Source organism: Adiantum capillus-veneris, chromosome 23 (assembly GCF_014529385.1).
Source record: "Adiantum capillus-veneris isolate H3 chromosome 23, ASM1452938v2, whole genome shotgun sequence".
Taxonomy (NCBI): Eukaryota; Viridiplantae; Streptophyta; class Polypodiopsida; order Polypodiales; family Pteridaceae; genus Adiantum; species Adiantum capillus-veneris.
In genome coordinates, this window is record NC_140953.1 from 135,211,567 (window position 1) to 135,283,375 (window position 71,809).

A 71,809-nucleotide genomic window follows, 5' to 3' on the forward strand; every position below is an offset into this window, starting at 1 on the left:
GACTTAGGTCACCATCACCACCAACCAAAGCCAAGCCGATAGATTGTACTATATCAGGCTATCAGGGTGAGCCAATCACCCACACTCTGCAACGTAAAAGGGCCAAAGGATGCCATCGGAAGAGCGAGTGTTGTCACCACCAAACTGTTCCCCCTTCGAACCATTTCCCCAATTTGCACAAGAGACGCAAAGCTTCACATCCTCCATGCCCTATGCAAGGCCTCGCATACATCATATCATCACGGTCATGATGGCGAGAGCTATCCTATTCCACTCATCTACATTCTTGCTTTTTCCAATCACAACAATAGTTTCCCTACTTTCTTGGATAATCTCTGAGAAGTTGGCTACAGAGAGATCCTTGTCGAACACTTGATAGTTCCTCACCTTCCAAATATGGTGGAAGAAGAAGAATCTAAAAACTTGAGTACATATAAGTAGTGTTTGGATTTTCATCTCTTGGGGGGGATAATTCTTTTTTTTGCCATAAGGATGGTAAATTTGGGAGTAACAACAAGATGCACCACATGTTATCTATCTAAAGCCAGTCTTGTGTATTTTATAGGTGGCCATTGGACATGGCAAAGGGAGACTTGTGTCACATGTATATGTGATAAGTGTTTCACAATCATTTTTTGCATAAGACTTACATCAAAAATACATTCTAGGAAGTCTTATCACATGTATATGTGGTAAGTGTTTCACAATCATTTTTTGTATGACTTACATAAAAAATACATTCTAGGAAGTCTTTCCCTTGTAGTCTTTATAAGGCCATATTTCCATAAAATGTTTGCAGATAAATACAAGGTTATTTTGGGGCTTATCTAGGGAATTAATGGAATTATCTTTTTTAAGGTCTTTAGACATGCCATTGTGCTTTGTGAAATTGTCATGGCCATCCTTAAGGGGCAGAAACAAGGCGCAATACTTCCCAAAAAGGGTATGTATGACAATATGGTTTAGCCCATTGGGTATTATAATCAGCCCCATATCAATGGTATCCTTCAATACCCTTGTAAGTTCATATGTTGCATGACTTGAATTCAAGGGAAGAGATGGAGTATGGTTCACTCCATAATCAAGGATATTTTGCAAGTATTTAGGTGTCTAAGTGTAACTGCATGGCCAAACTTATGATCAAATCCTTCTTGAAGCTGGTAGAAATTGCATTCCCATTTATTATGTGATGTAAATACATCCTTTGGATTACATATGAGAGATTTAAGGGATGGATCATGTGAACATACATTGATCCCAGACATTTGAACATTTGATATTAAGTGCAAAACAGAATAGACCAAAAAATCCTTACGAGTTTTGATTTCTAGGCAAGGGTTGACACACTGAATATAGATAAAGGGGGAGTCATGTTTCTTACATCTTGGGAGAAAAAACTTTTGACCAGTGAGGTTTGTATAAACATGCATTGTTTGTCAAGGAGAGATGTAGCAGTGGGGATGCATGCTAAAGTAAAGGCTTGTTTGGACCTATGGGTTGATTGGTCAAAGGATTGAGTGAGGGGTGATAGGTGTAGGATATAGGGTATGCCAGCATCCTATAGAGTCTACAAGGGATGAGGTTTTCTAGTGTGAGAGGCATGTGGAGATACAAAGATAGAGTGCCTTCCTGGGTTCTTCCTTCCATTCTCCCTCTATTTGGCTCCTTATTTCAAAACTTTGCTCTTTTGCATAGGCAATGGTTTGTTTGATGAAGACATCCACATTAGAGAGGCTCCCCTCATCTAGCTCATTTGGGATGAAAGCACTAGATAAAGTAGTTGGAGGGGAGAGAGATAGAGAACGTGCACCTTGAAGCATTGGATTTTTTATTTAGCTTATAAGAAGTTCATTCCATAGATTTTTACCATGGGCCTCCATGAAGCAGCACATGAGGTGGGGGGAGTTCTCAAGCCATTCCTTTTGTTTCCTGGCATCACCTTCAAGAATTGTCTCCAACAACTAGGTGGCAGTTTTTATTAGCATATCGATAGCAGGCATGGTATTCTCTATAGCTAGAGATTAGATTTTGAACTATGCAGATACATCAAGCAAAGTGAGCAGGAGTAACTCCGACCATCCATCTTCTTGTAAAGCCATAGTGTCTAGTTCAATCAATGTAGCATGAAAAGCCTTATCCTTTAGACATAGGAGTAAGCCTTGGCCTATTGAAGGAGGTGGGGGTAGCCTCCCATAGTATCCAAGTTGGACAAGGGCATTAGATCCCATCCATCAATTCGTGTCAAATCAATAAAAAGAGTATCAAATTTGTGTCATTGTATCCCAGTTGGACAAGGGCATTAGATCCCATCCTTCAATTTGTGTCAAATCAATAAAAAGAGTAAGTGTCAAAGGTTAAAGATGTAAGTTTTACAAAAAAAAACTTACATCAAGAGTACCTCACACATATTGACAATACTCTCTCTCTCTCTCTCTCTCTCTCTCTCTCTCTCTCTCTCTCTCTCTCTCTCTCTCTCTCTCTCTCTCTCTCTCTCTCTCTCTCGTCAAGCATGTTGTGTGTGCGTGTGTAGCCAATTGAGCATGCCATATTTATAATCTCATGTGCACATGGTATAGTTTAGTTTGTGCTTTTCTTATTTTGATCCTCTTGTAAGCTATGTGCATGCCTTTTTTACAAAATATTTTGTGGTTGTCTATGTGCAACTTCAATGTGGAAGAAGATGCATCTTGGAAGTGCATTAGAATATTCTAGAGCAAACAACAACAAACAATTGTGTTATGAGGATCATGCCACTAGATTTTGGTTAAAGAAACTTTGGTGTAGATCAATGGCCATCACCAAAGTAGAGCAAGTTGCTCTATTCTAGGTTTTGATGGGGTTATCAAGGAGGTTGGTACTAGGCAATCGTGATTTTGGGGGAAGGCACTAAGATTCTCCATGAAGATGGACAAGGGGCATGGCATGTGACATGAATATCATGAATCATTCTAGTACAAGCTCTCATGACTTAATTGGGTCCCCCATTTAGTTGTGTGGGTAAAGAGTACACACACACACACACACACACACACACACACACACACACACACACACACACACACACACACACACACAAAAAGCCGGGGGGGGGGGGGGGGGGGGGGGGGGGGGACTCTAATATGGCAATTAAGAAGAACCTATATATGTTTCTCTCTCGTATACCATGTTTAGATATAACTTTTGTAATGTGTCTGTGTATAGGCAGTAAGAAATATGCTAGCACATTAAAGTTTATCTCAATGCTAGCACATCGAGATAAACTTTAATGAAACCTAAGAATTCAAGGCATTTAAGAAATACAAGTTTATTCACCATTCCAATTCTACAAATGGTAATAGAAGCGTAGATGGTACATGTATGTAAAGAAAGTGCCAGCATTGTTACCCTCCACTGTCACAAAACATATGATTAGTCCTATAACTGGAAAGCAAGTGTCATGATATAAGAATAATTGTTATCCATGTCGACCTTACAACCTTGTACTAAGAAGGCACCTATTACCCCTCGTAGATTGGTTGTGCCAAGTGTGGTATATGTCGATGAGCAACTTAGATAAGGTATCCACATTCATAATCTTTCACATAATTTTGTTGTAACTGAATAAATTCCATGTAGGTTATTTTTGTATTTCATTTTTTAAAATATTAAAGGCTACCTATAAAAACCTTGTAGCATAAATGAAAACACTTTGGGTGTAAGGTATATAGAGCATACAAGCAACATTGAGGGTGCATGCAAGGAAGAAGGCAATGTTAAACCCAGATGGTGTGGTATAAGGACAACCTTTTCTATTGAGCATTGATAGAGAAAGCAACAACAATCTTGAGAGCACAAGCTCTTACTATAGAGAAGGGATTGTTTGAATGTGCTCGAGTGGAGTTGTTTTTGAGACAACTTGACTTGAGTTAGATATGCTAGTTATTGCCTTGCTAAAGTACAATTTAGCTCAATTGATGATGTTTATGCTCATTTAAGCTTTTTTGCATGCATGAGTGTTGTTGTCGCTCTCTTGCCGCTTATGTGTCCCATGATGCTAGCTTGTTGATGATGTATAAACTAATGCACATGGATTTGTGTATGAATTTTGTTTATTTTGTGCGGTGGTAGTTTCCCTTGGTTTATGAGCTTTTGATAGTTTATGTAGTGATCTTGCAGATAGGAATGTCATACTATTTGCTTGTTTGATTATGGTGCTTATTTGTACATATTGACTACTACTAGCAGTTAGTATCTTCCATCATGTGTACGATCATTGTAGAAACTTCCATTTGTATAATATGTGGTATCTTCTTATGGCGGTTTCTTTGGCACATGTATGATCTTCTTTTGGCAGTTTCTTTGGCTCATTTGAAACCTTTATGATGGTCATGGTGAGATTTTTCGCAGCCAAATGTAGGGAGCATTGGGACTCACACAAGGTGGATTGGGTACTACTCAACCACCCTTGTGTGACCTAGCCATATGACATGTACATATGGGTATATGCGTTATGCCACATATGACATTGTTGTTTATCCTTAATGGCTTGTTAACCTTGCATTTAGAGCCTATGAAAACATGGCCAAACCTTTGCTGAATTGTGCTTTAACTCTTGTTTCTTATTGAGTGTCGGTTATGGATTCTCCGAATGAAAATACATTGTTTAATGTGGAAAAGTAAGATGGTAAGAATTTTTTAGATTGGAAAAATCGATTTTTGGATATTCTAATGCGAAATAAGGCAAGTTAAGAAAATAAGAACAGTAATTATAAGACACGGTTGCTTGACCAATCACCCAATTTAGAAGAAGTGCAATGATTACCTTAATATTGCTCTCAATAAGAGTGATAATAAAAAGAGAGGGTTAAATGACCAAGGATTCTACTCAGACTTCGTGCAAATCTTGTTGGTTTTAAACAAGTGATTGCTATTTAGCACTTGTTTGATGCGGTTCGCACTCTACTTGGTGGCTACCTTCTCTCTCTAGCTTCCCTCCTAATGATTGACCAAGCAACATGACCATGCAACTAGTCCCTTTATTGTCACCATGACACCATGATATTAACGCTTGTTAATGTCCCTCTTTCTCTCTCAACACAACATGTGATAGGGAAAGAATGATCTAAATTGTGAGAAGTGGGTTGCGAGTTTACCACACAATCTCTATGTGTCTGTGTGCATAAAGGTGTCAAAGCTGCTTGCAAGCCTAGTATCCAGAACCTTGGATTTTTAGTGGGGGGGTGGGGTTTGGGTTACAAAGGTATCGATTGTCCACTTTCCATGAGCCCTTACTAAAGATTGATGTTAATACAAAGTGTGGATTGCCATGCCAAGATTCAATCTTGGGACCCATATCTTTTATTTTTTTAATAGATAGAGTAGAACTTGAAATTACAACTCACACACCTGACTCCGTGAGGTGGAGCATCTCAGCCGGATAAGGTTGGCCAACCCATCATATGGACCAGGGGGGAACAACCCCTAAGGACTTCATGTCACACGAGCTGTCAAGGAGGTTTGAACCCAAGACCTTAGACGAGTGCTAGCTTAGTTGATAGAGCAAGGGACCCATATCTTTCCACTCATATACTCTCTTCTTCACTCTGACAGACTTTTATGGTAGCTCAAAGCAATCAAACCCATTGTTTATGTTTAATTTTCAATCTGGTCGAGCCTGCCCTTGCCCACACATCAAAACGGTCCCCATTTTCACTGGGTCACCCTCACCCCATGAAAATGGTCCCAAAGTTGGACTTTCATTGGTCGCCTTCCCCACATCCCCACATTTTCATGAAGTGCGGAATCTTTCATCAGTCCACATCGGCAAGCATGAGCTACTAGATTTTTTACGCTAGTGATTCGGTTTGCGCGCAGGCACACACAAATTATTCTGTAATCAGAAATCTACCGCCGGCAATCGCGTTCCTGCTAGAAAGCTTTCAATCTGTTGCTCAGTTGGGCTTCCAGCAGCCGTAGCGGCCTCTTTGCAAGCAGAAAAACAGAGCTCTGATTTAAATTTCGTTGAACTATTCCTTGCGTACGCTCCTAGAGCCGCCCTTTGCAATCACTCGTGAGCTCTTGCAATGCGATCTATTGTTAAACGTTCTGTCGGGAAGATTTTCTTTGCTCCCTTCCTTCACCTGGCTCAGAAGAAGGGTTTCATGCTACATCTCTTGCATTTTCTGTTGATGGTGGCTCTTAGCTTTGGCGATGTTGGAGGCGACTTCAGTGGATGCGGTTAAGTTTAGAGGCTTTTTCAAATCTGGTGGCACGACTGGTGGTTGGCTTGGCCCATAAGTAACTTCAAAAGAAAAGGCGCTCTCTTTCATTAGCCGACAAAATTGTACTTTGTTTGTTGAGTTGAGTGCTTCGACTGCAAGTAGCTTCTGTCTGCAGACAAAAGAAAGGAGAGGGAAGGAAAATCAGCTGCAGCCGGACAGCGCATTGGAGTTTTCTGCGCAAGCATCATCTTCGTGATTCCCTGCAGATCTAAGGTTGGTCTTTCATCATCTGGCATGCATGAGATCAGTCAATGGTGTTATGAATCAACAATCTCTTGCCATTCTTTGGATCGCAGCATTGACACCTTCAAGTGGCAAAAGGTTGGATGCAGCCAATCTGGACTCCTTAATGGTTGCAAGGTTAGGAGGAAAATGAATGTGAGGGTTATTAAAGAAACAAAGATATTAAGCAAGCTGTATATTATCAGGGATGCAAAGTATACAAGGCTCAGGTGTTGTGCTAAAAAAAATACAGCCATTTTCTTGGCTGTACGGATGTAGCAGCTTTTTTTCCTCTTGTAATCTTTTGTTGTTTTTTAAACTTCCGATGGGGTTGGCCATGAGCATGAATTTGTTTTGAATTTCCCTTGCGGTCTTCTGAAGCGCCATTTATTATTGCTCACGAAGAGTGTTTGAAGCCTCACTGGGTTTGAGTTAGATTGGCTATGTAAAGCTTGATTGGAGGGCTACAGTGAAGTTGAGAACTAGTTCTTCACCAACCTAGGTTGAGTATTATTCAAGCTAGGCTTCCACTCAGTATGACAAACACATAGGCCACATTCTCATACACGTTAATATCTACTTTCCTTTTGAAAGCTCCTTTTGAGCTTCCAAAGGAGGGGACTGAGAAAGCCTTTCCAATGGCCTTTGGTCTAGCAATGAGTTCAAGAGTTAATTAGGGGTGTCTTCTTAGCTGTTGTGTTTTTGAATCATGTATTTTTGCCAAACTTCTGTTTTCTTACTCGTTGTAAACGTGGACCAATTGTGTGGAAGCCTTTCTTTATCACCAGCATCATTGTAGACAAATCAATATGTGGGTTTACACTTGGAACACTTGTAATTCCATTATTATCAGAGGCTGTTTCAATTTTCAGCAGTATTAACTTGTACGGATGATCTTGTTATAGTTTGTAACGTGCATGGAGTTGGGTCTTGTGATCAGCTCTTTTATAGATGAGCCATTGATTCCATTTTACATTGCAAGTTTAGCTCTCAGGTGTTAGTGCATAGCCATGTAGATTTTTTTTCTGAGACTTTGAAAACGAGAATTCTTGTTTTACCAAGAACTTTTGTTTACTTATGCAGATCTAAACATGGGAGATGCTTCATTAGAGGCACCTGCTTTTCAGTTGCTTCAAGCTAAGCAAGCAGCGGATGCATCTGTTGGAGATTGTACGAAGGGCAATTTAGAAGAAGATTGTGTTTCAAGTGTCGAGAAGGAAGATCCATCGGAGGTGCTGAGCTTCAAGCATGCAGCAGATACACCTGTTGGAGATGTTACGAAGAGCAATTCAGAAGAGGACTATGCTTCAAGTGTCAAAAAGGAAGGTCCATCAGAGGTTCTGAGCAGTGCGATCAATTTTCAACGTATGCATGCTCAATGTCTTTTGCAGTTTCGACTATTTTCTTTAAGTTGTTGCAAATTAAGTGAAGCATTTAGATGCAAATACATCCCTGTGGGTATCTGTCTTTTGTAGCGCAACGTGTCTCGTAGGAGATTGTTCTTTGTAGAATTCTGCGGTAATTTTGGATTGTGATGGTATCGTTTTTCCACGTGTATGTGTACCTACAAATCAAAGTTTCACAATTCTTTTCAATGGTCTGCGAATAATCTGCTGATTTCTGCCCAAAGACATCGTAGAGTGATGATGTGGCAGCCGCAACGGCTGGCCAGACGATGACTTGACTGCCCCGGTACACTTGGACAGGCTGTACGCGCACAACGTCATGTAGCGGACTGCGTTGGCAACCATTCTATGCAGATGCTTTTTGGGTGTCTTCCTACATGGGATGAAGTCAACCAGTTGCTCTTATTGACAGAGTTGTTTTTAGCATTGACAGAGTTGTTTTTAGCAGTTGCTTCGTGCTTGCTCTTAGCAGTCCAGAGCTAAATTAACAAGGCCAGCGCGCCTACTGTATTCACATTTTTGAGTGGCTTCATGAGTCACAGAGCAGTTGTACTCTTTTGCTCTTTATTGCTACAGTAAAGAAAAACCGCCAGGGACCTGTTGTCAAGACTTCTCAGAGGGGGAATATGCCTCTTGTGCTTGTGCAGGTGTTGTCGTTTTGACTTCCGATTTTATGGGATAGACATCTGACTCACCTCCCAGCCATAGACACGAATTGGCACAGTGACACCACGTTGGCCCCTAAGGTTGGCGCCCCTTTCGGTATTCCTTTATTCAATTAGCTTTGGAGAAAAATCTGTAATACCCTACTTGCTGTCCCACTTTTATTGGGCTGAAAATGGCCTATTCTAGCCCAATTTCGGTAGCATAACTGCTGTAGGAGGCTTCACAAACAAAATCCCCATGACATAGGTGACTTTCCAGGTGCATTAGAGCACTTTTCTAAACTTAGCGAGAAATTACAGCAAGCTGAATTCTCTGTTTTCGGCCTCTAAAATGCATCAAAACACCTGCACATCAATTCCCTAGCTTCCTCAAAGCTCCTAATACTATTAGGGATCAAAAAGGGTCAAAACCCTACTTGCAAAAATACACAGCAGGCTGTAATTCCTTGTTTTGGCCTCCGTTTTGCGTGCCGGTCGAATCCGTAGCAAGCCTTCGAGCTCCCGCACTTGTAGGGCTAGTTGCCCTTTGAGTTGGACGAGATTTCTCTCGAGAAATCTCTCTGAATCAACCTGTACCTGCGGGGGATTATCAATTAGCTAACCCGGCACCTGTGCAAGAGGCTCTTGCCTTGGCAATCATGCATAAACCCACACTACTGTACATACAAATGAGTAGCCCTTGAGCTGTGCATCACGTATCTGTATTCAAAAGGGGAGAGGGTGCACGAGAGTGGAATCATCGTGCTACATAGAACAAGGGAGAAGGCAAGCTTTGATCACCTGCACCCACACCCACTACTCACACACACAGTAGTTCACAATGAAGAAGCAGCAGCCCAAAATCAGCCTCCTCTCAAAATTGGGCACCCCAAGTTGATGTGGCTTGTAGATTGGCTCACAGTCCGCCGCACGTGTCCAATTTGCCCCTTTTGAGTTGATTTCCTAGTATCCACCAACTTATAGAGTGTCGCACGGGGCCTAAATGACTCTGAACTGAGCCTAGCCACCCTTTTACCACTTGGATTTCAGTGCCGATTGGCGACCTGCCCTTCACTGTTGCAGGTGAAATTCTCGGCCATCGGTCGTTTCACATTGGCCATACAGTGTCCGGCTATTTGTGACTTCAAAAAGAGGGTCCCAAAAATCAAATAAAAATCAGGGGAAAGAAACCAATAACTAAGGTTAATGGTTGTCACAGCCTTGTGACACAATCCTTGGCAAGATTGTCACAAAGGGATGACATGGCATTACCACCTGGACAATCTGGGAGATAAAAAATGAATTTGTAAGTTACAACCCAACTTATGGTACCCCGTCCGAAGGGGCCACAAGGACAAAAGGATTGCGCAGAAATTATGCTGAGGTGTACGGACGACCCTCTGTAGAAATGCTTCCTCTTAGAATAAAACATCGGTTCATCGGAGTTCGAACTCTTAGAAGAGGATGAAGTCTCCTCCGAGCTATTAAATATTTCCGAGATTTTCAGTGGGATCTACTTTTCTTGGCCTTCTTCTTGTTCTTTCCGTGTCTTTGGATCTTTCGTCGTTTCTTGTCCTCATTGGAATCAGAAGAGGAAGAGCTGTTGGAACTATCAGAAGAGGATGAGGACGAACTGGACACACCTGCAAAGCGTACATGCTTCTTTGTTTTTCGTGTGTTTGCAAAAGTAGACTTATGACCCAAATAGCCCAGATAGTCTGTTGATTGGCTGTGCTCGTTTGATTGCTTCTTGGTCTTCAAGAGTCGGTTGACTCGTCTGTCGACTACGTCGTCAAGGTCATCTTCAGTGTACATCCGCGAAACGGGAGCTTTCTTCAAAGCTGACTTCAAAGCTGAATTGATGGCCGCCATCGAGAATGCATCTCATCAATCGGGTGCCGGGTCAAAAATGTCGCGTATTGGGGATCTTTAGAATAATAGAGCATTTGTGGAGCGCAGGCATCAACCTGCTGTTGATTTGTTCATAATCTGTGGGTCGGGGTGGCCCGTACTCTTCTTCTGAATCTCTTGAAGGTGGCTGACATACGTTTGAATCTTCCGTGCTTTCTCCCAACCCGAAGTTGTCAGGTGGGTTGTTCTGATCCTTGCGGGATTCGTCGACTGAATCCTTGTATGTCGCGATAGAATGGATCGGATTCTCTTGGTGTAAGGTGCAGCGGAATGAATGTTTGAACTTTGCTCAAGATGAGTGCTCCGAATTGTGCTCAAGGTTCCTTTAGGTCTCATGGAAGGGAGAGCCTTCCGTTCTTAATGAGAGAGTGCAACGATCACAAACAAAGTGAATGGACACTGTGCGTGAAAGTGCATGAGACTGAGAGATAGAGAGAGAAGAGAATACGACACCAGAGACGTCGTAAAACCCTCCTCCGAAGGCCCCACTCTTGTTGGCGAGAGTGGTCTACTATTGATTGCACAATCTCTACAATGCTTTGGACTTGCCGACGATGTCGACGACAATGAGGACGACGACGAGACGGGCTGAAATATGGAAACTCGAAGGGCTGAAATCTGCAAATCTTCTATCTGCTGAATTGTGACTCTATGTCGGTGACGATGTCGATGGCGACAATGCAACGACGACGCGCTGAAAACGCAGATGCTGAAATCTGCATTTTTTGGGCTGAAACTGTAAACCTTGCAGAAACTGACCGTGCGGCGAGGAACTGTTGCGGGAAGGTGGGATCTGTGAGGTTCGGGACTCGATCTGCGGTGTCTAAGGGCTGAAAACTGAAAACGCTGATGCTACTGTGGATTCCATCGCGAAGATCTGCAAAAACGCTGGCTTATCAGGCAGATCCAAAAACGCTAGGGCTGATTTTTGTGTTGATGCAAAAACGCTGGGGTTCTGCGGTGGGAAACTGCTAACTCTAGGGCTGATTTGTTCCTTGCTGTCACCGGGTTGATGCAGATGCAAAAACGCTGGCTGATCCTTGTTCTTGTCCAAAAAACGCTAGCTTGCTGCAGTGATGCAAAAACGCTAGGCCTCTTGGGTTCTGCTGAGAAGTTGCCTGTTGAGCTTGTGCTCCTGCTGCCTCTTCTGCCAATTAGTGCTAGCCTAGGTTTGCTTATATACAAACTTACTCAATTTGCCCTACCTACTTTCCAACAAAAGTCACTTAAAAATAAAAAGTGAAAAATGTCAAAAATAGGGAAGATAGGCCTATGGACTGTAAAAATGCTATTGATGGGATCTGACTGGAATCTGATGGTCATGCTGTGTGCAACTAGAACTCTAAGTGCCTGGGCATGCGCGGTCTGCGAACAGACTCACAAAAGTGCCAGAACACTTCTTAAGCTAGATTGACTGGACTGACTGAACCCTTGTCATGGTGTAGCTTGTCCACGGACACAGGGTTGGATGTGTCACGTGACATCCCCTCCTTTTCAAAGTGAGGTACTGGTACCGAACTGTATGGCGTCGAGGGAGATCACCAATAGCATTCAGAATCCTGGAAGGGACTCTTCGTTGGTCCACTCTGATGTGTGGGTCGTGCGGTACTTGAACTTCATAAAGGTCTGCAACGCTTGCTTCTCTGTGCCGCGCCGAAAGCGACACAAAGTCTTCTGTGGCTCCTTCAATGCTTCAACTTCATCGAGAGTCATGCTTCTTTCTTCTTCAAGAATCTCCATGGCTGAAAATTCCTGAAACCATTTCCAACACAAAACCATGAACATACCTATTCCATGTAAAGTGAGTGGAAAAAATCTTGTCGTCCTAATAGACTGTGCATGCAATGTAGATGAACAAAGAGACGGAGTGCCAAACCGTTCACCACACACACGCAAACAATGAGATCGAATCTTTCTCTTATGATCTAGAGCAATCAACTGTGGCAATTCACAACGGAAATGCCCATGCTTGGTGCTCATACTTTCATGTGCTCTTTTTACAAATGTGCCATGCCAAGGAAGAGACATGGAATGTGACTTCCTTACATACATACTTTTCATGAACAATCCACATACATTCGTGTTCATTCATGAGTGAAACGTGCTCAATGTACAATATGTCATGCTTAGGAAAAGGGATCACATAAAGACGCTGACTAAAATACAGGAAACGATCACAAATAAAACACTCGAACAATGCGTGCGTATGAATCATGCGAACACATAATACTTCCTGTGAGGGTTATTTGGACCTAGGCTCGAGAGCCAAGATCGATCCTTCGTGATTGATCGAATCTGCAACGAGGTTAGCTTCGCTAGGAAAAGCATCAACTAACTCATCATCCTTGTGAACAATCACGTCATCTTCATGCAACTCATCATGCTTGTGAGAAATCACATCTTGATCATGCAAATCATCATGCTTATCATTATTATTCAAATCATCATGCTTATCATTGTCATTCAAATCATCATCATGCAAATCATGTGTGTCATGCTTTGGAGAAGAAGAGACTGAGAGAGTCTCCTTTTCCCGAATCTCTTGCATCTGTGCCTGAACTTGAGAAAAGAGTCGCAAGAATTCTTTCATGTGTTGATCGCTCTTCTCTTATTGTGCTTTGGTCTCGCGGTCATATTCTGCTTGTCTTGCTTTGTTCTTGCGACGTATGGCTGCCACTCTTTCTGTGTATCGACGCTCTATGGCTGCCATCTTTTCTTCGTGTTCACGCTCTATTTTTGCTTTTCGGTCTAACTTCTTGTCCATAAACAATTGCGGTAACTCCTTCATGGGAGTTAGTGCAATCCTTGACGTAGATGGGGAAGGGGGAGGGTAGGAAAAACCGGAGGGTCGGAAAAACCTCCTGGTGGGGAAAATTCTTCTTCGCCTCCCTCATGCTCATCACCTCTAAGCGAAGTATCCATTCCGCTTCGAGTGATGACCATCCACTGAAGTCGAGGGTTCTTGTGGTCTTGGGTTCTTAAGTTCACGAGGAACTTGGGTTCTTGGGGGTCTTGGTTTCTTAAGTTCACGAGGAACTTGGGTTCTTGAGGGTTTTCTTTCCCTTGCAATCTGTGTTTGAGAAGGATCTTCTCTTCACCCGAGTTCTGCTCTTTTCCGCGGGCGCACCCCTTGGCGGCCTTGCGCTCACACCAAGGTTGCTTTCTCCCACCGCACGTCGATTGGCCGGCCGCTAAGTGCACGGTCCGCTCTCAATGAGTGAAAAGAGGCACAAGGGGAGGCTGGACAAGCCCTTCTTTCTTGGGATTCCTGTCACTCTTCAAAAACACGATTAGGAATCTACACGCCCCAGCAAACTTGGGTTCGTGTGACCTCACCAAGCAAAAAAAAACTTGTGATTTTTGTGGTTCTTTCCTTAGTGATACAGAACACTGCCAAAGCTCTGATACCAATGTAAGGTGCAGCGGAATGAATGTTTGAACTTTGCTCAAGATGAGTGCTTCGAACTGTGCTCAAGGTTCCTTTAGGTCTTATGGCAGGGAGAGTCTTCCGTTCTTAATGAGAGAGTGCAATGATCACAAACAAAGTGAATGGACACTGTGTGTGAAAATGCATGAGACTGAGAGAGAGAGAGAGAAGAGAATATGACACCAGAGACGTTGTAAAACCCTCCTTTGAAGGCCCCACTCTCGTCGGCGAGAGTGGTCTACTATTGATTGCACAATCTCTACAATGCTTTGGACTTGCCGACGATGTCGACGACAATGAGGACGACGACGAGACGGGCTGAAATCTGGAAACTCTAAGGGCTGAAATCTGCAAATCTTCTATCTGCTGAATTCTGACTCTATGTCGGTGACGATGTCGATGGCGGTGATGCGACGACGACTCGTTGAAAACGCAAATGCTGAAATCTGCATTTTCTGGGCTGAAACTGTAAACCTTGTGGAAACTGACCGTGCGGCGAGGAACTGCTGCGGGAAGGTGAGATCTGCGAGGTTCGGGACTTGATCTGCGGTGTCTAAGGGCTGAAAACTGAAAATGCTGATGCTACTGTGGATTCCGTCACAAAGATCTGCAAAAACGCTGGCTTGTCAGGCAGATCCAAAAACGCTAGGGCTGATCTTTGTGCTGATGCAAAAACGCTGCGGTTCTGCGGTGGGAAACTGCTAACGCTAGGGCTGATTTGTTCCTTGCTGTCACCGGGTTGATGCAGATGCAGAAACACTGGCTGATCCTTGTTCTTGTCTAAAAAACGCTAGCTTGCTGTAGTGATGCAAAAACGCTAGGCCTCTTGGGTTCTGCTGAGAAGTTGCCTGTTGAGCTTGTGCTCCTGTTGCCTCTTCTGCCAATTAGTGCTAGCCTAGGTTTGCTTATATACAAACTTACTCAATTTGCCCTACCTACTTTCCAACAAAAGTCACTTAAAAATAATAAGTGAAAAATGTCAAAAATAGGGAAAGTAGGCCTATGCATTGTAAAAATGCTATTGATGAGATCTGACTGGAATCTGATGGTCATGTTGTGTGCAACCAGAGGATATGCATCTACTCTAAGTGCCTGGGAATGCACGGTCTGCGAACACTCACAAAAGTGCCAGAACACTTCCTAAGCTAGACTGACTGGACTGATTGAACCCTTGTCATGCTGTAGCTTTTCCACGGACACATATGGTTGGATGTGTCATGTGACACCTGGGAAGGAAAATTGACCAAGCTCTGATACCACTGTAACAGACTTGGACACCCCAAGTCGGGAATCTAGCTCAACACACGAGAAATCACTTAAATTTACTTCAAACTTCAATAGATTCAACACGGCCTGGCTAGTTTTGTGCCCAGATTGGCCCCAAAGTTTGACGCCCCTTTATATTTTTATATTAACAATTGAGCAAAGTACAAATTCTGTGGGTCCTCTCTGCTCACTGCTCTCAAGCAAATCTGGCAGAAGAGAGATCTCAGTTACATATTTAAAGCCCCATGACCTAAAAGTAGTTACATGAAAAGCTTCAGGTCTCCAAAAGCATCAAGTCCCAAAAGCTTCTGGCCTCCCAGCTAGCGCCCAATGGCAACCAACACAAAACGCGGCGCTCTTCACAGAAAATCTGTACGGAATGCCACATCAGCGGTCTCCGCAAGTTTCGCAAGTTACACCAACCAATATGACTTTCTCAAGGATAAGAGCAAGAAAACCAAATATTTCAAGGAGGGTGGACAAGCACTTAAGTTTGATACTTTTTCAGGCTTTTGAGATACGCACAAGGTCCTCGCTTTTATTCAACAGTTCGACATAGCTTATTCTGGAGGGCGCTATTCAGAGCACTCCAAGGTTTGGAGGGCATCATCTTATTTGAAAGAAAATGCACAGACATGGTGGTCCACTTCTCTTGCTACAAAAGGAAGCACCGACAAAGTGGTTGAAGTTCAAGCGACTTTTCACTTCCTCTTGGCTCACTTAGGAGTACGAACGTGATGTGATTACCACTTGGAATCACCTTTGGATGATCAAGGAAGATACTTTGGATACTTATTGTTAGAGATTTTAGGATACCTTCTTACCAGACTCTTCTTTTTAAAACATCACTTTTAAGGAATAGATCGAGCGATTATGTTGTGGTCTACCCAAAGAGATACGAGATTATTGCTTATTGCATAAGTCTTGAATCCATACAACAACTTATGGGACATGCTATGCAAGGGTTTGTGTCACAAAGTGATGACGTGGCTGCCCTAACTGGGAAAACTCTAACCCTAACTGCAGAGAAACCGAAACCCTAATGAGCAGGCTGCGGAGATGACACGTGGCGGCCGGAAACAGTGCTGACGTCGTAGCCCGCGATTTGCGACGCGTTTTGTGGCCAGCTGTACGGAGGTCCAGCTTTTTGGCTGCTTTTTCCTACGCTTTGGAGAGAGAAAAAAAAGGCCTCTTGCTTTATTTTTAGCAAGAGAGAGAGAAAGCCTCTTTGCTTTTTTTTAGAGAGAGAGAGAGAGAGAGAGAGAGAGAGAGAGAGAGAGAGAGAGAGAGAGAGAGAGAGAGAGAGAGAGAGAGAAATTCCTGCTTTCTTTTTACAAGCTTTTGAGCTTTTGATTTTGAGCTTTTGGGGCTCTGCTTTTGGCATCCCTTGTACTCTTTAAATAAGTGGGTATGCCCCTCACAACTCAGAGCATTTGAACGCAGAGTCTGAGTGTGAGCGCTTGCTCGTACTCTTGTACTTTGAACTAAGATTAATACAAAAAGAAATACCGAAAGGGGCGCCAGTCTTTGGGGCCAATATCTCTAGGCACGGAACTCCGCCGGGCCAGTGTGAATCAATTGTGAACTGTGAACTGTTTTGAAGTGGTTATTTGGTGCTGTCGTGGGAGATTCTTGATTTAGAGTGTCCAAGTCTGTTACAGTGGTATCGGAGCACGGTCGATTTCTCTTTTACGGGAAATCCGATCCCAATTTTTTTTTCCGTTGCACCTATGGCTTCACGCAAGGATCGGTCGACTCCCTCTGCATCCGAAGATGCGGCAAGGGATCACAACAAAGATTTTGGCAAGGGAGTATGGCCCGCCTCGGCCTACTCAGGCGGAGGGTCGAGAGATGGAGCATCGTCAATTGATTGGGGATGCAACAAAGATGATGCTCAATTTTGCGAAGGACGCAAAATTTGCAAAATATATGAGCGAGACTTCTTTTCAGGAAGTGCATGCGCAGTGGTAGAAAACCACAACACCACCCCCAAAACCCGCTCTCAAGAAACCTTTTGCTCACAAGAAGTATGCAGAGAAGGAGTTAGAAGAGGTGGTTGATGCACGGATTGCTCAAACTTTTTGATGCGCAAAACAAAGCTAAAAAGCACGGCAAAAAGGAGAAGAAAGGCACTGACTTCCCGGGTTATTTGGGTCGTCAGTTGACATTTGAAAAGGCAAAGAAACAGAAGAAGCGTGTTCGATTTGAAGAAGTACCCAGTTCTTCTTCTTCTTTTTCTTCTTTTGACAGTTCTTCTAGCTCATCTGACTCGAGCGAAGAAGACCGCAAAGGCAAAAAGCGAAGCAAGAAACCACGCTTTGGAAAGGGCAAGAAAAAGACAAAGAAGTCTAAATCTCGCCTAGTGAGTGACAGTTCTACAGAGGACTCATCTACAGACAGTTCTAACTCTGACGACAACAACGTTTATGCAAAGAAGAAGAATTTTTATAAAGCCAACCAATATGACTTTCTGGAAGATAAAAGCAAGAAGGTTCGAGAGTTTAAGGAAGGTGGACAGTCAATTAAATTTGACACGTTTTCGGGATATAGAGATGATTCGAAGGCTTTGTCTTTTGTACAGCAGTTTGACATCACTTTCGCGGGAGGACACTACTCAGAGCACTCTAAGATTCAGAGAGCTGCCTCAAGGGGAATGCTCGAACTTGGTGGTCCACGCTTCTTTTAAACAAGACTGTGCCAGTTAAATGGCTGAAATTTAAGAAGCTTTTTCTTTCTTCTTGGTTGACTCAAGAGTATGAACGCGATATACGAGCTGCTCGGAACCATCTTCGGATGACCAAGAAAGATACAGTGGACGCTTATTGCGAGAGATTCTGGAGCTCTTTTCTACCCGCCTCTTCATTTAAGAAGATCTCGTTCAAGGAACAAATTGAGTGGTTTACCTTGGGTTTATGGCCTCTGTCTGTTTTGCAAGCCTAATCGAGGGCGATTACAATGCTTTCAAGAGGGGGGTATGTCACAAAGTGATGACGTGGCTGCCCTAACTGGGAAAACTCTAACTCTAACTGCAGAGAAACCGAAACCCTAATGAGCAGGCTGCGGAGATGACACGTGGCGGCCGGAAACAGTGCTGACGTGGCAGCCCGCGATTTGCGGCCAGCCGTACGGAGGTCCAGCTTTTCGGCTGCTTTTTCCTACGCTTTGGAGAGAGAAAAAAAAAGCCTCTTGCTTTATTTTTAGCAAGAGAGAGAGAAAGCCTCTTTGCTTTATTTTAGCAAGAGAGAGAGAGAGAGAGAGAGAGAGAGAGAGAGAGAGAGAGAGAGAGAGAGAGAGAGAGAGAGAGAGAGAGAGAGAGAAATTACTGCTTTCTTTTTACAAGCTTTTGAGCTTTTGATTTTTAGCTTTTGGGGCTCTGCTTTTGGCATCCCTTGTACTCTTTAAATAAGTAGGTAGGCCACTCACAACTCAGAGCATCTGGACGTAGAGTCTGAGTGTGAGCGCTTGCCCGCACTCTTGTACTTTGAACTCAGATTACTACAAAAAGAGATACCGAAAGGGGCGCCAGTCTTTGGGGCCAATATCTCTAGGCACGGAACTCCGCCAGGCCAATGTGAATCAATTGTGAATTGTGAACTGTTTTGAAGTGGTTATTTGGTGCTGTCGCGGTAGATTCTTGACTTGGAGTGTCCAAGTCTGTTACAGTTTGCTATGCATTCGGGTACTCTTACGTATCCAACTGATAACCCTTTGACAACTAGGAGTGGACAAAATTTGAATAATGGTAGCAGAAGAAAAGAGAAGTTTTAGAAAAAGAAAGATACACGTCCCCGATTGACTGAGGAATTGATCTCCGAGTACTTAAAAACGGGGAAGTGCTTTGAATGTGGGGAACAAGGACATATATTAGCACGGTGCCCCAAGAAGGCACCCAGAGGACAATCGGAAGATAGGCCAGAGAGTTCCAGAGCAGCCGAAGAACGCGGAAGGAAAGGAAAGACGCTAGCAGGACTGGTACCAGATTATGTGGGGATGGACTGTCACGAGATTGTGACAACCACTATATATCTTTGCTGGTTTCTTTCCCTTGATTTTTATTTAATTTCTGGGACTCTCTTGTTGAAATCACAAATGCCCGGACCTTGCATGGTGTCACAAGACGGGCATCACGTGCCAATAGAAAAGAACAGACTCAACAGACTTTTAGCATTTCAGTAACAACTGAAGAGAGAGAGAGAGAGAGAGAGAGAGAGAGAGAGAGAGAGAGAGAGAGAGAGAGAGAGAGAGAGAGAGAGAGAGAGAGAGAGAGAGAGAGAGAGAGAGAGAGAGAGAGAGAGAGAGAGAGAGAGAGAGAGAGAAATGAAAATGAAATGTTATATTAACGTCTTCAAAAGGCCAAAATGACCTATGAGACCAATCAGTTACAAAATAGTGAATCTAATACCATGTCTGGGTACAAAAGAACTAGAAAAGAACTAGAAGTGGAACAAAATACTACTACTACTACTACAATCTAAAACTACGTGGGTGTAGCAGCTGATACAATAGGTACCCGGTAAACTGGATGTAACAGTGTGTGAAACAAAGATGGAAGAAATGGTGAGGATCCATCCTCATCTGCACTCTGGATGTCGAGAGAGTATGGCTCGAATCTTCTGTTGTAGTCTCCGTCGATGCTGTGTAGCTCCTCTCCTCAGTCGCGGTCGTCTGTATCTCTGTAGCTCCAATGCTCGGTCGATGAGAGTGCCAGTAGTGGTCGAATGAGTGTGGGACGAGCTCTGCAGTGGTGGCTGCTCCTCTGGCTGTCCCATATCTAGTGAAAAGAAATCTGTAATGTGTCTCTGGGACTGCCTCTCTCTAGCTCTCCCCAGTAAAGTGTCTCTATACCTGTGTAACTCAAGTAGATATAGTCCAAGACATCTCTGATCCTCATAACTCATGACCCTAGATAGAGGACCAAAACCCTCTCTGAATAAGCAGTGGAAACGCCCCCGTATCTCATAGAACATTGTGCAATGACATATGTAGTGCAACTCTGTCTCTGGCTCTCTCTGGCATAATCGGCATATCCTGCTGTCTGCTGGTATCCCTTTGAATCTACCAGTCTAGCTGGGTCGAATCACAAACCCATCTCCTGTGAGGTGGAGAAGATGCTCTCTATAGAAAGCCATCTTCGTGCTCAACTCCTGAGGCGGCTCTATCCATGTCCTCCTGGTGTCGAGCTGGATCAGGTCCTGACGAATGAGTCTAGTGATCTCCACCCCTGTAAGAGACAGCGAGGGTGCCTGAAAAGAATACTGGAAAGGGGGCAACCTGTCCATGGTGAAGCCATGCGTCTGAAACCATGAAGTCATCTGTGCATACCAGCATGAAGTGTCCCCCTGTAGAGCTAACTGTCTGGAAGACTCAAGGGCCAGTCTAGCATATCTGTCTCTAGTAGTATCCCATAGGCTGTGCACAAAGGACACTGATCTGGTAAGCGCCTCAATCTCCATGGGGGGGGCAGCTAGCTCTGCTCGAATGATCGCGTGAGGTACGGAGGCCTTGGCTCTAATCAATCGGGAGATCATAGATACCAAGGGCCTCTCCATACGTCTCCAACCATCCTGGCCTACAGAAGGTCCCCATACCTGTACCCCATACATCATAGCTGAGGCTACTAAAGTATCAAAGAGCCATAACTTTGTCCGAGGTTCTTGGAACTGAACCTGCGAACACATCCTCTCCAAGCCTCCCAAGGCCGCATAAGCTCTGGTCAGTCTAGTCTCTGCTGCTCTCCCCAAAGAAAACCTCGGCCCAGTGAAGACTATCCCAAGGTAAGTGTATGCATCTGTATACTCCACAATCTCTTGACCATACGTGAAGGTCGGTGCCGATCTCCTGATCCACTGCGGTGTGGTGTTAAACACCATGACCTTGGTTTTACCAAGGTTTACAGACAATCCACTATCCTCTGCAAAACTGTGTAATGCATCCAACTGTCGCTGCATACCCTCTGGTGAGTCAGAGATCAAGACAATATCATCAGCATATAACAACAATGGGATCCACGTCCCTGCCAGCTGGGCACCTCTATCACCCTCTCTGTCAATGTAATCAGACAGCTCATCAACATACATACCAAATAGAGTAGGAGACAATGGGCAACCCTGTTTCACCCCGATAGTGGAGTGAACTAAGTCAGATATCCCCTCTGGGGTGCGTACATGTCCCATCACTGATCTGTATAAAGCCATAATCCCCTAAATCAACACTGTGGGCACCCCCATCTCCTGCAGTCTGCGCATCAGTCGAGCTCTCGGTACCATGTCAAATGCTTTGCGGAAATCCACAAAGCTACAATAAATCCGTCTCCCATGTGACCTGCCCTCCTCAATGATAGCTCTGAGTGTCAGAATATGGTCAAGAGTGGAGAAACCCCTCCTGAAACCTGCCTGTCCCTTTGCCCGTACACCCTCACCCTCTGCCCAGTTACTCAACTGCTGCTCAATAATGGATGCATACAATCGTGCCAGTGTGTGTCCAACCATAATAGTGCGGTAATTTCCAGGCTCTGTAGGATCACCTGCCTTGAATATAGGCACAATAGTAGACAACCTCCAAGTCTCAGGTAATCCCTCACACATGGCACGATTGAACAACACTGCAAGAACCTCCATCAGCATATCCCTAGCATGTATAAAGTGCTCCGCTACTAGACCGTCATGATCGTAAGCCCTCCTGGTCCTCATCTTGTCAATGGCTCTCTTTACCATCTCAGTGGTAAAGAAGGTGCTCGTAGGTGGACATGGCTCTGTAGGATCTGGAAGGGGATCCTGCCCAGGAACCGTATATAACGATGTCGCATACTGGCCCCACACATCAGGAGAAGTAATCACTGGGGGAGGGGAGTGCTCATGGAAGAGTCGCCATGCCTCGCCTGAGTCTCTACTCAAGAACAACTGATACAAGTCTCGCTCCATTTGGGCCAGGTAAGCTCGTTTCTTCTTTCGCACAAGGCGCCGGAAAGCAATCCGCGACTGTCTGTAGGTGATGACTCCTAAATGAAGATCCCTTTGAAGCTGGGCTCTCATCTCTCTGCACTCCTCATCATACCAACTATTCTGGGGCATGCTCCCAGAATGTCGCCTCCGATCCGGTTGAGTGTGTGGGTATGCCTCTGATGCTGCATCATGTAGTGTCTCAGTCAGTAAAGTAGTGCACTCCTCTACTGAGAGGCCTGGAGCAACTGTGCATAGACGATCCCAGATCGCCTCTGTATAAACTGAGTCAGTCTCTGGTGTAAATGTATAACGGGTGTGTGACCTGCCTCCTGATTTCTGGGCTGTACTAAACTGAAAAGATACGGACAGTGTCAAGAGAGCATGATCCACTGCTACGCCCACTGGTCTGGCTCCCACTGTGAAATCCTGAATACAAGGAATAAAGCTCGGCTGTGTCATAACATAGTCCACTGTACTGGCCCCATGTCTGTGTGGAAAGCATGTGAAGCCTGCTGCTCCAGGAAACCGCTGTAAGCCATTAAGTATGGCTAGCCCATGTGTAGTCGTCATCTCCGTGAGGTATCTCCCATACTCAGTTTGCTCTCTGTCATGTGAGCATCTGTCAAACCCCAGCTCACCCACATCCAACTCTCTAAGCATCTCATCTGAAGTGTCGTAGAAGACTGTCTGACAGTTGCCCGTTCGAGCATTGAAGTCTCCTAGGAGGATGATATCACCATCCCTAGAAAACTCCCATATATCATCATCTAGAATTGAGAAAGGCGACTGCCCTCTGGATACAGCATATACTGACGTACTGGGGGGGAAGTAACATATAGCAATATATAGAAATCGACCTGTGTCAGCTCTCAGCCTCACCCACATGTATCTAGCCTGATCATCTCTCCGTACAATATGTAGTAGTGGCTGTAGCTCCTCCCTAAACAACACCGCTACTCCTCCTGAACCTCTACTCCCATGCTCAGATCTCGTGACTGTTCTGTGGGCTGTCTCCCATTTGTATCCCACCACATGTGGCAACAGTTGGCCAGGGGCCTGGTGAGTCTCTGAAAAGAAAACAATGTCCTTGTCTCTGAAACTGTCCTCAAAGGCACCAACATCCAACCTCATAGACCCATTACAATTCCAAGTCGCCATCCTCAATGTGGTCCCATAGGTCTCGCACCGTCATGTAGAGCGCCGCTCTACAATCACCACCCGACCATCTCTGTAAAAGGCCATCTTCCCCTTCTCCCTTGCCGCTTGAATCTCGGGCATTACTTCTCTCATATGCGCAAGTTGTGAGAGAGTGAGGTCATCGCCTAAGAAAATACCTGTCTTCTTGAGAGTAGGTCTCTTCCTCAAGAATTCCTTCTTCTCTTCCAATGAAGGGAAGCGTAGTATGAGAGCTCTTTCCTTTGAAGATTCTCCGGGGCCCTCACTCTTCTTGCCCACTCTCCATGCCTTTGTGTGTGAAGGCTTCTCCACCCCCATCATTGATGTGAGGCTTGTGACCTCTTTTTCCACATTGTTTATGTCCTTGAGGCCGGTTACCCTCACATGTAGAGCCCGCACCCTCCTTCTTTGTTCCTCTTCGAGGGTCATGTTGATAAGAGTGGGTGTACAAGGAGCTTCCTTACCTTTCCCTTTCTTGGCAACCTCAATCCATTTTTCGGCCTCCTCTACTTTCTTTTGTGTTTCGGATATGACCGCGGCCCATGACTTCTTCTCCTCATTGATGTTGTCAATTTCTTCCCTCAAAGAGGGCTGAAATTCCCCCTCTTCAAGCCCATTTTTTGACCGTGTTTCCAACACTTCTTTGTGGAGGTCCAAAATGCTATTCTCCAACGTGGCGATCTTGTTGAGAAGATGATCCTTCTCGTCCTTCCACCTCTTCTCCTTTTCTTCATTTTCTCGGAGGAAAACGGTCTTCGCGTTCCTCCAATCTTCCATCTCTTTTCTCCATGCTTTCATTTCCAATTCAATGATGGAAATTCGTTTGGAGTGAAGCATATATTTGAGTTTGCTTGTTGCCATAGGTGAGGTTGGGGATGACATGAGAGAGAGAGAGAGAGAGAGAGAGAGAGAGAGAGAGAGAGAAGAGAGGATTGATGTTTCTAAAGTGCAGAAAATGCAGCAAACCCTAAAACGCAGATCTGTCCAACAACCCAAAAAAAAATAAAAAAAATAAAAAAAATCGCGAACCCTAAAATACAGGTCGCGAGCCCTAAAAACAGGTCGCGAACCCTAAAATACAGCAGCGAACCCTAAACGAAAGCATGGTAAAGAGAGAGAGAGAGAGAGAGAGAGAGAGAGAGAGAGAGAGAGAGAGAGAGAGAGAGAGAGAGAGAGAGAGAGAGAGAGAGACGATGCGCGACACAGAGTGACAGAATTCACCCCAGAGAGTATTGACCCAAACCTTGGCGCCCCTTTTGGTATTTCTTTATATTGCACCAACACAGTACAAGCCGGTACTCCAGACTCTGCACCTTCTGAAACCGGCCTGTACTTCCAAAGAGGGCGGTAGACTTTAGACTTAAACCTTATTTGCTTTCACCCATTTAATTTGTCGCCCACTTTACTTGTACTTTCAAGACACAACTAAGGGGAGAGGGATACAGGCTACTAGATTGCACCTGTATGAGAAGTCCGACACCAGATTGGTCCCTAACTTAGGCGCCCCTTTCGGTATTTCTTTATTGTTTAAAAGAGGGAATAAACGCTGTGGTTCCCTACAAGCTGCCCCGCACAAGCTTGGCTGAATTTCAACTGTTCCGGCCCGATTTCGGTAGCATAACTGTACTAGGACCCTTCACAGTCAGTATTCCCACGCATTGAATGACTTTCCCGACGTATACGGGCACTTTGCAAAACCTGGCGAGAATCTGCAGCACGCTGAATTCTCTGTTTTCAGCCCCGAAAATGCGCCAGATCACCTGTACAGCGGTCCCCTCGCGTCCCCGAACCTCCTGGGGGTATTAGGGACCGTTTAGGGCCAAAACCCTAAACCTGCAAAAATACACAGCAGGCTGTAATTTACTGTTTCGGGCTCCGTTTCACGTGCCGGTCGCATCCGTAGCAAGTCCTCGAGCTCCCGCACCTGTAAGGCTACTTGCCCTTTGAATCGGAAAAGATTTCTGGCGTGAAACCTCTCCGAATTCACCTGTACCTGCGGGGGATTAGCCGCTAGCTAATCCAGTACCTGTGCAAGAGGCTCTTGCCTCGGCAATCGCGCATGAACCCACACAACTGTACATTGGTCAATTGAAAAGCCCACTAGAGGGGCATAACATACTGCCATAGGGGAGAGAGAGGGCAGTGCGTAGCGTGCAGGGCATCACTCCTGGCACCGCACTGTACATAGGAGGGAAAGGAAGCACTCCATAGCTCTTAACCTGTGACAGAAGCTTGAAAATGAGCCTCTTCCCTCTAAATTCAGCGCCACCTTCTCTTGCATGAGGAAAGTGCACAGAAATGTGCCACTTGGCACATTTACAAGTCATTTCCCGTTTCGGGGTTGCCGCCTAAAAATCTCCCAACCGGTTGCCCAGTTGACTTCACGGCAGAGTAAGAAAATGTTCCCCTTGTCATTCCGGAGGTAATGACGCAAACACGTTTTCAGGTCCCAAAATAGCAGTTCCCTAAATTTCAGGAGATGCTGCCATTGTATCTTTCTAGGTCATCTGACCCCCTTTGTACACTGCAGCCACACCCAAAACTGAAATGTAGCCTCTGTAGCAAAGGATTCCACTTTGGCTAGTCAATGACCTGACTTTGGCTAACCATAGTTCTTGTCCAACCTTAGTGCTCTCTTGCCCTCAGGCCTGGACTCCCTCTGAACAATTCCACACTAGCTATGCAATGCAGGGCGGTTAGATTTCCCGAGGGGTGTTTCCAAAAGTGAAAGTAAATAAATAATAAGAAAGAAATCAACAAAAAGGATAGATAGTAGTCACACGTTGGTGACATACCCCCCTCTTGAAATCTCAAACGTCCTCGTTTGCATCTATGTCGTACATGCTCACAGTCAACACTGATGTATTCAACACCTGTCGACACATGTACGATACATACATGCTCATTGTCAACCCTGGTGTATTCAACACCTCGTCGACACATGTATTGCTTGCGTGTGAACCCTGTCCCAATGACATAGTGGTAGCTTCGCACTCTGCCAGTGCTTTGAGTCACTAACTTTCCAATGACAAAATGGTAGCTACACATTTTGCCACTGTCTTATAGTACACGTTGGGCCCAGTAACACTTTCGAGCATACCCAAACCGACAGTTTAAGAATGCAGTTACACATGTACCCTTTAATAGAAGCAATTACTGTATCCTTGACAAACTGACAAGAAATACTCACTTCTATAGCACTAACCAAACTTTTGGACATTCCATAAGAGCAATTGCCAAACTGACAATCTGTACAGCTCTAACATTCATGTAACATGTATTTGATTTGAGCTCACTTTTAATACCATGTACATCATTTGTTTCAAAAGCCATTGTCACACTCACAATCCATGTAGCTTTGAAACTCAAGGGGTCAAGGTAGGTTGCAAATCGAAGGCTTCAAGGTAAAGTGATAACACAGTTGGTGACCTTGCAAGTTCACTTCTTCCATCCACTTAGCATCCATTGGTGGATAGTTTCTGAACTTTACCAAGTAACACCTAGCAACCTTGCCTTTCACTTTTCTTTCTTTATGTGCCAAAATCTGTTCCGGGACCAAGATCTCGTCAAGTTCCTCGACTTCCGGCTGATCTTCAGCTGGCATATCCTTTGGCACATCACCCACATAGGGTCTGAGAAGACTCACATGAAACGCGTTGTGAATCTTCCAACTGTCAGGCAATTTCAGCCTATATGCAACATCACTGATTATGTCGCACACTTGAAAAGGCCCATAGTAACGCATGCTGAGCTTTGGAAACAGTATTTCCTTGCCCTTCATCTTCTTTAACCTTGCCTTTTCAAAGCGTAGAAGCACCCAATCACCAAGTGAAAATACCACTTCACGACGGTGACGATCAGCTGCTTTCTTTTGCTTTGCCTGAGTCTTTTCTAAGGCCACTTTGACCTTCTTGTATATTTCATCCATGTCCTGAACATACTTATTTGCTTCAAATATCTTGTCCTTTGTATGTAGTATGGGAGGAACTTTCTTGCCACCTTCAACTATCTCAAAAGGTGCCTTGCCAGTTGATGAATGCACTGTATTATTGTATGCATACTCCACCTATGGCAAATACTGCTCCCACCTTCCTTTATGCTCTGACACGTAGCACTTTAGCAGATCTAGGACATTAGAATTTGCCTCTTCTGACTGCCCATCTGTTTGAGGATGAAATGACGAAGAGAATTTGAGCGTGGTGCCCATGTTCTCAAACAAGCCTCTCCAGAACAAACTTGTCATGCGTGGATCATGGTCGCTAACAATCGACTGTGGCATGCCATGATACTTGAAAATATTGCTCATAAACAAGCGTGCCATCTGATCTGGCTTTATCTTCTTCCTGACAGGAATAAAATGAGCCTGCTTGCTGAATCTGCAAATGATGGTCCAAATACCATTGTTTCCTGTCTGCGTTCTCGGAAGATCAAAGATAAAATCCATAGCAATACTTTCCCATGGTTTATCTGGAATAGGTAGTGGTTGCAATAACCCTGGTGCCTTTTGCCTGTCAAACTTGACCTTCTGGCAAATTAGGTATTCTCGCACAAAGGCATCCACATCTCTTCTCAATGTAGGCCAGTAGAAGAATGTCTCAACCGCTTTAACTGTAGCATCGATACCACGATGCCCTGCATACGGTGGGACATGACTCTCTTCCATAACTTTGCATCGCAATGGCTTTGTGACACACAATCTGCCATGCATCATCATGAACCCATCTTTGAGAAGATAGTGTTCATGACGTTGTCCATCCATTAGCTGCTCGAAGACCCTTGCAAAATCTTCATCATTTGCATACTGTTCCCTCATATCATCAAGTTCATGATGATAAGGAATTGACACAGCTGAAATTTGTGGCTTCCTTGACAAGGCATCAGCCACAACGTTCTTCTTGCCTTCCACATGCACAATCTGAAAGTGGAACATGGACAAGATATTTGCCCATCGCATATGCTTCTCAGATAACTTTGCCTGTGTCAAGAAGTATCGCAAGGTCTGATGGTCCGTTTGGACAACAAAGTCTTCACCTAGCAGGTAGTGTTTCCAACTTAAGAGCGCATGAATTGCGGCCTGCAGTTCTTTTTTATAGACTTGCATAGTCTTTTCTGGCCCTTGCAAGATTCTACTCTCATAGGCTACTACCCTGCCATCTTGCATTAGCACTGCACCAATGCTACTACCGCAGGCGTCGCACTGGACCACAAATGACTTCCTAAGATCTGGCAACACAATGACTGGATCTGAAGTCATCTTTTCCTTTAAGAGATTAAAATCTGAAATCTCTTTCTGTGTCCATCTAAAGGTGACTGCCTTCTTTTGAAGAGCATGTAAAGGTGAAGCAATCTCAACGAAATTTCGGATAAACCTTCTGTAATAGGAGCATAGTCCCAAGAAACTTCGGACATCGTGCATCGTCTTCAAATCTGGCCATGACTTGATCGCTTCAACTTTTGCAGGCTCCATTCTGACACCATCCTTTGAGACAATGTGTCCAAGAAAATGAATCTCTTCCAGAAAAAATTCACTTTTCTTTGCATTGATGAGCAACCTATGACTGCGTAGCTCTTTGAACACAATGGCCAAGTGATGCCTATGCTCCTCTTCATTCTTTGAGTAGACTATCATGTCATCAAAGAATGTACCAACAAACTGCTGATGTGGACGGAAAATTCTGTCCATCATCCTATTGAACATAGCAGGAGCATTTGTGAGACCAAAGGGCATCACTAAAAATTCGTAAAGGCCAAACGTTGTTCTAAAAGCAGTCTTGTGCACATCCTCTGATCTAATGCGGATCTGATGGTACCCACTCTTTAGATCTATCCTGCTAAACATAGCTGGTCCTTCTAATTTGTCCAGGATATCATCAATTCTAGGTATAGGGAACCTTTTCTTGATGGTATTCTTGTTCAGTGCACGGTAGTCGATGCACATACGCCATGAGCCATCCTTTTTCTGCACCAACAACACTGGAGAACAGAATGGGGATGAACTGGGCTGAATCAGCCCCTTTTCTAACAGCTCCTGTACTTGGCCCATTATCTCTTTCTGCTGAGCCGCACTAACCATGTACGGAGGCTTATTTGGTGGGCTACTGCCTGGCACCAAATCTATCGCATGGTCCTTGGGTCTCTGGCGGTAATTGAGACAGTAATGAATCGGAAAAACAGTCACTATACTGTTGTAAAAATATTGACCTTTCTTTATCTAGCACAGATAAATTTGATTCATCACAATCGGACACTTCACGTGTAAAAACCAAGTACGCAGAAAGATGCTTTTTCATTACAGAAGTAATAGCAGAAGCTGATACAGTGGGAATAGACTCCCCTTTAAGCTTTACATCCAGAATGTGAGTCTTTCCCTTGCTCTGTACAGTGATCTTTTTGTTGTAGGCATCCATGATTCCCTGTACACGAAATAACCAAGGAATACCTAACAACACATCACATCCGTCCAGTGGCATGATGTAAAATTCTTCAGCATCTACATAGGACTGGATATGTAGGCGCAACTTTCCGATGATGGGTGTCACAGCCTATGTATGGCCAGGACATGCCAAACCTGCCTCTGCTGTATACCCCATCTCTTCAGGTCTGATTCCCAACTTTGAAGCCAATTCTGGGGAAATGAAGTTGGCTTTGGCACCTGGATCAAAGAAGATAAGCATTGTTTGATCCCTGACCTTTCCCCATGCTCTGCAAAGCTCACTTGCATCTGAATTTGGCTTGTCGCCCACCATATTTGGCACTAGACCAGCCATGGGCTTCTTTCCTTTCTTGTCCTCCTTGTCTTCAGAATCAGCTGGCCTTTTCTTTGTAGGACAATTGTAAGCAATGTGGTCAGGCTGCTCACATATGAAGCATTTGTTCTCTGACCTCAAGACCTTCTTTTGCTCTTCCGACTTGCGAGGAAAACGTCTTTTCCATTTCTTCGCTGGTCCCTTTTCTGATTTAGCCGCAGCTTTGTCTTTCCCTGTGTTGGTTGGCTCCTGAATCACTTTAGGAACCTCCTTGGGAACATACTTCTTCGCTGAATTTTTCTTGGCTGATCCTTCCTTGACACGAGTATTGAATTCACAATCTTCTCCCTTGAGCAAACCATTGCCAGTGTTTGCTACCTCGATGAGCTGCATCAAAGTAGTGACTTTGGTCTTCGTGCAGTACTTTCTCAATCCTTTGGGTAGGCCACAACAGTATTTTTCAATCTGTTCTGTCAATGGTACAAACCTATAGGAAGTTACTGGAAGTAGAGCTTTCCAAAACTTCCGATTGTAATCATCCAGATTCTTGCAAGTGGCAACATTAAGCTGGTGCCATTCTGTCATGACATCTGCTTGAAAGTCATCAGATAACCATGCTGCTGCAAAAATCTGCTTGAAGTAAATCCATGTGGACGGAGCTTGCCCTTGCAGCAATAAAGTTGTCCACCATTGTCCCGCATTCCCTGTCAAGAAAGTGGCTGCCTTACGGACCTTTGAAGCCTTTGTAAAGTTTCCCCCTGCATAGGCCTTGTCAAACTGCTGGAGGAATGAGAGAGCCTTCTTCCTGTCATCAAACCCTGTAAAGGTCGTGAATGTCACACCTTTGCCACCTTCTTTGTACGGAGTTGGCCTCTCCAGTGGCGTTAAGTTGTCATATGGAAGTGACTGAAACATGGGAACATTGGTAGGGTTCATTTGTGTTCCCTGACCGCAATTAAGTTGACCTGGAAATGCCATATTTGGCTGCTGATTTGTAATTCCAGCCATACCAAAATTTGCTTGTGGCATCCCAAATTGGCCCTGAGTGCTTTGAAACCCTGGTAGCATGCTCGTGACACCATACATGGGGTTAGACATCATCGTTTGAGCACCCCCGAACACTGTTCCTGGCGTGTAAAACTGATTTCCAGGTGCATGACCAGCCATGCTCTGGAATACCGATCCACCTCAAAAATAGCCAAGGTGTACTGAAGGTGGTGGGAAGACTTGTTGCATAGCCTGTAGGTTGCTTCCCTGCTCATTAGAACCAGCTATAGGCTGCTGAAAAGTGGCTGGCTGAACTGGTACAGCTTGAAAGACTGGCATCTCAGCCACCTGTTCTTGAACCTTAGGCACAGGTTATGGAGACCGCATATTCTCCGTCAAGTGTACAGGTGTTTCCATTGACTCTGCAGTATGAATCACCTGTGCTTGAGCCTTAACAGGCTTTTGAATATGATCTAGTGACCCAACTTGCTGAGACAGAAGAGAAGGTTGCAAAAAGGCTAAAAACCTCTGATTCTGCATTACTTGTGTGAACATAGCCACAGCAGTAGCCAACTTGGTCCTGAATATATCATCATTCGTCTGTGGTGGTCTTGAAGACTCACCCACTTCATGTGTGTTGACCCTGCGAAGAGGAAACCTCTTCAGTCACATCATCTTGTCTGTCAGCCATAATTGCAATTCTTGTGTCTGGTCTATGATCCCCTGTGTCTTCAAGCCCAAACTGACCAAGGCTCACTTCTATGGGAAAAAGTGATTTAATCCCGGCGACGGAACGATGAAACCGGCCTGTACTTTCAAAAAGGGCGGTAGACTTTAGACTTTAACCTTATTTGCTTTCACCCATTTAATTTGTCGCCCACTTTATCTGTACTTTCAAGACACAACTAAGGGGAGAGGGATACAGGCTACTAGATTGCACCTGTATGAGAAGACCGACACCAGATTGGCCCCTAACTTAGGCGCCCCTTTTGGTATTTCTTTATTGTTTAAAAGAGGGAATAAACGCTGTGGTTCCTTACAAGCTGCCCCGCACAAGCTTGGCTGAATTACAACTGTTCCGGCCCGATTTCGCAGCACGCTGAATTCTCTGTTTTTAGCCCCGAAAATGCGTCAGATCACCTGTACAACGGTCCCCTCGCGTCCCCGAACCTCTTGGGGGTATTAGGGACCGTTTAGGGCCAAAACCCTAAACCTGCAAAATACACAGCAGGCTGTAATTTACTGTTTCGGGCTCCGTTTCGCGTGCCGGTCGCATCCGTAGCAAGTCCTCGAGCTCCCGCACCTGTAAGGCTACTTGCCCTTTGAATCGGACGAGATTTCTGGCGTGAAACCTCTCCGAATTCACCTGTACCTGCGGGGGATTAGCCACTAGCTAATCCAGTACGTGTGCAAGAGGCTCTTGCCTCGGCAATCGTGCATGAACCCACACAACTGTACATTGGTCAATTGAAAAGCCCACTAGAGGGGCATAACGTACTGCCATAGGGGAGAGAGAGGGCAGTGCGTAGCGTGCAGGGCATCACTCCTGGCACCGCATTGTGCATAGGAGGGAAAGGAAGCACTCCATAGCTCTTAACCTGTGACAGAAGCTTGAAAATGAGCCTCTTCCCTCTAAATTCAGCGCCACCTTCTCTTGCATGAGGAAAGTGCATAGAAATGTGCCACTTGGCACATTTACAAGTCATTTCCCGTTTCGGGGTTGCCGCCTAAAAATCTCCCAACCGGTTGCCTAGTTGACTTCACGGCAGAGTAAGAAAATGTTCCCCTTGTCATTCCGGAGGTAATGACGCAAACACATTTTCAGGTCCCAAAATAGCAGTTCCCTAAATTTTAGGAGATGCTGCCAATGTATCTTTCTAGGTCATCTGACCCCCTTTGTACACTGCAGCCACACCCAAAACTGAAATGTAGCCTCTGTAGCAAAGGATTCCACTTTGGCTAGTCAATAACCCCACTTTGGCTAACCATAGTCCTTGTCTAACCTTAGTGCTCTCTTGCCCTCAGGCGTGGACTCCCTCTGAACAGTTCCACACTAGCTATGCAATGTAGGGCAGTTAGATTTCCGGAGGGGTGTTTCCAAAAAGTGAAAGTAAATAAATAATAAGAAAGAAATCAACAAAAAGGATAGATAGTAGTCACACGCTGGTGACACCTTCTCCAGGAAGCATGCCAGAGAATGAGCCCTAACCTTATATTTAAAGGCCCTTGGCCTAAAAAGCAGTTTACAGTAAAAAGCCTTCAAACTTAAAAGCATCTGGTTCAAAAGCAAAGCCAAAAAGCAGCCAGCGCAAAACGCGGAAATCCGTAGAGCCTGCCACGTCATCAGCCAGCGCAAAACGCGAAAATCCGTACAGCCTGCCACGCCATCAGCCAGCGTAAAACGCGAAAATCCGTATAGCCTACCACGCCATCATGTCAACGCAATTTTCGAAATTCTGCCACGTCATCAGTTTGTGTGTGTGTGCGCAGTTCCTGCTTTATTTTAATCCTTTGTCACTTGGGGCCCCATCGAACGGGGTCCCCATAAGTTGGTAGGACTTCTTCTTTTGTTACTTGTCCTTCTTAGGGTTTAGGCCCCTCGGCGGACATCTGCAAGTTGACTCCATTCTTCAGGGCTTTGACACGTCAACAGTTTGTTAGATCTCCCCTTTTTGAAAGAGAGTAATCGTCTGCGATTACAGCATATGTGCAAAACAACTCAAGTTAGCTAAAAAGATTTCCGAGGGACATTCCGAGGGACAATCAGTTTGCTCTTTTTATTAAGGAGTTAGCTTCTCCTTTCTGCTCGTTTGATCAAGGAGTTAGCTTCTCCTTTCGGCTGTTTTGATCAAGGAGTTAGCTTCTCTTTTCTGCTCTTTTGATCAAGGAGTTAGCTTCTCCTTTCGTCCAAATCGGAACTCTTGATATTCCGGCGTAGTAAAAACTAGCCATCACACCCATACCGTAGTGATCTTCCACGGGTGTCTTGATGCACTAAAAAATTACATACCCAGGCAATCTCATCCAATTAGGAATATTCAATAATTGGCACATCACAATGCAACACAAATGCTCACATATGCATGTTACAAGACATAGAAACATAAAGCCGCCGATGAACACTTCTCCCGCATAACCTAACAAGGTTCGGGCAGGGGATATAGAGGCCTTTTACAACCAAACGCCCCCTAGACCGCAGCCTGCGTCGTTTGGAGGTGATGAGAGTAACCACTGCTCAGACTTCTTGATACTCCTCCCGTATAACCATCCAGGTCCGAGCCGGGAGTCACAACAACAATACTCCCCCCGTAAATAACCAAAAGGGTCCGGGCCATGAGTAAAAATAGCACTTTTCAATCATTCAATACTCCCCCCGCAAATAACCACAAGGGTCCGGGCCATGAGTATGAACAAGCATTCTCAAACATCATTTCCCACTACTCCACCCGGGAGTAAAATCACCAATCATTGAAACCAGTATTAAAACCAGAGTCAAACAATTCAAAGCGGCACCAAGACTGGTTCAAACAAGATCACCAAACAAGATCACCAAACAAGTTTTCAAACAGATTTCAAACTTAAAAAGCAATCTTGATATCAGTCGAGCTCGAAAGGTCGACTGACGTTCCATCCTGAAACTTGCTCCAAAAAAAAATTAGGGTTTAGGTTCATTCCATAGGGTCGTAGCCGAGCACAACATGGTCCATCAGCTTTTGGACAAACAGTGTTTCTTTGGCGGCGATGGTAGTCCCAAGATAGCAATCGCACTGGACCTCCAAGGTTATCAGCTCGAGAAGAGACATCTATTGAGAGATGTCGAGAGTTTTAAGATATAATCTGCTAGAGTTTCCATGGCAAGCATTTTAGGATACCCCACTTTGGAGTATGCTGCTTGGTAGCTATTAACATCTGCATGGCACTGCCTCTGAGAAAAACAGCAACCCGAAACAACTCTTGGATCCTTCTCTTGTAAGTGATCTTTATGGCTTATGCCCTGTAAGACATGACGGGAGCGCTCGATGCGCGATGAAGTAAGGGCGGGGGTGGCTGATAAGTCCGGGTTGGAGTGCCAAGATCCCTTAAACAAAATTCCAATAGCTCTGTCTGGTCTTTTGTAGGATCGGTATGCTTTCAGAAAAGCACATGCCTGATGCTCTGATACCAATGTCACAAGACGGACACCGCGTGCCAATAGAAAAGAACATATTGAACAGACTTTTAGCATTTCAATAACAAGTGAATTAAGAGAGAGAGAGAGAGAGAGAGAGAGAGAGAGAGAGAGAGAGAGAGAGAGAGAGAGAGAGAGAGAGAGAGAGAGAGAGAGAGAGAGAGAGAGACACAGTGACGGAATTCCACCCCAGAGAGTATTGGCCCCAAACCTTGGCGCCCCTTTGGTATTTCTTTATATTGCATCAACACAGTACAAGCCGGTACTCTAGACTCTACACCTTCTCCAGGAAGCATGTCAGAGAATGAGCCCTAACCTCATATTTAAAGGCCCTTGGCCTAAAAAGCAGTTTACAGTAAAAAGCCTTCAAACTTAAAAGCATCTGGTTCAAAAGCAAAGCCAAAAAGCTGTCAGCGTAAATCATGGAAATCCGTACAGCCTTCCACGTCATCAGCCAGCGCAAAACGCGGAAATCCGTACAGCTTGCAAAGGTCATCATGTCAGCGTAATTTTCGGAATTCTGCCACTCATCAGTTTGTGTGTGTGTGTGTGCAGGTCTTGCTTTATTTTAATCCTTTGTTACTTGGGGCCCCATCGAACGGGGTCCCCATAAGTTGGTAGGACTTCTTCTTTTGTTACTTGTTCTTCTTAGGGTTTAGGCCCCTCGGTCGACATCTGCAAGTTGACTCCATTCTTCAGGGCTTTGACACGTCAGCAGTTTGTTACACATGGCTAGTGTGAAACGGTCGTTGGCCGAGAGTTTCGCTCACAAGAGTCAAGGCCAGGCAACCACTAGTTGGTTGGGCCGATCGGCATTGGAATCTGACTTGTAAAGAAGTGGCTAGGCTCAGTTCAAGTTATTTAGGCCCCTTGGCAAGACTTTATAACATAGTTGCCCGGAACGAGAAATCGGAACATGGAACGGGGAATGTCAACGGGTGTGAAAGGCCATTCCCTGTTATAGATTCTCATGTCTGAAACACAGAACGGGGATTCGGAACGGGAAGTTTGAATGGGAACCGGGAACGAAGACCTAAAAATGGCCATTCCTTGTAACTCTGCAAGTTCATAAGTTGGTGGGTACTAGTCTTTGGGGCTAACAGGGTGTCGCTGTTTGCTTGGAAGCGCTCTAGCTGCCAAGCCACGTTTTGTTTGAAGTGTAATTTCTAGTCACAGGTTTATTAGTGAAGTTCCTTTGTGTCATAAAGTCTAAAAGAGTAAAGATTCGGGTGAAAGCTAAAGTCTACCGCCCTACGGGTCGGTTTCATGGTTCCATCGCCGGGATAAAATCACTTTTTCCTTAAAGAGTGAGCCTTGGTTGGTTTTTGGCGAAGACACAGAGTACAGGAACTTGGAATTACGTTGGCTGACATGACAAATGACGCAAGGGAAGAGGGTTCCTCTTCACATGACAGACAGATTGATCATTGTTCCTCCTCCAGTGTTCATGCATGGCAAAAGTTCACGGCCAGCCCTGTCTGTATCTTTTGTTGATTTGAATGCTCCACAAGGTCAAAGGTATATGACTGGGCAACCAGAAGAGGATGCGTTTAGGACACAGTTGGTTGCTGTTGTGAATGTGTTGTCTTGGTTAGGGCTCAGTCCTAAGCTAGGCTGTGACTGATGCTAAACCATGGCAGAAGCCTGTCCACGTGGCGCAAGTGAAGTGCGTACGTCCCCCCCTGTTAATAGTGAGGCACAACTGCCGAACTTCTATCTGTACTTGTGATGCTGACTGATGAATGCTTCTGATGCTGTGGATGCACAAACCAATGCAAATTCCTCCGAAACCAGGGATTAGTGGTACTATGGGTGCTACGGGTTTTGCTGGCGATGCAAACACTGTAAGGATCACTGTCTAGCCTTACTACGATCACCGAATATCTGCCTGGGCTCTATACTAGATAGTACTGACTCTACCTGATGTAGCAAGAGCTGTTCCCCGAATACTGACTATGGTGAAAACATTTCCGGTGGTGATGGATTGAGGTGTTGGTTTCGGAGTCCTTGCAAAAGGTTCAATGACGAGGAAAATGGATGCACGCTACATGCGAATGCGAATGCAAAAGAGTCTAGGGATCCTGTCTCCAGCTCCTTCCAAATCCGCATAAGAGGCTAGTAGATCCTGGTACTCAAGATCTGGGTTCTCATGTATCCAATGTCGATTTTCCTTCAGAGACATGGCCATGAAGATGGGGTCTGGTAAGTCCATGGTCGGGACTCGAAAATTCTTGAAGAAAAAAAAGCTGGGCGAGGTTCTTTGGGTTCTTGGTTCTCCTTGGTACTTGGGGTTCTTGATTCTTCTGGGGTTCTTCTTTAGGTTCCTCCCTTGACTTTTTTGTCTTTGTGGCAAGATGGATATAGACTCCTTAATCTTTAGGAAAGATTCTTGTTGGTCTCAGCTATACTCATTGGTAGTTAGCGAGATCTTCCTATGTACCTTAAGTAGCAAGGGACTTTGAGGTCTTCCTTCAATGAAATAGAAAGGTGCCTTTCCCATAGTAGTATGGATATTCTTAATGTATGCATACTCTAGAAGAGGTAGGTACTTTTCCCATTGTGAACGTTGATCTACTTCAGTGACATAGGTCTTCAGTAGACCTAGAATTTTAAGGTTGGTTATTTCAGTTTGGCCATCCGTTTGTGGGTGATATGCCAAAGAGAAATTGAGCCTAGTACCTAGATTCTCAAAGAGACCCTTCCAAAAATTACTGGTCATTCAAGGATCTCTATCCGACACTATTGATTTTGGAAAGACACGGTGTGAGGGTTTCCATTTGCTGTGCCTTGATAATCTTTTTGACAGGTATAAAATGTGCTTGTTTTCTAAACCTGTCTATTATTGTCCATACCGAAGCTAAAGTACGCACAGAGCTTTGATACCAATGTCCGGTGCAACGCACACAGAGCTCTGATACCAATGTCAGGTCCAGGGGAAGAGAAAAAGGATTTTGCTCGGATCTAGTACTCTGCACACAAACACAAGGGACACTTTACTTCACTTGAAAGATCTGAACTAAAAGAGAGAGAAAGAGACGGCAGAGGGATGTCGGGTCCCAACCCTCAAGGGCCCCCTTGCTCTGTTGCCAGAGCAAGTACTTTCTTTATTCTTGCACAATGCTGATATAATGACTAAATGCTGAGATGCTGATGCTACTGATGCCGGGTACTGGGTACTGAGGTACTGAAGGGGTATTGAGGTACCTAGGTTCTATGTCGATGACGATGATGTCGACGACGAGGTGCTGATGGTCTATGTCAATGACGATGATGTTGATGACGGGATTGCGGGTTCTATGTCGAAGACGATGAAGTCGATGACGAGGTACTAAGGGTCTTTGTCGACGACGACTCTGTGGCGAAGATGGTGATGTTGACGATGGGTACTTTTGGTCTATGTTGTCGACGATGATGTCGACAACGACGACGATGACGACGGTGACTGTGATGATGACGGCGATGGTGTCGTTGTCAAGTCCGGGACTGCGATGGCGATGACTAAGGTGTCCTCATCAAGATAGGGATCTGCGATGACAATGACGAAGTTGTCGTTGTTAAGATAGGGATCTGTGATGACGATGACAAAGGTGTCTTGTCAAGATAGGGACTGTGATGATGAGGACGAAGGTGTCGTCGTCAAGATAGGGAGGGATTTGCGATGACGATGACGATGACGATGTCGACGACGACGTCAAGGCTGAAAACTGAAAACGCTAGATGCTCTGTTGGGGATCTGCTACTGTCGTGGCACTGCGGCCTCGATCTACAACCGCTTCGCCAGGCTAGGGCTGAAATGCAAAAATGCTAGCTGATCTGGGCCGAAATTGCAAAACGCTGGTTGAGATCTATTGAATCTGAAAACGCTAGGCTGATCGGGTACTAGATGTGGAATCTGGCGAGGATCTACAACCAGAGCATGTAGGTTCTCGCGGGGCTAAAGGCTGGGGGGTCAGTGCTCTGAAAAATGCTCATGCTAACTGACTGTGCAAGAGAGGGTATGCAATTGTGACCGGCCTGGGCATGCCCTGCTAGAGGCTCACAAACTGCCAAGCTCAGTTCGAAGCTAGGCTATGACTGATGCTAAACCATGGCAGAAGCCCGTCCACGTGGCGCAAGTGAAGTGCGCACGTGACACCCCCCCTGTTAAAAGTGAGGCACAGTTGTTGAAAACTTCTATGCGTACTTCTGATTCTGACTGATGAATGCTTCTGATGCTGTGGATGCACAAACCAATGGAGATTCCTTCGAAACCAAGGACTAGTGGTGCTACAGGTGTTGTGGGTACTGTTGGCGATGCAAACACCATGTAAGGGTTATTGTCTAACCTTACTACGATTGCCGAATATCAACCTAGGCTCTATACCAGATAGTGCTAACTCTACTTGATGTAGCAAGAGCTGTTCCCCGAACACTGACTGTGGTGAAAACATTACCGGTGGTGATGGACTGAGGTGTTGGTTCCGGAGTCCTTGGGAAAGGTTCAATGACGAGGAAAATGGATGCACGATACATGCGAATGCGAATGCAAAAGAGGCTAGGGATCTCGTCTCCAACTCCTTCCATATCCGCATAAGAGGCTAGTAGATCCTGGTACTCAATATCTGGGTTCTCATGTATCCGATGTTGATCATCCTTCAAAGACATGGCCATGAAGATGGGGTTTGGTAAGTCCATGGTCAGGACTCAAAGATTCTTCAAGAAAAGAAAACTGGGCGAGGTTCTTTGGGTTCTTGGTTCTTCTTGGTACTTGGGGTTCTTGATTCTTCTGGGGTTCTTCTTTAGGTTCCTCCCTTTACTTCGCGAAGCTGAAGCACGCACAGAGCTCTGATACCATTGTCAGGTGCAATGCGCACAGAGCTCTGATACCAATGTCAGGTGCAACGGAAGAGAATAAGGATTTTGCTCGGATCTAGTACTCCGCAGACAAACACAAGGGACACTTTACTTCACTTGAAAGAACTGAATTGAAAGAGAGAGACGAGAGAGAGAGAGAAAGAGACGACACAGGGATGTCGGGTCCCAACCCTCAAGGGCCCCTTGCTCTGTTGCCAGAGCAAGTACTTTCTTTATTCTTGCACAATGCTGATACAATGACTAGATGCTGAGATGTTGATGTTGATGGATACTGATGCTACTGATGCTGGGTAGTGGGTACTGAGATACTGAAGGGGTATTGAGGTCATAGTTACACGGGACGGCGGGTCGGGGTCGGGGACGGGGACGGGACGGCAAAAGTCAGGAAACGGGGACGAGGTTGGAACGGCAAAAAAAAAAAGAGTTTTTTTGGCATTTTTTGACCTAGACACATGCCACACACATAGAGTATCACTTGACCACAAATTTACACTAAATAGACCAAAGAGCACGAGTCATATAGGCGCAAATGTGCTAATAAAACATCTATGGATACAAAATGAAAAGTGCAGCCACAAGGGCTCAAAAAGGACTTAGGACAAGCCTCAAGGATAACAAAAAGTACAAAGGGCTAGGTAGACTCTAGAGGAGTAGACTCTAGACTCGAGAGTGATGAATGATCATCAAACTCAAGAAGTGCTCGCCTGCTGAATCTCCATATCATTGTCGTAGTTGAGGTCGTCAACGACATATGAGGCCTTGCGAGGCTCGCATTGAGGCTCGAAGTTCTCCTCTAGCTCCTCCAAAAGTGTCTCAGCCATAGATGGATTCTCTTGTGCCATCTCCCACTCAGTGAAGGGATCTGCCTTGTGTGTGACGCTCTTGGCAACCGTGCGCAAGTTAGCGCTCACAAACACCAAATCATTGGCCCTCTGGACCCCAAGCCTCTTAGAGGCAACGTGGCCGTACACACTCCATAGTTGCTCCAAGCAACTAGTGGTACATGCTTGGCTAAGGACACGAATAGCCAAGCGCTGCAAATGTGGGCCATCTCCTCCATAGTCCTCCCACCAGAAAACTGAGCCAATCTTGTTGCGATCAACTTGTGCATCTACACATCCACAGGAGCCCTTCTTTTGCCTGTAGTTGAGTAGCTCGTCTCTAATCTTGCGCCTAGTGTCATTGCTAGGCTCAAGGCGCTCCAATGCAAGCCGCCATCCTTTGCTCACCTCCTTGTCGGTCTCTTGACGCCTTCCCTGAAACTCTGGGTCAAGCACATAAGCTGCCGCATGAAGTGCAGAGTAGTATCCATTCCACCTCAACTCACACAAGCCATGAATCTCTAGGTCAGGCACAAGCTTCTCACGTGTCTATCATCCGATCCATGGCTTAGCCGATGCATGGCTGCAAGCCATGCACAACTCGAAGTAGGTGTAGAATAGGCTTGACCATGGCGTCAAGAGTTTTCACCTCCTCCCACCAAGCAGCGTCGTCGGCCCATTCTCGACATTTCAATCCTGTTGCTGATGTGGACTCCGGCATGGCCTGGAACTCATCACTGAGAAAGAGGCCCCTTAAGGCTCCGCCACATGTAGACAAGCAGCCTAGCATAAGCCAATTGAATGCAAATCTTGTCTCTGAATATTTGAGCAAGGACAAGTGGCTCCTCTTTAAGAACTCATGGCGCACTTTTGGATGGTTGAGCACAAAGGGGACAATTTGAGAGGCGTCACCAATGGTGGGTGAAATCCATGACAAGCTCCCTATGTCCTTGAGGAGGTTATTGAGGCAATGCGCCATGCAAAATGTGACATGGATGCTGGGATACATGCCCTCAATGATAGCCCTGGTTGCCCTATTTGACGCCTCTCCATCTGCAACCATACAAAGGACATCCTCCGGGCCGGTGATCTCTATGGTGCTTGTCCACTTGGCAGCGTCGGATGCATCATGTGACTCCACAAAGTACATCTCCCCTCGAGAGTAGGCCACCACTCCGTGGATGGACCGCTTGCGGGTGTCGCTCCATCCATCTACAAGGCGAGAGACCATTTGTCTCCCACAAATCCTTTGTTGCTTGGGCCGCTTGCTTCACGGCAAGCTTCTCTTTGTCAAAGAGGGTGGTGCGAAGCCTCTCCGATGAAGGTGGCACACAAGAGGAGCCATATTCCCCTATTTTCGTAACCATGGTTCGAAAGTATGGAGATCTTTCCACACAAAATAGAGTATGTTGTGTTAGTATGGAGAGTCGAGAGTCGAGAGTCAAGACCTCATAATGAATACAAAATGGGAGATTGCAATGTGCATATGCCAAGGGAAACTCACCGCGAAAAGCATGGTAGGCAATGTGGTCGTGGAAGAAGAATCGGGCAACCGACCTATCCACTTCTTCCTTCAATTTAGGATTCCAATTTTGGTTGAGGGTGCTTTGGCGATGCGCAACGGAAGAGGCTGGTGTAGATGCATTTGTCTTGAACGCTTGAGGGGTGGAGTCAAGGTTGGCTTCCCTTTGCTCTCGCGGTGTCGCCGTGACGGAGGGATCAACGGCAATAAAACGGCTTCTCTTGGCCGCTTCCGCGACCTCATACACCGCGAGCTTCTCAAGAAGCTCCAACCTCTTCACAGGAGATACTCGAGGGCAAAACTTCACCTCGTGACCGGGTTCATGAAGAAGATGGGCTCGCACTTTGTTTGCACCACCCGTTCTCCTGTGCATAGCTTGCACGTCCATGGTCTTGCACCGCCACCTTTACCACGCGTTGTAGAGTCGACTTCATCCCACCACGACCATGTTTGCACGGCGGGCCTCCTTCGAGAAGAGCCGGCTTGAGAAGTGGAGTTAGCTTGAGATGACATGATGGTGGAGAGAGAGTAGAGCTAAGAGGAGAGCTTGTGTGGAGAGAGTATAGAGGAGAGCTTCAAAGTTGAGAGAGTAGAAGAGGGAGAGAGTGGGTAGAGAGACTCAAGGGTAGAGCTTGAGCCTTGAGCGCCCGTAGGTAGACCGTAGACGGCGTAGAGTCTAGATAGTAGACGGTAGAGAGGAGAGCCTTCATTGAACTTGAGAGAAGATGAGGCCCAAGGGTGCTTTTATAGGCTCCCAAGAGCCAAAGCCCCCCAAAAAAATAGACGTTGGTTGCCTCTGTCTGTTAAAAATGGTCACTTTTTCAAGTTTTAAAAAAATGTCCGTTCTCGACCGTCCCAGCCCGTCGTCCCCGTTACGGCAGGCTGCGGTCCTGCCGGTCGGATGAAAATCCGGCCGTTCCCAGCCGTCCCCCTCCGTCCCTGGTCCGGTTACGCCCGTTTTGTGTCCCTAAGTCCCGTCCCCTCCGTCCCCTGTAACTATGATTGAGGTACTGAGGTTCTATGTCGATGACGCTGATGTCGAGAATGAGGTGCTGATGGTCTATGTCGATGACGATGATGTCGACGACGGGTACTGCGGGTCCTATGTCGAAGACGGGGAGGTCAACGATGAGGGCTATGTCGAAGACGATGAAGTCGATGACGAGGTACTAAGGCCGACGACGGTGAAGTTGACGACAGGTGTGTGTCGAAGATGGTGATGTCGAAGACGGTTCTGTGTAGAAGACGGTGATGTCGAGGACGGGTATGTCTCGTCTATGTTGACGACGACGATGGTGACTGTGACGATGACGATGACGATGACGATGGTGTCGTCGTCGAGTCTGAGACTGCGATGACGATGACGATGACGACGGTGTCGTCGTCAAGATAGGGATCTGCGATGACAATGACGAAGGTGTCATCGTCAAGATGGGGAATGTGATGACGATGACGAAGGTGTCGTCGTCAAGATAGGGATCTGCGATGATGATAACGATGTCGAGGATGACGATGGTGTGGACGATCACGGCGTCAAGGCTGAAAACTGAAAACGCTAGATGCTCTGCTAGGGATCTGCTAATGTGGCGGTACCGCCGCCTAGATGTGCATGCGCTTCGTCGGGCTAGGGCTGAAATGCAAAAACGCTGGCTGAGGTCTGCTGAATCTGAAAACGCTAGGCTGATCGGGTACTAGATAGGGAATCTGGCGAGGATCTTCAACCAGACGATGCGGGTTCTCGCGAGGCTAAGGTTGGGAACTGAAAACGCTAGTGAGTGGCTGAAAACACTGGGCTGATCCTTGAGAAAACACTAGGACCTATGGGTGCGTGCCTACTCTGTTGCGGGTGCCTGCCCTTCTGTGTCCTGCTTCTTTGCTTCTACTGAGTGTCGAATGGTTTCTTTTATAGCTCTTTAGCAATTTGCCCTACCTACTTTTCCAACAAAAGTCACTTATTAATAAATAAGTGAAAAATGTGTACTTTGGCAAAAAGGGTTCAATGCTCTGAAAAATGCTCATGCTAAGTGACTGTGCAAGAGAGGGTATGCAACTGTGATGGGCATGGCTCAGGAGGGAGGATCTAGAAGGGGTGTTTGTCACGAGGACGTGGCAACTGTTAACTATGCCACGAGGACGTGGCAATTGCTAACCTTAGTTGTTGGTTTCTTTTCGACGATTTTTGTTTTATTTTTGAGACCCTGTTTTTGAAGTTGCAAATGGTCGGACATTGTATGGCCAATGTGAACGGTAGTTTCACCCGCAGACGCGGGAAGTGGGTTGGCACTGGAATTCGTATAGTAAGAGGATGTCTAGGCTCAATACAAGATCATGTAGGTCCCCCCGTCGCACTTAGCAAGTTGGTGGATACTAGGAAGTGAACTCAATAAAGGTATAAAGTCAAGGTGGGATCACCGATAGAAAGTATCCGACAGTTGGGCCACATTGCACTTTTGGATGCGGTTCCAACGAGGATAGATGGTCAGATGACCAGTGCCCAACGAAAGCATCTCTTGAAAAGTAGGAGACTGCTAGTTTGGGCCGTGAAATGTGTTCGCGTCATCACCTCCGGTATGACAAGGGGAACATTCTACAACTCTGCCGCGAAGTCAACTGGGCAACCAATCAGGAGATTTTTAGGCGGCAACCCCGAAACGGACAAATGCTTGTAAATGTGCCAAGTGGCACTTTCCTGTGTACTTGCCTCATTCAGAAAAAAGAGCGCTGATTTTAAGCTGGGAGAGGCCTCACTTTGCATTTTATCACAGGTTAAGAGTTATGAAGTGCTTTCTTTCCACTCTATGTACAGTGTGGTGCTAGGAGTGATGCCCTACACACTACACACTGCTCTCTCTCTCCCCCCCCTAAGTTTCAGTTATGTGATGTCCCACAAGGGGGCTCTTCATTTGACTGATGTACAACTGTGTGGTTTCATGCTTTTGTGCTGAGACAAGAGCCTCCTTGAGCAGGAACAGGGGTAGCTAATTGCTACTCCAAAGCAGGCACCGGTGAGGGTCATAACCTCACCGTATAGGAGCGTTTTCAGCTCTCTGTATGCGATGTAAATTGACTGTTTTTCAGCCATATGGTCGCCAGAACCATTGGGAGCAGTGCCCCACCGGCGACAGAGGACAGTTCGGAGACTGTTTAGGGCTGAAAACAGGGCAAAAACCAGTAAATACAGCGTGCTGAATTTACTGTTTTTGGGTTCAGAGGGTTTATGCCAGTGGAAGTGAGTTCCAGCAGGGGAATTGGTTTCACGCAAGTTTTGGGGCTGTTATGTTGCCGAAATTTGGCCAAAACAGTTGGTATCTAGCTGGATACAGGTAAAGGATTCCTAGGACTCTACTTTGTAATTTACCCTCTCAAAATATAAAGAAATACCGAAAGGGGCGCCAATTTTGGGGCCTATAGGTTGTCGGCGTCTGCTCGGAGCATTCTAGCTTCCGAGCTGTGTGTGTGCATAAGTGTTAATTCCCGCCGCAGGTTCCCTTTGCAAAGCGCTCTTTGTGTGTGTCTAAAGTGAAGAATTTCGGGTGAAAGCCAAAGCCTACCGCCCCACGGGCCGGTTTCAGGTGTTTGTCCAGGGACCGTATATAAGGATGTTGCATACTGACCCCGTACATCGAGGGAAGTAATCACTAGGGGAGGGGAGTGCTCGTAAGAGACGCCATGCCTGTCCTGATTCTGTGCTCAAGAACAACTAGTATAAGTCTCGCTCCATTTGAGCTAGGAATGCTCGCTTCTTCCGTCACACAAGGCGCCAAAAGGCTATCCGAGACTGTCTGTGATTGACGACCCCTAGGAGAAGATCCCTCGGAAGCTGTGCTTTCGTCTCTCTACATTCCTCATCACACCAACTGTTCTGAGACATGCTACCAGGACGGCGTCTTTGATTAGGCTGAGTGTGTGGGTATGCCTCTCCTGTTGCATCATGCAATGTCTCAATCATTAAAGTGGTGAGCTCCTCCATTGAAAGTCCTTGCCTGGCTGTTGTACATAGACGACCATAGATCTCCTTTGTATAGACAGGGTCAGTTTCTGGTGTAAATGTATAGCAGGTATGTGTCCTCCTCCTCGACACTTGAGCTGTATTTTACTGAAAGGAGACTGAGTGTCGCTTGGAACACCAAAAAAATAATTCTAAATGAATTATTGGAATTTTAAGTGAGAGGGTTTTTCTCACTGGAGACATCCGAGTACAGAGTATTCCTAGTGCGTCATTCAGAGTAATGACAGGAGCACTGTGAAAGGGAATATCTATAAGGCCACAGGAACGGGTACTTCTGATCCGTCACATCGGATGGGTGACAGGGAGCATCGGAAAGAAGCATCCGACCATCCGGGAACGGATATCTTTGATGCGTCGTAGGATGGGTGACAGAGTATCGCGAAGGAGATTGTACCGTAAGTTCGGTAGGAAAGGACTAGGTGATGGGTATTCTTGATGCGTCACAAGGTGGGTGACGGGTCCATCAAAAAGGGAATATCCATAGTTAGGAGGATATTCCGAACTGTGTTGGAATTGTGCACAAGGAAAAGCAAGCACTTGAATGAAGATGGGTTCCGAGGAAACTTTGAGGAAAAACAAATGCTTTCTGAGAAAGCAGATGCTTTCCTGCGAGGAAGTCTGTGTCGGACTGTGCGTGTGATTGCCAGGGACGCCTGGGAAGTGCTTTGAAAGCATTGTTTTTAACTTATAAGGTTTTATTGAGTTTTTGGGCAGATTCAGACTATTTTAAAATACGCCAGCCGCCCACTTAATAAGTGGGCAGCCATTTGATAAATAAGGCAACAAATCAGCCAACGTTTTCTCTCTCTCTTTTTTTGGCAGAACAGCGCAAAAAAAAGAAAAAAAGAAAAAAAGAAAAAAGAAAAAAACCCGGCCGCGATCTCTACGTGAGCAGCCTACGCTCAGCTATTCGTGCTCGTGGCCAGGAGCTATAAAAGCATCACATGCCCTCACTCAGAGGAGAAGACCAGTTTTCGCAATGAGAAGATGCTGTTGCCGATTTCAGCCGCAAAGAAGACATTGCCAGTGATGCCCATGGCTGCCCCAAATGTACCCGATGTCGCCAGAACCCAGTGCGCGAGTTCCTTCGCGAAGAAGTGCATACGGAGCGTGTTTCCATCGTGATAAATTGCTGTTTTTCTCTGTTTTTCAGCCTATAAACGTTGTAGACGGGGCTGATTTACGAGAAGAAACCCGAGAACACACCTCTTTTGTGTGTAGGATTGGAGGAGAGGATTTCTCTGTAGAGATCTCTTGTGGGGAATTGCTTTTCAACAACCGAGTTGCGTTTCGAGCGTCGAGACTTTGAAGGTAATGATTTTCATGTTATGATCTCTAAGTGTTTGTTTGCAGGTGAGAGGGAGTAGGAGCAGAGGAAGGCATGAGCCTCTGCAGGAGAAAGCGCTCTGAGGAACTAGAGCCAGATCAGCCCAAGGGTTTCGTACCCAAGTTTGGGAAGTAGATCCATGGATCGGAGAGAGGTAGTCTCTCGATCCGGAAGTTGGGATTCCCAAGTAAGGACTTCGTGTTCGTGAAAGCAGAGTTGTTCTGTAGGAAGAGGACTCTGAAAACAGAGTGGGAAAAGAGAGTTGCAGGGATGCCATGCCCTGAGTCTGGAAGGTGAGATCCAGAGGCGAGAATCTTGATTCTCGAGGATTTGGAATAAGGAACAAAAGTTCCTTGGAATAGGGTATGCCCCGAGTCTGGAAGGTGAGATCCAGAGGCGAGAACCTTGATTTTGAAGGATTTGGAATAAGGTACAAAAGTTCCTTGGAATAGGGTTTTGCCCTAGGAATCGGAAGCTGAGGCTTCCAGAAACCATCTAGTCTTATTCTAGAATGAACGTGGTTATACGGTCGGTTCAAGTGCTTGTATAGACTTCTCCTCAGTAATAAAGATACTATTACGAGGGAGGACTAGCCCATCTTTTGGTACTGTGTCGATCTTCTCTCTCTCTCTCTCTCTCTCTCTCTCTCTCTCTATCTATCTATTTCTCTCTATATCCTCTGGCTTCAGTAATTAAGTGATAAATTCTATTTATCCGAGTATATTTTATATTGCTATGCGCTCCTGTTTTTGACACTTGGCTTATCATGGCTTCTTCCCGTATCTTCCCAGAGTCATCCGCCTTTATAGAGAAAGAAAGGAGACCATGCTTTGATACCGGAGTGTATAACAATATAAAATATATTGGGATAAATAGAATTTATCACTTAATAATGAAGCCAGAGAGAGAGAGAGAGAGAGAGAGAGAGAGAGAGAGAGAGAGAGAGAGAGAGAGAGAGAGAGAGAGAGAGAGTACTGGGGACCAGAAGATGGGCCCCCCCCCCCCCCCCCAATAGCATCTTTATTAATGAGGAGAAGTCTATAAAAGCACTTGAACCGAACGTATTACCACGTTCATTCTAGAATATGACTCGATGGTTCCTGGAAGCCTCGGCTTCCTCTTATTCCAAGGAACTTCCGTTTCTTATTCTGAATCCTCGAAAATCAAGGTTCTCGCCTTCAAGACTCAAGACATGATATCCCTACAACACTTTCCAACTATGTTCCCAGAGTCCTCTTCCTAAAGAACAACTCTGCTTTCTTGAGCGCGAACTCCTTCCTTGGATCTCATTCCGGATCGCAACTCGAGAGTTACCTCTCTCCGAATCCGTGGATCTACTCCCAAGCTCAGGGTGCGAAACCCTTGGGCTGATCTGGCTCCAGTTCCTTAGAGTGCTTTTCTCATGCAGAGGCTTATGCCTTCCTCTGCCCCTACTCCCTCGCGAAGAGGAAGTACTCCTGCAAACAAATAGCCAGAGATCAAACATGAAAACGTTACCTTTTAAGTCTCGACACTCGAAATGCAACTCGGTTCTCGAAAAAGCAATTCCTCGGAAGACATCTTGTCGCAGAGAATTCTTTCTGCCAATCCTACATACAGAAGAGGTGTGCTCTTGGGTTCCTTCTCTTAAATCAGCCCCGTCTACGACATTTATGGGCTGAAAAACAGAGAAAAACAACAGCATGTCGCGATGGAAACACTCTCGGTAGGCACTTCTTTGCGTTGGAACTCGCCTATGGGTCTTGGCGGCATCTAGTACAACCAGGGCAGCCATGGGCAATCATCGGCGGCTTCATCTTCGCAACTGAAATCTGCAGCAGAGTTTTGTTCTTGCTAGCACTGGCCTTCTCCCCGTCTTGAGAGTGTGAGAGAGTTTGCTTTTGTAGCTCTTGGCAACCGGCAGGAATAGGGGCGGTCTTACCGGCGGGAATAGGGGAGGAGGGGCGCTAAACCTGGACAAAGAGGGAGGTCGCTTGCGCATCAGCCTGAAAGAGAGAGAGAGAGAGAGAGAGAGAGAGAGAGAGAGAGAGAGAGAGAGAGAGAGAGAGAGATGGTGCGCTGCCATAAAAAGAACAGCGCTGGTTTTTTTTTTGTGCTTTGCTCTTCTCTCTTTTCTTTTAGGGTTGCTGCCCACTTATTAAGTGGACTGCCGGCCTATTTTAAAAATGGTATGAACTTGTCAAAAAACTCAATAAAACCTTATATGTTGAAAACAATGCTTACACAGCACTTCCCAGGTGTCTCGGATGCAATGCAGACGTAGACTTCCTCGCGGGAAAGCATCCGCTTTCCCGAAAAGCAACCCGCTTTCTCAGAAAGCATTTGTTTTTTCCTCAAAGTTTCCTCTGAACCCGTCTTCATTCAAGTGCTTGCTCATCCTTGTGCACAAATCTAATATAGCCGGAATCGCGACTATGGAATATTCCCTTTCCAATGCCACCGTCACCCACCTTGTGACGCATAAGGAATACCCATGACCTAGTCCTTTCCTACCGAACTGATGGTACAATCTCCTTCACGATGCTCTATGTCACCCATCCTATGATGCATCAGAGATGTCCGTTCCGGGATGGTCGAATACTTCTTCTTGATGCTCCCTGTCACTCATCGGACGTGACGCATCAGAAGTACCCGTTCTTGGTGGCCTTACAGATATTCCCATTCACAGTGTTCCCGTTATTACTCCGAATGACGCACTAGGAATACTTATACTTGGATGTCTACAGTGAGAAAAACCCTCTCACTTATATATCCAATAATTCACTTGGAATTATTTTTCTTCGTGTCCAAAGCGAGAAAACACTCACTTATAAATCCAATAATTCATTTAGAATCATTTTTCCATCAGATAAAAGAAAATTTAGCAACAATTGCTCCTCCCCCTCTTTGATGGCATGCACTTGCTCTTTAATCGTGTTTAGTTCTTTAATTATTGAGGGTTGAAGTTCTCCCTCTTCGAGTTTGATGTTCTGATCGCACCTCTGCTCTTGAGTAACGCAATCTCCTCATCTTGGACCGTCACACTATCTTCAAAGTGTTTTCCTAGCCGACACGCGTTCTTCAAGTGTCTTTATTGTGATGGTCTCACACATTTCTTCTTTGCATTTTTTATTGGCCTGCTCTAGAGGGTCGTCCTTGTCAATTTGCTTCTTCATGTTTGAGAACCGCAATAGGAGAGGGAGAGGTAGAGGGAGAAAGAAAGTTCTTGAGAGATATAGAAAACCACACTATGTAAATAGGTGTTTCCACATTATACATACATGCTTATTCCACATTTGTCTACTTTGCAATTCTGAACCATACAACGCATATAGGTGTTCCCACATCATGCATACATGTTTATTTCACACCTATCTACAATTCTGAGAATTTTGAAACTTCTGAAAAATCTGAAAATTTCTGCACTGCTGAATTTGTGAGTTTCTGAATTTCTGCAGGAAAGAGGGGCTGAGGAGCGCGACAAGGGGCTGAGGGGGCGGGCAGGCGAGGGGGGCTGAGAAATGAAATGTTATATTAACGTCTTCAAAAGGTCAAAGTGACCTATGAGACCAGAAAGTTACAATGAGAGAGAGAGAGAGAGAGAGAGAGAGAGAGAGAGAGAGAGAGAGAGTATTGACGCTTTTGCTTTAAAAGGGGGTCTCTATCTGCTTAAGAGCACATTCACTTACAATAAGGTGATTGTGGTGCAGGAATAGAAGAAGATGAGCCGTCCTCAAACAAGGATCATTTGCAAATGCAAGTTGAAGCTGATCAAATTGATGTCGCTGGTGTGAATGGAAAAGTTATTTTGTACAATGACAATGAGAAGAGTAGGGAGAACTTGGAGGAATGTGAACACCAGATCGTTGATTCTCCTAAAGAACCTGCCAGCGTGCTTCCCTTGCAGTCATCTTCCAGCATTTCTGAAAGCCCTATAAGAGATGACCGCTCTATCCATTTAACAGATAAGTCACAAGCCATATCGAATGAGCTCAAGGTAGATAGTGAGAGTGCCAATGGGGATGAGAATCTTCTGAGTAAAATCTTAATTGACGGTGAGAAGACAGGAGGGTTTAATGTCGAGGAGAAAAGAGATGGGCTTGGAGGAGAATTAGAAAAAGAATTAGAAAGCATGGATGAAAGTTATACAGGCTCAACGTCACCTTGCATTGTTTCCAGTATTCCCAAGGGAATCTTATCAACTGACGTCTCACAACCCTTCCCCTTATTGCCTGTTAGCGATACTGTGCAACAACAAAGCCAATCTACTAGCAAACTTGCGGGAGATGGGGAGATTTCACGGAGTACAGCGAAGGGTGAAGTGAATGTTGGCTCTCAGAATGTAAGTGTTTACAACCACAACGAAGAATTGATTGTTACTAGTCAGGTTATGATTGGGTATGTTCAAAATGTGAATGGACACAAATTCAGATGAGTTGGTAATGAAGGTATATTGTACATTTACTGTTGCTTGGTGCTGTAAGGGTGGGCCATCCCTAAAGTATTTACGCGGCACAATAGCGCAAATCAATATTGGCAACTTTTGAAGAATTTAAGATCAGACTACAAAGGGGTACACAAAACCTCATGCCAATGTCGAAAGTAAATTATACTGCGCTTTTGGAAGCTCTCGGAAGACTTGAGGATGTGTGCGAAAACCTTGGATAGGAAGCTTAGCATGTAGGCTGCACAATAAATAGCACACTTGAAAGCTCCATTCTGACAAGGGTGCTTGTCAGTTGTCAGCTGAGGTTCATGAATTTGCACCTTGAAGATTCTAAAGCTGTTTTTTGACATGGCAGGACTTGGATCCGTTTCGTGATCCAAGCAACCAAGAATGGTCGGATCTGGACTTTGGTGAAGCAACACTCATTAGCACTGATATTGAAGGATGGCACAGATTTGACCCTGAGGAAATCAATACTGGTACGAATTATAGCTCATAATGAGTCTGGAGTCTCCTCAAGAAGTAAATTTTTTTATAATGCTATATCAGGACCTCAGGTGCCAGTGAAAACATGAATGCTTCTGGAGAGGGGGAAACGTAGGGAAGAGACTAGGGCTGTGCGAGCACTGCATAAGAAGATTGACTCATCATTGATACTTAAAGAAGAATGGCTCAGAATTCATGAATAACTTTGTAACTGGTGTCTTTAAATTCTCTGTGCTCATTTCCTTTTTCTTTTGGGCAAACAGCTCAGGGTGATCCAGGAGATGCAAGGTGGGAGCAATTGCTAGACGATGGTTTGGAGAGCATTGGAAAACATCACGTGATTACCCCTTTGCAGCTTGGGTTGCCACTTGCATACAGAGAGAGTCAGCCTGAATTGGTGTCACCCGGGAATCCCTTTATTGAAGAACATGAAAGATTGAGCAATTTCTCTGAAGCAGATGGTTTACAATATATTGACAGGCTGTCACAAGAACCTTCACCCTTGCGTTTAAAGGGAGGTTTGGTTGATGATAGAGCTCATTGTGATCCCTCATCAGGTATGTAGTTGATCTTTTGCAGCTTTCTTGCCATGTGTGCACAGCAAAATTAATCTATTTAAGTGTCTGACATTGAAGAGGAATGAGATGTGAACTCTTGGGAATAGCTTGCAAAGTCGATGATTAAGTAAAGAGTTTCAGCTTAATGAAAATTCAAGAAAAATCCCTGAGTTTAAGTGTTGCTTGGTGCAAGTAAATGAAGCTGGAAAGTTAATGATTTTGGAGGCTTGTGCAATTTTTGCATCTGCCTAATTTTTCTGAGCCAAAAATCCAGGTGTGGCAACAAGCACAGAGGGTGAAAAGAATGCTTCCAAATCAAGTGCCGCAAATGAGACGAAGACCAAATCGCATCTGCTGTCATCTTCTTCTTTAGATTTCATGGAGCCATTTGAGGCACCTTCTTTTATGAGTCTTGTAGACCCCAAGTCTCATGCACTCTTTGAGGCATGCATGCCCAAGTATCAGCCAAAGGATTCTGGATATGGGCATGAAAGTGGAGAGGAACAGTGGGTAGCAGATTTTGACCTGGTGGCGCCATCTACGCAAGAAATAACCAGGTCCATATCTATGCCTCGCTCAGGATCTGACTCTCCTGGCCAACGGCCTGGCCAGAGTGTTTCCTTCACTGTGAACAGAGAAGAAGAACCTAGCAGGAAAGAGAATGAATCGCCCTCCATTCATCGAACAATATCAGGGTTCTTGTCCCCAAAGGTTAGCCCGCTAGTCCAGAAGGTAGTTGACAAAGTTCGAAGTACACCAGCAGCTGCAAATGGAGTGATCAATTCGGTAAGGCAAGCGATGAGCCCCAAGGCTTCTGGCAAGAAGTCAACTTCAGGATCATTGTTGACACGCTGCATGTGTTGGTAGGAGCTGAAAGGGATGCAAGTTCCTTCGAAGAGCAGGCACACGGTGTATCATAGTTTAACGGGGGCCTGGCATTGGCAGATGTGTATATACAAGGCAGTACAATGAGGCAATGTGCGCATGCAACTTGTCATTCAGGTAGAGAGAGGAAATGAAGTCTCAATTGGATTGTGGATGTCAGCCCATCGAGCTTGTTTTGAAACAGAGTGATTTTCAGTTGCAGACGAGACGATAATGCTGTTGCCTGGAGCTTTGTATAAAACCCCTGTAAAAGATGTAGCAGTTCATTATTTTGTTGTAATTTTATTTGCTCCAATTTGAGCTGTTTTGAATCTGAATAATTCTTGCAACAACTCAGCTCTGATTAGTATTGTCCTGCTATGTTGAAATTCAATGGCTTGCCATGCGAGGACAGGAGTTGGCTGTGTATAAAAAGAGAAACATGAAAGGACTTACATGATCTTGTATGTGTTTCTTTTTATGAAGATTTCAAGTTCTTTTGTAAAAGAAAAGATGAAAATTTACTTATCATACCTCAATGTGAGCGATAACAACAAAAAGTCTTACTAACTTTTCATTTTTAGGCTTCAAGTTCGTTTAAAACTTGACCTCTTCCGACTATACGTGTTCAACTCACAGAAATGTGGACCTGAGGTTCATACCGATGGTTTTGTCTCTAATACATTGACAACTCCTTTTACTTGTTTGCATCAATTGGCTCTATCTTCTTATAGAATGACGGCAGCGCTCAATATTCCGGCGATATCAATTTATTTATTAGATCATCTCAAGTCTTATTTGGCTCTCAAAACCTTGTAATAAGACATTCGTGGTGAAATTGAAGATATAGCATCACTATATCAGCTCAACCTTTGAGTAATAATAATTTTGCATGTACATGAGCTTATAAATGCATGAAGGATTGGATACATGGTCTTGCTGAGTTTGCAAGTGCTGTCTTGCTGATTTTGAGACACCAGCATTTGCTTCAGATAGATTCCTTCCAGGTTTCCTTATGTGCTTCTATCATAATCCCCTATATTAATTCTCCTTATATCAGCTTGCACATAATTGAAGACCTTAAAAATCATTGAATAAGCGTTATGCTATGGTCTCTTGATGATTGAAGACCTTAGAAGTCATTAAATGGAGGCTATGTATAAATGCCACAAAGGGAGAATATGAAGATTCCATTGATAGCAAATGATGACAAAAGCTTTGTCCACACACTCAATGCAAAGAAATTACACCAAATGAGAAGTTTATTGAAGTTAAGAATTCGACAGAAATCGATAATAAATAGCACACAAATCCCCCTCATCCTAAGGACGTTGTTGGCCTCTTGTGGAATGCACAAAGGCCAAGTTGGCCTTCATATGGTTTATACATGCACTAAGTACATCCTGGGAGATACTCATAGGGTATAACGATCTCATGGTGATCATCTCATACAAGGGAGGCTTCACAAAGAAGGGTAAAATCATAGGCCAAAAACCATTTGACCCAAATCTCTGACATGAAAAGGTATTAACTATATGTTGTTGAGACATCTTCTGTCACAGTCCAAGCTCGAGGGGCAAAAGACTCTCGCCGCGCATCTAGTGTCTTTTATTGACGGGAATTCTTGCTCAGAGTCGTCAGATTTGCCACATCAGCAGTCTGTAATTTTCATGGCAATCATTGCCTATGATTGTAGGACTCATCAGCAGACAGAATCCCCAATCGCTCTGATGACGACACATCAGCATTGGTAATTAGGAGGCTTTATGCAAATGATTGGCTCGGCAAAATATTATGGCCCCCCTCGCCTAGACTGTGATGGCCGGGAATGGTCTGTCAAGAGACCATTCCCCAAGAATGAGGCTCCCACCATGGCTCCCGGCTCCCCGCCGGTTGCCAACATTCTTGGGAATGGTCTCTAACAGATCATTCCCTACACCGACACAGTCGGGTGTTGGGAGGTAGCACATCTTGGCTATGTATCTGCTCGCCATTATTGGTCAGAATATAAGCCTACAGCCGTCTGATGATTGCCACATCAGTTGCCGTAATTCTCTGCAGCCTCATCCTATCACTTGCAGTCGCTCAGAGCACGGAATAAATGCAACATCAGCATGCGAAATGAATTTTTTTTGTTTGCTGACGTGTCAACCTCTGACGCCTGCACTGTGTGGCCTCCCTCCCCTCGACTGTGACGGCCGAGAATGGTCGTGCAATGGCCATTCCCTGCAAAACGTGCTCCTACCTTGGCTCCCGACCTTCGCCGGTCACCATGTGGTCGCTCCATCTTTCCATGTTACTAGAACTGCTTTGTATATTGTGTACATCGTTTGATGATTCCATATATCCTAAGAACCATTTAGGTTCAGGTAGATCTAAGGGTGACTCTACAAGCTCCACCAAGGCATAAGGAGAAACTACGATTTTGTGACAGTGAAGGGGATCGTTCAACCTACTAACATGAAACACGGGATGCGCTCAAAAAATCTCGGGAAACTCAATTGTGTAACCTATGTCCCCAATATTCTTAAGGATGTAAAGGGTGCACATTCTTCTGGAGATAGTTCGTAATACTTCCCAATCTTCATGATTTTTCATTGCGCATGAAGCTCCAAGACAACATAATCTTCTTCAATGGTGATAATTATATGCCTTTTAGTAGAACAAGCATGCACAATCTTGTGCACTATGGATGATTTCTCTTGTTTTCTTCATAATGTCATTCATGTCATCAAGGAAGCTCTTGATATGTTGAATCTTCTCCTTCTCCAACCCTACAAATAGAGGATGTCTAGACTAAATCTGTACAACAATATGAAGGGTATAAAGCCGTATACATGAATGCTTAGAGCTTTTTAAGCAAACTCGAAATGTGGTAAATAATTGCCTACCTGAATTGTTTCTTGCTCCATAAGAGTGCACTATATTCACTAAAATGTGGTTGACTCTCTTAGTTCAACCAACTCACTGCACATGATCCGTAGTACTCATACTCCTAGTAGTATCCAAATATTTGAAGAGTTCCCTCTAGAAGTGTTTGTTGAATTTCATGTCCGTGTCTACATTATATCAATGGGCAAGCCATATAGCTTGTAGAGATTCTCGAATAATCTACCTAGCTTCTCATATCTTGTATAGTAAGTATGAGATTTTCCATTTAGTCAACTCAATGTGAATGATTTCCTCGTCTTGCTATATGCAATCCCATCATGAATATCTAAAGGATGGAGTAAACCTCCAATCGTGAGGCTTTCATGTTTATTGATGCGACACTACCTCCTATTTGCAATGCAACATGAAGTTTTGGAAATCTTGAAATAAATAAGGCCAAGGAACTTACCTCCTAAATATTCCATAGGTCCTCTGAACCGCGTGATGACCTACACTTTCACTATCATGACTCTTAATAACAATGTTAAGCTTGAAGCCATCGATAGAATGGACACAAAACTCTACCCTCGTAGGGAAGGTACAGATCATCCAAGGAATAGTTGGCTCTCCCTCTAACAAAGCTTATCGCCCCCCTATGAAAAAGCACTGCTTAAAGTATACAAATGGTCCATCTTTGAGCTCTTTGGCTCAGTAATGTATCTAGGAGACTACTAGTGGCTTGAGATTACTATTTTCTTCTTGTCTCTAGCTAGTCTCTCTGGACTAACATCCTACTCCAAACTAATACTGCAATTGCAAAAAACATGCTGGATCTCACCAAAATAAGGATTATCCTCACATTTACTATTAGGATGCGAGTTTTGTTGCATCTCATGCGTACTTTCTCTCCTCCTCATGTGCTTATGTGTAAGTCTAGTAAGCCTAACCATGTGATGTGTCTTATGTGGAAGGTGAGTTGGAAAGTATAGTAAACTCAATGATGTGTAAGGCTTACAAAGAGCCATCAAATTGCTTGCATGTGTGACACTTCCACTACCCTCTTTAGCTTTGCAAAGAGCACATGATGTACATACTTTTATGTATAATAATTGAGCTACTATTGTAGCCACACTTTGCTTACATAGCTTCTCGTCATCAAATGGTACCACTGCCATTTAAATTTTTTTTGTATGTCCTTCATGCTACAATCTGGACTTCTTTTGATAAGCAGTTGAAGTCTTTTGGCAACCCTAGTGAGATCACACTTGATCGAAGGAAGAGGGGCCTAATGTCTATTATTGAAGACCATTGCATTTTTGCACACCCATAAATGCCATAGGAATATACATATGATAATGTTCCAAGTTAGCATGTCCATATTAATACATTCCCCCAGTAGTAGCTCTTTCCAAATAAAGGAAAGTGGGTGAGCAACCCCTAAGATTTGGTGGAGCAGGGCTAAAGAACTCTAATTTTTTGAACATTCAAAGAAAAGGTGGATGAACGACTCTACCTGTTGATTACATCTCATACAAGTGCCTGAGTTAATACCAAGCATAGGAAAAAATAATACAAAATGGTGGTCTATCATGCATTTTTTTTTTCACGAGTGTCGTGAATATCGTAGGTACTTTGGTCAGCCCAAACAATATGACCAAGGACATAATGTCCAATACAAGCTCTAAGTAGTTTTGGGAACATTTTGTTTTTGAATTGTGACGATACCGCAATAATCAATTTATTTCTTGCCACATTAAGCAGGCCAAATAAATCATCTATATGAAGCGTATGGTACTTATTCTTAACCATCACTTGATTAAGAGTTCTTTAGTCTATGCAGAATTGCATGGAACTATCTTTCTTCTCTCTCGAAAGTATCACTGATACCCATGGAGAAGAACTTGTTTATATGAACCCCTTCTTCATAAATTTGGCTAGCTCTCGGTGCCCTTCTTGCGCTTCAAGCTGACTCAAACATTCAATATGCTTGCTTATTAGCTTTAACCCTTGTAGCACCTCAATGCTATGGTTCATTTTATGAGATGATGTAACCATTTGGAAAATTATTAAGAAATACATGTTGAAATTCGTCTAGCAAGTTTTCTACACTATGTTCACACTTCAACGTTGTACCTTTATCTCTTGCCTTATAATTTGTCTTGTTTAACTCATAAGTAGACCAAACATGACTCTCAAATAGTGGGTCTCATCCCTGGTTTATACCCCTTTTTTAATCTACGAAAGCACTATCCAAACAAGTTTTAGCTATGAAAATGGAATGATACATCAAGTAAAAAGAATACATGTGATAAAATTTTCCCTTGTCAAATGCTTATCAAATGCCAAGAAGAATTAGTGGAAGCTTTAGGGACTCTCTTGTCTTCTTGCATTTTAATGACACCCTTAAGCTCAAACTCTAGAAAATTATGTAAATAGTATACAAGATGAAGATAGACTTAGGTTGAATAGCCACTCTCTACCCAACTACATTACTTAGAATCTCCTCATACTCCTACATGGCACTCCTAGCACAAAAATGTTCCACAATGTGTTTTGTCATAACCATTCGCAAACCGTATGGTATACTTGTGGTCACTAGGATTCTCTGGCAGCTTCAACTATTTGACTGGTGTGTAGCTTAAAATGTTTTGCATTGCCTGATGCTCTATTAAAACCATGACTCTAAGCCCATAGATAGTGCCAAACGATCTAAGTAGCTTATGTGGTCCCACTTTGGGAGACTACCATATGGATCATGTAATAGTGCAAATGTGAGCGATATCCAAATGATCCATGGTCACACATTGGTGAATATTGCATCTTTCAAAGAGCATGTCTCCTCCCTCCTACCCTCAATAGGCCCACTATTTGACAATCTTTGGACACTCGGCCATATGTATGGTGGCTTCATTACAACAGAAAAAAGAATTTCTTTTGTGATTTTTATAATGCATTAGGGTGGTTTGTGTTCTCTTCTCCATGGGTACGCTTTCTTCAATCACCGCATATCTTGGCCTCTACACTCATGTGGCTCCCCCTTTTTCATTGAAAATCTCGATCCTTTTTCGACTTCACTTGCACTGTGTATGCTATGATACTTGGTCATCTTAAATCTATGCATAGGAAATAGCCTTTGAAAAATCCTTTGGTTATAGGGGCTCAACGTACTCAAGGTGATATTTTGTGATGCCTCTTTTGAAGCTCGGTATTCTATGATACTTGGTCATCTTAAATCTATGCATAGGTAATAGCCTTTGAAGAATCCTTTGCTTACAGGGGCTCTACGTACTCAAGGTAATCTTTTATGATGCCTCGTTTGAACGTCTTGAAATCATCAATTCTTTTTGGCTTTCTAAAAGAAACCCTTAGTGTTGGGCTGGGTTAGGGGGGACTTCATAGTTTTCAGTGCATGATAAAGACTTACCTTTCATTTCACATCCTTTCTTTACTTTTCTTTGCATTCTATTGTTTTAGAATGCTCAGCAACATTTACTTTCTCTGCATGCTTGATAATGGCTTTAGAGATCAAACATTAAACAAAATATTCATAGGAGTTTGATCTTATGATGCAGTCTTCGAAAAAGTCCTTTTTGTCTAAGTGGCAAGTTTCCCTCTTATACAAATACAAAATGGAAATATTAGTAGAAATTTTTAAATTTGCAAAATATTCAAACTATTTTTTAGTATATTCTATCGGGTTTTTCTACTTTGCCATCCTTTGCAACCGGCTAATTTCAATTTTCAATCGGCTTAAGCCTAAGCTCAGACACATCTTTCTCAAACACTGAGGTATTGATAAACGATGCTCTCATTTGAGGATTTAAAAAAAAAAACTTCACGAAATTGTTTAATTTATTTTCTATGTTTATTTGAAAGCATTAAAGTTTTGATTTTTAATGTGTGTTTATTTTACTTCCTTTTTGTTTTATTTTGTTTCAAAATACTAATGTGCAATGTGCACCATTTACCTTATTATTGGGGTCTTTCATAAATTGGGGGACCCTACTGGCTATACTCGGTCTAACGTCCCATTACACGGAATCTACCCAGATACCCTCTCTCTCCTCTCTCTTCCCCTTCCTCTCTCTCGCCTCTGCGTGACACCCTTTCCTCTGCCCTAGCTGCGCAGCGATGGCGTCACCCTCTGCAGCTTGCACTTCGCCTCTGCCCTCTGTCGGACCTGCGCACCCATCGCGACCCCCTGTTCCACCTACACAGTCGCTTAGACGAGCTCCCTCCGTGTCTCTCTGGCTCTGCCCTCTGCCCTCTGCCGGACCTGTGCACCCATCGCGACCCCCTCTTCCAGCTACACAAATCGCTCAGACGAGCTGGCTCCGTGTCTCTCTCGCTCTGCCCTCTGCCGCAGCTGCCGACTCATGCCCACACCCTCCGTCTGCATCTGGGAAATGAGCTTTCTCTCTCTCTCCCTCTCCCCCTTCCTCTTTCCTCGTGTCTACTCCACCTCTTTCCACGGCTCCCTTCGCCTTTTCCACTTCAATTTTATCAAGAGCATCTCAGGAGATACCCCTTTATCCAGCTACTCCCAAAATTGGGGACACATATTGGGGTCTTTCATAATATATAAGCCATTTGTTTTAGAAAGGTATCGTTATCCTTTCACTTGTTAGCTTATGATATCTCAATAAAAGATAAAAAAATTGTGCTAGTGATTATAGTAAGCATCCACTGATGCCACTATCCCTCTAGGTCATTTCTAGGAACAAAACATCATTTTGAATAGATAAAGTGGTTGCATTCTTGTTTTGTTCCTCTTCCTCATCGATGTGGGTAGGTGTAGGTGCGGATAGTTTTCCGAGGAAATTGGAATGTATACACGTGGAATGAACTACAAGCGCTTCAACATGTAGCTCTAACACTAGCAAATCTACATCGGCAATGTGTTGTCACTTGAGGTCAAACAGAATTATGAGGGTGTGGTATAATGTCATGGTGGACAACAATCGGTAGAGCATTTAAATGTCTAGGGTGACGTAGAATAGCGACTCTGTCACTCTCCCCCCTATTGCGGGTAGCCACATGTATGATAAGTTGTTGGAGAAATTTCTTGACGGAGTACATGTCGAGATTTCTTACATTTTCATCATCATCATTGGTCTCAAAAATATTGGAATCAACAGTATCCTCAAGACGCATATCCACGTCCTCGAGTTGTATAATCTGAGCACAATGAGAAGAAAATGGTGGTAACTACCAACATTCCAACGGGGTCTCAAGGCATCAATGGGGCTTCAAATTGGGTGCAATGGCCCCCGATACTTGCCAACCTTAGTCAACGGATGGTACAAAGGATGAGCGGGAGAAGCCAACTACATATGATTAAATGTTGGGGGATAACTCTAAGCTAGGTTGACCGAGCATGCGTCGGTAAACTATACCTAACATATATTTTATAATATATTACAAAAAAAGTTCACTTGTTTTATCATTTATAAAAATTAAAATGAGCAAAAATATGTACTAGAGCACCAATAGTCACATCACTTTCCTTGAAGAGCTTTGCCAACGATTGCTCTAGTAGTAGGGGGCGCCCAATTTTGAGTTTGGGGATTATTAGAGGGTATCTAGTGAGATACCCTCAAATGCAAAAGAAAAGGGTGGATCGTATTAAATCAAGGGAATAAAAAATATTGTTCTATATGTCTCTACTCTTTTGCTTTGAGAAGTGGGAATCTTAAAGTGATCCCTTGTGAGTGAAGCTTCTAAGGATTGTGACCGTTGGATTGCCTAAGGAATGCAAAAGATTCTTATATTTTTGGATCTAGGGCTTGAACCCATTCCCTCTCCCCTTGGAGAGACTTTGACCGCTAAGCTATCGTGTACTTGTTGAAAGGTTGCGTGTGTTAAGTTTATAGATCACGTCATCGCGATTAAGTTCACACCTAGTTCGCACTTAGTTCACAACGAGTTCACACTGAATTTGGTGTGGTGTACATACCTTCCCAAGCTCACACTTAGTTCACACCGAGTTCACACCAAATTTGGTGCCGTGCACATATTTCCCGAGTTCCCACTTAGTTCACACCTAGTTCAAAAAACAATCGGACAGTCCAAATTGCACCCGCCACGTGACGCCTGATGTGGTCCATTGATCCTACCTTCCTAGGGGTGTGTCAATTAATGACGACGGTGTGTATGTGTGTGCATATGCACGCGCAGACAGGTGTATACATACAATCTTCCTCTTAAAATTTATGTAAATAAATAAATATATACATTTTAAATTAATATGTAAATGCGTGTGGGCACGACCGTGTATACATACAATTTTGTTCTTGAAATTTATGTAAATAAATAAATATACACATTTTAAACTGGAGCTTTTTACACACGTTTTTTATAATCCAATATTACTTTGGGTGGGGAGAGAGTGTCTTCCCCTTACTAGCATAAGTTACATTATTCAAACAAATTAGGGTAAAGGGGGGGCCAGTAAGAGGTCACCTAAGCGGATTAGCATCATTCGAACACTCTAGTGCATAGAAATGGGCACGCAGAGGTGCCATTGAAGGCCTCGCATCGTGACAAGACCTTGTAATTTTTTCGGCTGTTCAATATAATTCACTCGCAATTGTGAGCTTTCCTATTAAAAAAAGAAAAAGAAAAAAAAGATCTACAGGCATGTCGAACGGATGAACGCAAACGCTACAAATAAAAAATTCCGTGTAGCTCGGTACAATGTACATCGCCCTAGTAGGGCTCGATCTATCATCTCCAAGTCCTCATGAGACGTCCACGATTCAATTTCGCCTCAGCTAGACCGCCCAACCACTGCAGGGACATCGCTGTCCTGCTTTCGGTTCACAACTGCTATAATTTAGTGGCCTCTCCCCGGGGGTGGCTGTTTATTTATTGGTCCTTGATTCTAGAAAAGGGGTTCGTTAAGGGAACCTTGGAAGACGTCCCTTTGATTAATCAGGAAAGGAAAGGGAATTGGAGATGAGTAGCAGAGAGAGGAGCCAGGCGGCGGGCGGGGAAGCCATGCGGGCTAGGGCGGAACGAATTCGGATACACAAATGCCACCACATGCCTTCGTAAGAAGTTTTGAACAAATTCTCACAATAATTCCCACATTGTGACTTACCTCAACATCATGAGCTTCTGTGAGAGAGGCACCGCATACCTAGCTAGGTATGCGGAGCCTCTCGAGCAGAAGCTCATGATGTTATTCATTGTATGAAAAACACCGGAAAAGACTCCGTTTTCCTACATGAGAAAATTTCTAAATCTTCTTGTGCTTAGGTATTGAGGGGGTGAAGACATGTCTATGAGACAAATATGTGCTTAGATCCTTGGGATCATGCTATAAATAAGCACTTGAAGGACATTAACACAAGGAGGTTTCTTAATAGTGCACCGCCCCAAGGGTAAAGCTTTATGAAGTGAGATCTAATGGAATACCAACATCATCTTGTTCTCATCAATTCATGCTTTCAAAATTTATAAAGAGATTGGACAGACACATATAATTTTACAAGTTGGATTTCTCATCTCATCTTAGACCTCCACTCTCCATATAATGTTATCCAAGTTTTCTTGAGGCTTGTCCAGGGCAGCAACCTTGCTTTTGCTGAGGGAGCATTTGATGCCTCCTCTCTCTTCACGTGGGAGCTCGTGAAACTCGCCAAGCATGCTAATCGCCGGGGATCGTATGTCCGCTGGCGGTATGAAAAGCTCAGAGGAGAGGCCAGGCACATCAAAGGCAACCTCATCAATGCTCCATTCCTCTTCCAATCTGGTTTTAGTGTGGCTCATTGCTACCTCACCAAACCGAAACAAAGTCACATTGGACTTTCCAGCATGAGCAATCATCACTCCATCAACACACCTATATGTCAAATGTGAAAGACACAAAAATTAAACCCACATAATGCTCATTATACCTTTGAAATTAATGTATAATGCAAATGCCATTAATTTTAGTGCAGTGCTGACACATCCCTGCTTATAGTGTAAATTTCCCAGTTGAAAATGAAAAGTCCCAGTTGTAATTTCATTGGACCTTACTGTTTAAGGTGAAAAAATTGGGCATTTTTAGGTATAAATCCTGGTGAGGATTCCTCTTTCTTGGAACATTCAGGTGCAAAACAAGCAGACGAAGCCTAAAAAGTTGCAAGGAGCAAAGCCATGATATTTATAAGACAAAAAGGTTATCCCAAGCACAGCAAAGAAGAGAGACAGTAGATTGGTACCTGTAGTCATCCAAGGTGGAGTCAATGGTAGTCTCCCAGAAGACGGCGTCGCCAGCGGTGGCTTGGATGCGGGTCAAATGGGAGTCTTCCACATGGACAAGGAGGCCAGTTTTCTGGCTGAAGTAGCCAAAGAGCACATGGCGGATGATCTCGGCGGGGCCCTCGCTTCGCCCCGCCAGTGTGGCGGCATCCGCTGCAACTTTCAGAATGAAGCACTCCTCCCCCTTCACTTGCTTCTCGCCGATGCAGCGCACTCCGCCACTGCTGAAAACGCTTGCCACTGTCCTGGGATCCAACCCCTGCCACATTACACAGCATCTCATCAATATACACACATTATCCACGGCTGCACAGTTTGTTTCACCAAGTGGCCTACATAAGATGTGGACAAAAGCTTGTTTGCCATCATTAAGTTTGCCATGTGGCACTCATCGACAAAACTTAATCAAACGGTCCACAGATGCTCTCAAGAGTTTCAGGAATCCCCTTAGGCCTTTAATATATATAGACCAAATTCACAACAAAGCTTTGTCTAGACTCTATTCTCTCCAAAAAAGCCCAAGGTGAAGGCACTATGAATACCTAGCCTTTGATAGGCTGTTTATGCAAGCTAACTTTCATAAATTTTTGGCTTAAACACACCAATTTCCAATTTCCCCTTGGAAAACATCACCGTTGGCGGACTTGGGATACATACTATTGAGCAAGAGCCACATATAGATATCCACCATGAGTAAGTTTCTCATCAAACTCCCTTTTGTTGCCAACTTAATCTTGCCAATAGGTGAAGTCATCCTTCGATTCCTGCCCAATAGTGTCCTTCATGGCGGACAATGGCAAGGAGACTCTCCCCCCCACCCTCCGCACCAAAATAGAAAAACCATGAATCCTAAACCCTAAACCCTAAACCGATTGTTATAATTTTTTAGTTGCATTTCCCCCTTGACTAAGTTGGGGCCCAACTTAGAGGTTTGTATCAAGAGAAAATCATAGTCTTTGATTAAATTGGCCTTCCTGGACAATTGCACAGGAGCAGCTCCTCTTCTAGCTCACAGTACTTGACAACAAATTCCGCCACAAGAATGACACGGATGCAACGGTTCAAACGAGTCCATAAATTGAAAATCACTGCACCTGGTATGCATGTCCTCAAATTCTAACATGAGACAAAATTATACCTGTAGAGCTCTCCTTAGAGGCCTGACAGGTCCTTTGGCTGCATGAGAGCCAAGCCAAGGCGTATGTCGCCACACAAGCTTCCCATCACTTCCAGCATGCACTTTGCTACCACCCACAGCCATCTCCATATTCCACATATTGGGCACCATTTGCCACAGAACAAAGCACCCGTTCTCTGCCGACTTGGATGGATTCCGCGTCTTTACCACCTCTGTTGCAGTTTCAAACTCTGATGCAAACATCTTCACTCTTCCCATAGCATATGAGTTTGATACATTGCTTAGCTTCGCTATGCCTGTCGCGCATATGTATTGCTGAATTATGTATTGAGCTGACGACGTCTCCTGCGCAGATTGCATTATGAGGAACTCACCATTAATTTTATGAATGCTGATGGCTCCTCTCTCTCTCTCTCTCTCTCTCTCTCTCTCTCTCTCTCTCTCTCTCGGGTGTGTGTATGAGGAAATTAAACACAATACCATGGCAATGTTCTTGTTGACAGAGAGGAATGGGAGGGGGTCGGATGCTGCGATGGCGATTGGGCAGAGGGGGGCTCCAAGCACGCCCAGGAGGAGACGAAGGTCTGAACGCTTGTATGCGTCTGTGTGTGCATGGCTGTGGTTCATGGAGAGGGCCCTAGACATGGAGGGTGTTTTAGTGAGGAGCTGATCTTTGACCCAGCCCCACTTGCCTTCTCTCTTCCCCTCCTTGTCGAAATTCTCAGGTGTAGGTCCTTCTATGAGCGGAGCCAGCATCTCGCCACTCCCTCTCATGCTACCGGTTCTCTGGATTTCATGCTCTTCTCCCTGTTGCTTCCTCTTCAAAAGCATCATCAAAGAGGTCATGGCTACCTCAATTATGAGTAAATTTGAGTCCTTGTAGAGCTAGGTGCTTCTCTGCACAATGCAGAGCAATGTGGAGCTCAGACCGCAAGCTTTTGCTTCATTTGTGTGCAAATTCTGGCAACGCACTACCTTCATGTGGCACTGCAGAAAGCCTTTGCCCTTGAGATACTTAGCCAATGCACCTTTTGCCCCAAAAGGGTAGGCAATTGTATGTAGGGAGGTCCTCAGAATTTTGAGAGAAAATGCTGATGGCTATTGAAAAGAAACAGGCCAAAAGAACCATAGCATAGCAATGGAGAAGGAGAGGGTGGTTGCGGGGGTGTCTTACACTTGCATGAAAAGTCTGACCATGTTGTTGTGCCTCAAAAGGCAGGCAATCTACTAGCAATGGAATTTGTACAAAGGTAGTTGCCTTGGAGAGGGTGCGAGGGCAAATGTTGGAATGTCAATTCACATATTGCAAGGAAGTGTTGCATTAAAATAGCAACCATGAAAAGGCCAAGGTAGTAAAGAGATGGCAAGTATGGAAGTGCCCAAGGGGAGGGATAGCACACAATGTAGCAATTGGGCATCAATGAGTAAAACCACAGAGTTTAGGATTGTGTAGGCAAGGCTATGGCTATGGAAGCTTTAGCTAGCAGAGTACAAGAGTACTGTAGGCCCTAGGGATTGAGAGAGAGAGAGAAAGAGAGAGAGAGAGAGTCATCAACATCAGAAGTCAGGAACATGCTAAAACTTGCTTGAGCTTCAATGGACACAAGCCCCACCAATGAAAGTACCTTGCTAATTTCATCATAACTGTACTTCCTCCTCCCTTCCAATAGAATGTGAGAGAAAACTTTTTTTTTTTTGGGTGAATATTCCAATAATTGGGCACCCACTTTTTTTGGGGCCAATTATTATCTGCTTTTCCATCCTTTTTCAAGCTTTTTGTGCAATCTTTTGTCAAAATGGGGGGCCTTTATCCGAATTCCCCACATTTAGAAAGAGCTTAGCTTAATGTAGCCACATATATTTTGACATAATATATAAATTTGGGCTTTCGAAAAATTTCTATTGGTCAAGGCCACATGGGGTCCCCAGCTTTTAATCTAGTGGCCCCGCCAAGTTTGCTGTTAACAAAATCAGCGGATCTGGCGGTTTGTAGCTCAGTTTTTAGCCAATGAACAATTCAACGTACTTCTAGCTAAGGTCCCTTTCACACACACGACCTTGGGTAAGTTGGACCTTTGATAGCTTTACATAACGCTCAAAAATAACTTTACAATGAAGTAACTATAAATGGGCTTATAGTTCACACTCATCCTCAAAAATTTATTCAACTTGTTGCAAAGTATTATTCACTTTGCTCATAAAGATGTTTTAGAGAAAAAGTAATTCACTTTGTTTCTAGTAAGGTAGTGGTCACGTGAAGCAAGGCTAGCTATTCTTGTATTGGATAGCTCTGCCTCATGCAAGGCCACACGTGTCCCATTTGATCGATATATGCCTTACTATGTAACTATGCAAGTCTTTTTCAAGTGCCAATTTTGACATAGTTGCACCAATTACATTAGCTGTATAGCTGGTGCCCGCCTGATCACGTCCTAATATATTTCGATTTAGAAGCATTGGGTAGACCACAGCTCTAAATTAGCCCGAAAAGGTTGCCTCTCTTTAGTACGAGTTAACTTTTGCCGAGTTCAATACATTTTCTCTTCTTCAAGGTTAGGTGCTTACAATGATTGAAATTTTCTACCAAGTGACGCTTTTGGTCGTTCATAAGTGAGCTTCCACATAATGAGTTCTCGAACAAAGACTCCGGTTTTGAATGTGTTTTGCATGAAAAATTGTATGTAACGTAGCCTCATGGTTTTGTTCAAAAAGGGAAGGAAAACAAAACATGCATGTTGAAAAACGCTTTCTATGTTTTATAGTGACATTGACATGCTTGGTATGAGAAGGTACATGCTATAGTAAGTGCACATGGTTTTCATAATAGTCCAACTAAGAGCATTTTGTATGTCAAGGATGTTGGTGATGTGCTCCTAATAGTTACCATTTATGTTGATGATATGATAATCACCACATGAAATGAGGCACATTAGGCCCCCTTTTGAGATGTCAGACGTGAGGCTCTTGCATAGTTATTCGAGCAAACTATATAAGTAGTGTGATGTAGGGTATTACTTTGTGCGAGACAAAGAATGCGTCAAAGTATGAATGGCTCAGACACAATTAATAGATTATCACCAAGGTTATAAACAAAGGATAGCTACAAATAAAGTGCAGATGCAAAAATGCAAGGACTCAATTGCCATTGGTATCAAACATGCACATCTATTGTAAAGTCCCTAATCAGTTTTGCCAATGTAAAGTCGTATAAGTGGATGCGGGCTCATTAAGAGTTCCAAGTTGTAAGGTATAGTCATGTAGTGTGCTTAGGGATCAATGGCCTAAGCTAGTGTAATCAAGGCATTTTAGATGGGGTTTGTTTACTAGTATTATCTCTAATTAGTCCAAGACTTGGTATATGTGAATGTTAATTCGACCTACGTAGTGACAAAGGACAAGACATCAAATGTTCTTCACTTGGGACAAGTGTAACACTTGTGGCAAAGTGGATTTGACTACAAATAGTGTGGAATTGTCCTTGGTGGATCCATCCAATGGTTGGACCCATTCGACAACTTGACTAATCCATTGACAAAGTGAGTGTCAGAAAGCTCACATTTGGTGACGCAATAGGGCTTGATTTGAGAACCTATTAAAATGGTTGAAATACACCTCAAAAGGGGTGACTTATTTCTTGACTCCAAAAGCAACAACTGCTAGTATGGCCGTAGTGAGTATTGATACAACCCTAATGTCAATCACGCTAGATAAAAAAAATCACAATACAACTAATTGAATATGTACTACGGTTGTATGGTCACAATGAAGATAACAAGTACTACTCAGATGGCAAGGGTAGTAGATACCTAGGAAGCAAAAATTAAGCTCAACTTTCAGTGACAAAATTCTTCTTGTGAGAGTGTGAACAATGCAGTATCAACTTTCAATGACAAGATTCTCCTTGTGAGAGTGTGACCAATGCATTATCACTCCAATTTCTTTACCGATTTCCCTAGAGCAATGTATCGCAAGCTACGAGATCATGTGCATGTAGACATTAAGCAGGTTGATTCAAATATTCACCAAGACAATATAATTGAGGCAATCATTATAGGAAAACAAGACTAAAGAAGGTATGGAGGAACATATGGTATTATATATACTCTAATTTTATGCTTGTCCAAGGGGGATAAGGATCATCGAACAAAAAGGAAAGCTGCAAAAGTTGTACAAGTAACATATTTACACAGAGTCAAGTGAAACCACCCTTTGACATGTGGGCACATGTGACCATAGATCATCCTTAGATAGTGCAATTGCACTAACTTTGAAAGAGTAGAGTTGGGATATGGAGAGAGCTTGGTGAAGCGAACTTTGGAGTGAGATTTTTTTTTTGGGCTGCCCATGCTAGTGCCACAGATTTTGGCCACCAAAATTACCATCAATGCCACCCATGATTATTCTCCAGCCTCTCCTCTTCCTCTGTTGGCCTCTTCTTCTCCACCACCTCCACCTCTCCTTATCCTCCTCCCTATCCTTTAACTACTTGTCTCTCTTGCCCTCTCCCTCCCCATGCCTATGCACCCCTCTCTCTCTCTCTCTCTCTCTCCTCTCTCTCCCCCCCCCCCCCCCCCCCCCCCCCCCCCCGCCCCCCCCACAAATCACTATACCCCACCTTCATCTTATTCATTCCCTTGTCGCACACCCTCCATCTCACTTTCCTACCCATTGTCCAATGCATACCTCTCTTGCTCTCTCCCTCCTCTTGTCTCCTTTACCTATTTCTCACTAACTTCTTCTTCTTCTTCTTCCTTGTCTCTCTCTCTCTCTCTCTCTCTCTCTCTCTCTCTCTCTCTCTCTCTCTCTCTCTCTCTCTCTCGTGTCTATGTGGTTAGTGGCATGAGTTACCTATTGACCTGTGTGTGTGTGTGTGTGTGTGTGTGTACCCTCCCCTCTCTCTCAACGCACCCTTTCCCACAACATCCCTCCTCTCTCTCTCTCTCTCTCTCTCTCTCTCTCTCTCTCTCTCTCTCTCTCTCTCTCTCTCTCTCTCTCTCTCTCTCTCTCTCTCTTCCCCCCCAACCATAACGCGTTTTCTTACAAAATTTCTCCAAGTTAAGAGACAAACACCATATATGCTCCTACTTCTTGAATTGGGATCTCTTTCAATTGAGGTTATGGGAGGGTTGTGGATTACATGATAAAGATGCATCAAAACCCCCACATGGAGTTTCTACAAGTACATGGGAAGTGCCATGCCCTGAGGACATGATCAGTCCACAAAGGGGAGTAAGCCCAAAGCTTTGCAGAAAGTTTCAAACTTCTCACAAGACAAGGACTTTGTGAAAAAATCTGCAAGGTTTTTCTGTATTGGCACATATAAGACAAGATGATTTCTCCTACTGAGAGCCTCTCCCTGACATCGTGGTAATGCACCTCAATGTGCTTTGTGCAAGCATGAAAAACTGGCTTCCTCACAATTGCCAATGTACTTTGACTGTCATTGTAGATAGTGTTGGCAGTGTCCTGTCCAACACCCAAATCAGCCATAAGGCGTCTAAGCCATACACACTTAACCATAGCTGTGAAG

At 44.4% G+C, this 71,809-nt stretch overlaps 2 protein-coding genes across 3 annotated transcripts; one reads left to right on the forward strand and one right to left on the reverse strand.

Annotated features, from left to right (window-relative positions):
• Positions 1–5,780: 5,780 nt before the first annotated feature.
• On the forward strand, positions 5,781–54,480 carry LOC147428633 (uncharacterized). Of its 2 annotated transcripts, XM_086496644.1 has the most exons (7): positions 5,781–6,473; positions 6,557–6,620; positions 7,566–7,847; positions 51,377–52,008; positions 52,469–52,592; positions 52,863–53,156; positions 53,431–54,480. In XM_086496644.1, exons 3-7 carry the CDS (start codon positions 7,574–7,576, stop codon positions 54,021–54,023), a joined length of 1,917 nt encoding a protein of 638 aa, XP_086352770.1. In that variant the 5' UTR covers positions 5,781–6,473; positions 6,557–6,620; positions 7,566–7,573; the 3' UTR covers positions 54,024–54,480. The 2 variants fall into 2 exon arrangements, with proteins under 2 accessions (XP_086352770.1, XP_086352771.1); XM_086496645.1 differs by lacking the exon at positions 6,557–6,620.
• Positions 54,481–64,304: 9,824 nt separating this feature from the next.
• Positions 64,305–67,785, reverse strand: LOC147428634 (uncharacterized). Its single transcript, XM_086497172.1, has 4 exons — positions 66,760–67,785; positions 66,280–66,624; positions 65,102–65,400; positions 64,305–64,737 (listed from the first exon to the last, which is right to left on the reverse strand). Exons 1-4 carry the CDS (start codon positions 67,123–67,125, stop codon positions 64,407–64,409), a joined length of 1,341 nt encoding a protein of 446 aa, XP_086353298.1. The 5' UTR covers positions 67,126–67,785; the 3' UTR covers positions 64,305–64,406.
• Between the last annotated feature and the right edge of the window lie 4,024 nt (positions 67,786–71,809).

What these genes read in the sequence shown, in the direction of transcription:
- LOC147428634 (XM_086497172.1), bottom strand. Translation starts at nt 67,125, where the DNA reads ATGACCTCTTTGATGATGCTTTTGAAGAGGAAGCAACAGGGAGAAGAG. An exon ending in TCAACAAGAACATTGCCATG is followed by an intron (nt 66,625 to 66,759) that starts GTATTGTGTTTA and finishes CAATCTGCGCAG; the next exon opens with GAGACGTCGTCAGCTCAATA. An exon ending in CTCTAAGGAGAGCTCTACAG is followed by an intron (nt 65,401 to 66,279) that starts GTATAATTTTGT and finishes GTAATGTGGCAG; the next exon opens with GGGTTGGATCCCAGGACAGT.
- LOC147428633 (XM_086496644.1), top strand. Translation starts at nt 7,574, where the DNA reads ATGGGAGATGCTTCATTAGAGGCACCTGCTTTTCAGTTGCTTCAAGCT. An exon ending in TGAATGTTGGCTCTCAGAAT is followed by an intron (nt 52,009 to 52,468) that starts GTAAGTGTTTAC and finishes TTGACATGGCAG; the next exon opens with GACTTGGATCCGTTTCGTGA. An exon ending in CCCTGAGGAAATCAATACTG is followed by an intron (nt 52,593 to 52,862) that starts GTACGAATTATA and finishes TTGGGCAAACAG; the next exon opens with CTCAGGGTGATCCAGGAGAT.